Genomic DNA, 72,089 nt, shown 5'->3' with positions numbered 1-72,089 from the left:
TGGCTTCCCCTAATTAAAGTAATAAGACCTTCAGCTATTCTACGCATTTGTTTCTGAGGCATGTGGGCCTGAGAAGGTGCTTTGGTAATTGGTTTCCTAGGCGTAGTGCGAACTCTGGGCCTGAGAAATTCGGTATTTTTGGTTTGAAACGAAGTCGTCGGTTTAATAAGAAAATCGGAAGGCCTGAATGCACCCTCAGAAGCTAGTGCCTGCACAGCAGCTCCAGACCTATCCAAGATAGAGACATCTGCGGTTCCATAGTCGAAGAAGCATCTCATGACATACCAGACTCCGAATGGGTCTCAGTAGAGACCTGCGAATCCGTAGATGCGGGTATCAGGGGCTGCGAAAGAGCCTCACTGAGTAATGGTGGACTGGCAACTAGCTTAACGGAAGCTTCGTCGGCAGTTTTGGACCTATGCTGTCTGTCTCTGTCTTTATCCTTGTGTTTTTTTTACGAAGATCGGTAGTTGAATGGCTTATCGAAGCCATTTCGGAATACGGAGAATGAGAGCGAAAGAATTGTGACAAAAATAACCCGACGGATAGTTCGGGTGTTGAACAAGGCACAAAACAGAGAACGAGGAACATTGTGGTCTGGGCCTAAACAGATGATGCAGTAAGAATGAAAATCTCTGAGGTATTTGCTTTCCACAGGCAAGACAATTAACTTTTTCTGGCATCGGTTAGAGCAAGAAAAAAGGGTCCCCAATGGGGTACTTCTCTTTTAGAAGACTTCAGGTCTGAAACTCGAAAATTTCAGGAGGCGGCTGACCGGCACTTGCAAACTGCTTCTGCTTCAGACACTGCAAGGCAAGAAAAGCTGATGTAATGGCGTTGGCTGCATGTTTTATATCTCTGACGACCTGACGTCATGGAAGAAGCGACAGCATCAGACGCAGAAATCCCAGGACTCTGGTATTCAGGCCGACTGAGGTCTACCTGCAAGCGGATAACCCAAATGTGATGACTGCAAAACTGAAACACGAAGAAAATCTTCCTCGCAATGAAGGAACTTCTGGAAGCCAGCTGGGTAAAAGAGAGGCAGGAAGCTCTGCTTTCCTGGGGATAGGAAGGTCATTTGGAATGCTATGTCTAGCACAGCTCCCAAGAAAATGATCTTCCTGGAGGGGTTTTGCTTTTTCTTCTCATTGATGGTGAACCCTAGGGAAGTTAGGAGTGATTTGACAAAGAGAAGGTCTTGGAGCAGGTTTTCTTTGCACTCTGACTGAATGAGGCAGTCATCCATGTAAGGGTAATTCTGTATATTTCTCTGTCTGGAGAATGCTATGGTTGGGGCCAAGCATTTGGTGAATACTCTGGGAGCAGTAGATAAGCCAAAGGGCAGCGCAGAGAACTGAAAATGTGAGCCTGCTCTGAAGCACAGGAATTTCCTGCACGATTCCCAGATGGGGAGGTAGGCATCTTTTAGGTCTAGGGTCACTAGCCAGGCATTTTTTGTTAGCATAGGTAGCAGCTGCTGCAAAGTTAGCATTTTGAATCTGGGGACCACGGGGGAAGTGTTCAGAATGGCTAGATGCAGGATGGGGTGCCAAGTGCCCTCTTTTCTGGGAAAAATGAATAGTCTGGAATAAAAGCCTTTGCCTGTTTGATCTGAGTGGACAAGTTCTACTGCCCCCTGGGATATGAGAGATTGGACCTGTTTTAGTGCCTCTGACCACTGATTTGGAGGCAAGTCTGGGTACCCTCTTGGGATTGGGAGTTTGCTGAAAGAGAATTTGTATCCCTGAAAAATGATCTTTAAGACCCATTGATATTTGTTACAGAAAGCCAACCGTCTTTGAAGAGGGAGAGCCTTCTTCCTAGTTTTTGATGAGTGAAGGTAGGGCGGGGGGGGGGGGAGTCGGTGTGAGCGTCTGCCATAGAAGACTGGGTTAGAACACCCTGCCTTAGTGACAGAAGTGGTCCATTGTTGGATCTTCCCTGCTGGCCCTGGGATAGGGGCCTCGATGATCTGTCCCTGCAGGGCTTACCTTGGCCCTGCCCCTAGGTGCAGGGAAGGTCCAGTGCTTAGAAAGTTCCTGCTGAATCTGGGAGGTTGAACCTGAAAGAAATCTTTTACTGTTTGCATAGATTTTGATTTCTCTTTCATCTTTTAAAGCACCTCTTCTGCTTTTTCCCCAAACAAGCGATCCTTATCTAGAGGTGCATCAATAAGTTTAGACTTGACATGACCAGGGATTGGTTGTTCCTTCAGCCATGCATATCTCCTAATAACCGATCCTGTCACTGCTGCCCTGCTAGAGGCTTCTAGGGCATCATATCCACACTAATGAGTGGTCACTTGACAAGTAGAGTGCAGTAAATCTGCTAACTCTTTTGAATTGGCAGAGTCAGGAAAGGTAGCAATCTTCTGGTTTAATAGTTCCAAAGTGTGGTGTTGATGACAAATGAGTGCTCTGATGGCTAAGGTTGCAGAGGTGTATACTTTTTTACCTCATCTGTCCAGAGCTCTGGAGTCTTTGTCAGAAGGAAGATGATTCTTGGCAGAAAGTACAGTTGTGTACACTTACCATAAAAGTAGATGTTCGAGTGTATTCACTGTTGCAGTCATTACATTTGGGTAATCTGCTGGCAGGTTGCCCTCAGTCGGCCTGATTAACAAAGTCTTGGGTCCTGCATTGGTTGCAGTCCCTTCTTCCATGACGTCAGGTTGTCAGGGGTATAAAACATGCAGCAGACGTCATTTTCATCAATTTTTCTTGCCCCAGATGTCAGGTGCCCCTCAAATGAAGAGCAATATATATATATATATATGTGTGTGTATGTATATATATATATATATATATATATATATATGTATGTGTGTGTGTGTGTGCGCGCGCATGTAATGTAGAAAACAAAAAATATACCTCCAAATAAAAACAAATACAACAAAAAGGCTTTTGAGCATTGTAACAGAAAGGAGGTATAAAAAGAGAAAGGTAGGGGGCTGGCGGGTAGGTAACCAACTGCAACAGTGAATACACTCCAACATCTACATTTATGGTAAGTGTACACAACTGTACTATGTTCTTCGTGTTTCACTTTTGCAGTCATTACATTTGGGTGGAATCCCAAAGCTATGGTTGGGGGGATGGAATTACACAGCATTAGGAGTAGCTATAAGGCCCTGCAGGACAGCAATGTCAAAGCCTGCTCTGGGGCCCTGCAGGACAGCAATGGCAAAGCCTGCTCTGGATTTAGAGAAGAGGTAAATGGTAATGCTTGGTGAACGTATTAACTGAGCTCCAGGTAGCAGCTTCTAGAATGTCTCTGGTAGGAACCCCTCTGAGAAAGGCTGCAGAAGTAGATGCAGCCCTGGTGGAATGGGATATGATCCCTTTGGGAACAGGTTTACCATGATGTATGTAGCAGAAATGCATACAATGGCTTATCCATTTTGAAATAGTCTGATTTGAAATAGCCTTTCCCTCTGCCCCTACAGCAAATGCCACCAGTAATTGCGCACATTTTCTTAGTGGTTTTGTCCTGTTCAAGTAGAATCTTAGTTGTCTGTGTACATCCAATGAATGCAGAATCCGTTCCCCCTTGTTCTGTGGATTTGGGAAAAAAGTTGGCAGATGAATGGTCTGATTAAGAGTCACACTAGATACCACTTTAGGCATAAAGGATGGATTGGTCCTGAGCACTACCCTGTCCGGGTAGAATACAATAAAAGACTCCACTGCCATGAGAACCTGTAGTTCTGAAATCCTTCTAGCTGAGGTGACTGCTAAAAAAAAACTGTCTTCCAAGAGAGAAATTTTGTCAGCAGTAGCAGCTGGCTCAAAAGGAGGTATGGTGAGCTTTTCCAACACAAAACTGAGGTCCCATGCAGGAGTTGGTGCTCTCCTGGGAGGTCTTAAATTTTTGGCCCCTCTGAGATGCTGCTTTAGCAGGGGATGAGAAAAGAGGGGAGGCTCTGTGTTGTAATGAGCTGAAATGGCAGAGTCATGGATTTTTATGGAAGAGAAAGATAGGCCCTTGTGAAGCATCTCAGTTAAATATTGCAGAATCTGAGGAATACTGGGCATTGCTGTGCTTTATTCCTTGTGCCAGATTCCAGGCACAGAATCTTTTCCATTTAACAGCATAAGAATGTCTAGTACTAGGCCTTCTAGCTTCCAAAATTACATCCATCACAGGTTTGCTGACCGATGTAACTGGTGAAATTAGTTGATTACCCATGCTGCAAGATTCAGAATTTGGAGCCGAGTGTGTAGAATTTGATAGTTCTGCTGAGACAGTAGATAAGGTGTGAGGCAGGTACCATGGAAGGTGTGACATATTGCGTAGGAGTGGGTACCAGTGTTGGCAAGGCCAGTCTGGAGCAACACGAATCAATTTTGTTTTTTGTTGGACTTTTAGTAATACCTTGGAGAGCAAAGACAGAGGGGGTGAAGGCATAGACTGTCAGGTTTTTCCAGCTGATGGATAGAGCATCCACTTTCCAAGCTTTTTTTGTGATGGATTCTTGTGAAGAATTTGTTCAACTGATAGTTTTGGGGTGAGGCAAAAAGAACTATGTCTGGGCTCCCCCATTTGCGTGTCAACCTGCTGAAGATTTGAGGATCCAGTTTCCATTTGTGTGGGTCCAAACGATTTCTGCTTAGTTCGTTTGTCAGTGTATTTTGCTTTCCTGGCAGGAATTGAGCTTGTAGATGTATATGGTAAGTCAAGGCTGTGTTCCACAAAGCCATGGCTAGTCTGCAAAGGGGGTAGGAATGGGTACCCCCCACTGCTTGTTTATGTACCACATGACTGTGGTGTTGTCAGTCTTTATCAGTAGTTGTCCTGGATGAAGAAAGTCCTTGAAAGCTGTCAGAGATCTGTACAGCTAGCATCTCTTTCTAGCTGATATGCAGGTGCATTTGATTTGGGTTCCATTCGCCCTGAATGCATCTCCCTACCAGATGCACCCCCCCCCCAAGCATAGTCTGATGAGTCTGCAGTCAGGGTTTGGGTGGCAGGGGGTGGAATGAATGACAGTCCTTTGTTTTGGTGACAGGCCTCTGCCCATGACAGGAACTCTTGCTGCAGGCAAGGAATGAAAGTACAGTTGTGTAAACTTACCATAAATGTAGATGTCAGAGTGTATTCACTGTTGTAAATCATTACATTTGAGTAATCTGCTGGCAGGTTGCCCTCAGTTGGCCTGAATTCCAAAGTCTTGGGTCCTGCGTCAGTTGCGGTCTTCTCTTCCATGACATCAGGTCGTCAGGGTTATAAAACATGTAGCCGACACCATTTTCTTTAGTTTTTCTTGCCCCCGATGTCAGGTACCCCCAAAAAGGTAGCAATATTATATATATAAATCAATATACATGCATCAATATAAACCTTACCTTCATCTACAAGCAAATACACCAGATAGGTTGTAGAAGATGGAGAAGGAAAGATAAACTGTAGAATGACAGGGGGATAAGCGGGAGGGTAACCTGGACAGCAACAATGAATACACTCGAACATCTACATTTATGGTAAGTGTACACAACTGTACTATGTTCTTCGTGTTTCACTGTTGCAGTCATTACATTTGGGTAGAATCCCAAAGCTATGGTTGGGAGGCTGGAGCTAAACAGCATTAGGTGCGGCTACAAGGCCCTGCAGCACTGCAGTGGCAAAGCTTGCCCTGGACTTAGAGTAGAGAGGCAAATGGTAATGCTTTGTAAAGGTGTGAACAGAACTCCAAGTAGCAGCCTCTAGAATGTCTTTGCTTGGTACTCCTCTGAGAAAGGCTGCCGAAGTAGCTGCAGTTCTGGTGAAATGAGACCTAATGCCCTTGGGTACAGGTTTACCATGGTGTAAGTAGCAGAAATGGATGCAGTGGCTTATCCACTTTGAAATTGTCTGCTTTGAGATAGCCTTTCCTTCTGATCCTGCAGCATATGACACTAGTAATTGCTCAGTTGTTCTTAGAGCTTTTGTCCTGCTCAAGTAGAATCTTAGCCGTCTGTGTACGTCCAAGGAATGCAGAATTCTCTCCCCTTTGTTCTGCGGATTTGGATAAAAAGCTGGCAGATGAATTGTTTGGAAACCACCTTAGGCATAAAAGTAGGATTTGTCCTCAGAGACACCCTGTCTGGGTAAAATATGATAAAAGGCTCTACAGCCATGAGGGCCTGTGGTTCTGAAACTCTTCCTGCTGAAGTAATTGCTAGTAGCAGAGCTGTCTTCCATGACAAGAATTTTATATCGGCGGTAGCGGCTGGTTCAAATGGAGGCAGGGTGGGCTTTTCCAACATATAATTGAGGTATCATGCAGGTAATGGTGATCTTCTAGGAGGCCTTAGGTTTTTGGCTCCTCTAAGATACTGCTTTAGTAAAGGATGAGAAAAGATTGGTGGCTCTGTATTGTAATGAACCGAAATGGTAGAGGCATGGATTTTGATTGATGAGAAAGATAGGCCTTTGTCAAGCATCTCAGTTAAGTATTGTAATATCTGAGGAATATCTGGTTCTGCTGCATCAGTTCCTTGTGCTAGATTCCTAGCACAGAATCTCTTCCACTTATCAGCATAAGATTTTCTAGTACTAGGCCTTCTGGCTTCCAAAATGACATCCATCACAGCTTTACTGAGAGGTGCCGTTCGTATGATTACATGATTAGCCATGCTGCTAGGTTCACAGTCTGCAGCTGATTGTGCAGGATCTGACTGTTTTGCTGGGACAGTAGTTGTGGTCTTTGAGGCAAGGTCCAAGCTGGGTACTGAGACAAGTTCCTTAGATTGGGTACCAGTATTGGCGGAGCCAGTCCAGGGCAATTAATATCATATTTGGCTTCTCTTGTCTGACATTTAGGAGGACCTTGGGAAGAAGAGGCAGAGGAGGAAAGGCATAAACTGACAGGTTTTTCCAACTGAAGGATAGGGCATCCACTTTCCCTGCTTGTCTGTGTAAGTCCTTGTGCAGAATCTTATCAATTGATAATTTTGAGAAGAGGCAAACAGATCTATGTCTGGGCTCCCCCATTTCTCTGTTATCATGCTGAATACTTGTGGATTTAGTTTCCACTTGTGAGGATCCATAAGGTTCCTGCTTAAATCGTCTGCCAGAGTGTTCCATTTTCCTGGCATGAATTGAGCTTGAAGATTTATTTGGTAGGTCAAAGCTGTGTCCCACAGTGCCATGGTTAATCTGCAAAGGGGGTATGAGTGTGTGCCCCCTTGCTTGTTTATATACACATGACTGTGGTGTTGTCTGTTTTTATCAGTAGTTGTCCTGGATGAAGTAAGTCCTTGAAGGCTGTTAGGGTATTTTGAACAGCTAGCATCTCTTTCTGGTCGATATGTAGATGCATTTGATTTGGTGCCCATATGCCTTGAATGCATCTTCCTGCCATGTGGGCCCCCCAGGCATAATCTGATGCATCAGTTAAGGTTTGGCTGGCAGGGGGTAGAGTGAAGGGCTGTCCTATGTTTTGGTGACAGGCCTTTGCCCACCATAGAAACTCCTGTTGCAGGCAGGGGATGAGAGGAATCATTGTTTCCAGACTGTGTGAATGTTGACTCCATAAACTTTTTAGGTACCATTGAAGTTTCCTCATATGCAGTCTTGCATATGGAATTAGTAGGATGCAGGGTGCCATGAAGCCTAGAGCCTGCAGAATTTGTCTTGCAGAAGACTGGGTTTTTGTTGCCATCAGTTTGAAGTAAGTAGTCAGTTGCCTTTGTCTGGCGTGAGATAAGCCATCTGGGCAGTTGTATGCAAGCTTGCACCCCTTTTGAGAGGGTACCAGTTGTGATTTCTTTTAGTTTATTGTGTACCCTAGGCATGCTAGAAGCCTTTTCACAAAAAACAGGTGTCATAGAAGAGTGTCCTGTCTCATTCAAGCAGAGAACAAGTTGTCCAAGTAAGGATATATTTGAATACTACTTTGTCTGCAAAATGCAATTACTGGTGCCAGGCACTTTGCAAAGACCCTGGGCGCAGTAGATAAGCCAAAGGGCAGTGCAGAGAATTGGTAATGCATTAAGCCAGCCTTGAATCTGAGGTATCTTTTGCACGATTGCCTTACTGGCACATGCAGGTATGCCTCTTTTAAGTCTAAAATCACCAGCTAAGCATTCTTGCCCAGCATGGGCAGAAGCTGTTGCAAAGTGCGCATTTTGAATTTTGGAATGTCCAGGTATGTGTTCAAAATCGATAAATCCAGTATTTGCCACCAGGTCTTGTCCTTTCTGGGTACCAAGAACAGTCTTGAGTAAGCACCTTGTCCTTTTTCCTGTTCTGGTACTGTCTGAATGGCCCACATATCCATGAGGGATGTAACTTGCTTCTATGCCTCTGCCCATTGTTTTTTTGGCAGGTCTGGCCAACCATTTGTCATTTGCAGAGTATGGAAAAGGAATCTGTATCCCTGTGATACGATGTTCAGTACCCACTTGTCCTGGGTTATTAACTGCTAATTTTGAGCAAAAAGTGCTAATTTTCCCCCTATGGGTGCTGCCAAAAGATAAGTGCTTGGTGTAGGCAGAGGGAAGTCATTGGGATTGCTTTCTGCAGGTTTGCGCTTCATCTCCTCCAGATTTGGAGGTGGATGGACCCCATTGCTTTGACCTGTATGAGTCTTGAGCCTGGTACCTGGAACCCTTAGGGCATCTGGATTTGCCCCTTTCAGCTCTGTCTGACACAGGAAAGGACCAATTTTTTGTAGGCCAGTGTCTACTGAATCTAGGTGGCTGCACTTGTAAGAAATCTTTAACAATTTGCATAGACTTAGCTTTCTCTTCCATTTTCTTTAAAACCTCTTCTGCCTTAATACCAGAGAATCATGCAGTAAAGGTGCATCTAGCAATTTAGCTTTAACTTGATCAGGCAAATTGTGTTCCTTTAACCAGGTATGCCTCCTAATCACAGATCCAGTAACTGTGGCCCTGCAGGAGGCCTCTAAAGAATCAAAACCACATTGCAAAGTATGCTTTCCAACTTGTTCAGCTGCACGCAATAATTCCTGCAATTCATTATTTTCTGCACATTGTGAAATCAACATCATTTTCTGTTTCAGCAATCACATAACATGTTGTTGATACTTAAGCATATGAAATTGATAGTTTATGGCCCTGATTGCCAAGGTTGCAGATGTATAAACCTTTTTTCCCCATCTGTCCAGCGCCCATGAATCTGTCGGAGGTAGGGTTTTTTGCTGTTGAGGTCTAAACTCCCTTTGGACCCTGTGAAATAGCTTCAGGATCAGCAGCAGGGTTTCTAAATAAAAATTTATGAGAGTCAGGGACATAATACCAGTCAGGCTTACTGGGAGCCAGAGGTAGAGAGTCAGGGGTCAGGCTCGACTCCGAAAAAACATCATCCACAACGTCTAACACAGGGGGAATGGCTAAAGGCTTGTGCTGAAGGAGAAGGAGGAAATCCCTGAGCCTCTTTTTTGATTCCGAGAAGTCTCGACTCTCCCAGTGAAAATGCTCCCTCAAAGTATGCAAGGTTTCTCCAAATGAATAATCCTCAGGAGAAGATGCAGATGGAATAGACTCCTCAGCATCAGAATCCTCACAGGGAGGTAAAGATATTTCCTGATCAGAAGAGGAATCAGAAGAAATAGAAACCTGATCTGAAGATTTATAGTCAGGGTCTTGCCTAGGCCTCTTATCTGGAGGGGGATGGGTACCCCTGATCAAGGTAATAAGGTCTTCAGCCATTTTGATAATCTGTTTTTTAGGCATAGAGGTCTGTGCACGTGGCTCAGGCATCGTTTTTTGGTTTTAGAAGGTGTGTTTGCCTTTGGTTTTGCAGCTTTCGTCGGTTTGATATAAAAATGTTGAGGTCTGAATACACCCTCAGAAGCCGGTGTCTGCTCAACGCCTCTGGACCCATCCAAGGGAGATACATCCGTCGGTCCAATATGGGTGTCCGTAGAGGCCTGCGACTCGAAGGTAGCGGGTATCAGGGGCTGCGAAAACGCTCGAGTACTGGCGACTGGCTTAGGAGAAGCTTCATCTGTTTTGGATCTCGACTGCCTTTCTCTGTCCTTTTCTTTGCATTTTTTTATTTACTCCAGTAGTCAGATTGCTATCAGACGACATCTCTGGGTAGTTAAATCTGTTTCCAAAATACTTGGATGCAAAAATATACCAACGTTTAATAGTGCGTTGGTTAAATCTAGCACAAAATCGACAGCCAGGCATGTTGAAGACCGGTTCTGAAACTCAAACGTGAATATTTCAGTAGTCGGCTGACCGGCACTTGTGAAATGCTTCTGCTTCGGGCACCATGCGGCAAGAAAGACTGGAGAAAATGGTGTCAGCTGCATGTTTTATACCCCTGACGTCATGGAAGAGAAGACAGCAACCGACGCAGGACCCAAGACTTTGGAATTCAGGCCTACTGTGGGCAACATGCCAGCAGATTACCCAAATGTAATGACTTCAACAGTGAAGCACGAAGAACATTCATTGTTTCCAGGCTGTAACAATGTTGACTCCATAAGCTTTTTAGGTACCACTGAAGTCTCCTCATATGCAGTCTTGCATATGGAATTAGACGAATGCAGGAAGCCATGAACCCAAAGGCCTACAGAATTTGTCTTGCAGATAACTGGATTGTTGTGGCCACTTGTTTGAAGTCATCAATTGGATTTGTTTTTCCGGTGTGAGGTAAGTCATCTGGGCAGTTGTATTCAAGTTTGCACCCAGGAATGTAATTTTTTTGAGAGGGTACCAGTTGCGACTTCTTTTCGTTTATGGTGTACCCTAGGCAAGTTAGAAGCCTTTTGCAAATGCCAGATGCTGTAGAACAGTGTCCTTGTTTCCTGCCTGAATTAGGCAATCATCCAGATAAGGATAAATGTGAATATTTCTTTGTCTGCAAAATGCAATTACTGGTGCCAGGCACTTTAAGACCCTGGGTGCAGTAGATAAGCCAAAGGGCAGTGCACAGAACTGGTAATGCAAATAGCCGGCTTTGAAGTGGAGGTATCTTCTGCAAGATTCCCTGATTGGGATATGCAGGTAAGCCTCTTTTAAGTCTAGAGTTACCAACCAGGCATCCTTGCCTAGCATAGGTAGTAACTGTTGTAGAGTCAGCATCTTGAATTATGGAATGTCCAAGAATGTATTTAGAATAAGTCCAGAATTGGACGCCATGATTTGTCTTTTCTGGGTACCAGGAAATGTCTTGAATAAAAACCTTGTCCCTTTTCCTTTTCTGCTACTGGTTGAATAGCCCCCATATTCATGAGGGACATAACTTGTTTTTGGGCTTCTGCCCACTGATTTGGAGGCAGATCTGGCCATCTGTTTGGAATTGGCAACGTGTGGAAATGAAATCTGTATCCCTGGGATACAACATTTAAAACCCACTTGTCCTGGGTAATCAGATGCCAATTTTGTGCATGAAGTGCTAGTTTCCCCCCCAAAGGGGCTGCCAAAAGATAAGTGCTTGGAAATGGCAGAGGAAAGTCATTGAGACTGTTTACCGTAGGGAGGTGCCTTGCTACTTCCAGATTTGGAGGTGGGGGCACCCCACTGTTTTGTTCTGTAAGTTCCTTGAGACTGAAACCTGGAGCCTTTGGAGTGTTTGGGTTTGACCGCAGCAGCTCTGGTGGGTACTGGAAAGGACCAATTCTTTGTAGACCAGTGCCTACTGAACCTGCGTGGCTGCACTTGCAGGAAATCCTTTACAGTTTGCATAGATTTAGCTTGGTCTTCCATCTTTTTCAGAACTTCTTCTGCCTTATTACCAAATAGACTGTCCTGTTGTAAAGGAGCATCCAACAATTTTGCTTTGACATGATCAGGCAGATTTGGCTCCTTCAGCTAAGCATGTCTTCTTATCACAGATCCAGTTACAGCGGCCCTGCAAGAGGCCTCCACGGAATCAAAACAACATTGCAAAGTATGCTTTCGCTGAATGCAATAAGTCCTCTAAACTCTATTTTCCACACAGTCAGAAATCAACATAATTTTCTGTTTAAGTAAGCCCATGACATGCTGCTGCTATTTAAGCATATGAAATTGACAGTTTAAAGCCCTGACTGCCAGGGTTGCAGACGTGTAAACCTTCTTACCCCATCTATCCAGCGCCCTGGAGTCTCTATCAGAAGGGGTAGGATTTTTAGCAGTAGAAGCCTTAACACCCTTGGGACCCTGAGAAATTGTTTCAGGGTCAGCAGTAGGGTTTTTAAAAAGGAATTTGTGGGAGTCAGGAACCCTGAAATATCTGTCTGGCTTAGGCAGGGAATCAGGAGCCATGCTGGATTCTGAGAAATCATCAACAATGTCTAGAACAGGAGGTATAGCCAAAGGGCTACGCTGAGGAAGGAGGAAATCCCTAAGCCTCTTTTTGGATTCTGAAAAATCCTGACTCTCCCAATGAAAATGTTCCCTTAAGGTATGCAGTTGTCCCTTCAAAAGAAAAATCCTCAGGAGGAGAAGCAGAAGGGATGGATTCTTCTGCATCAGAGTCCTCATAAGGTGGAATAGATAATTCCTGATCAGAAGAGGAATCAGAAAAAATGGAAACCTGATAGGCCTCTTAGCAGGAGGGGGTTGGGAACCCCTGATCAAGGTAATTAAATCTTCAGCCATTTTGATCATTTGTTTTTTAGGCATAGGTGCCTGTGCATGTGGCCCATTTGTCATTTTTTTAGACATAGAAGTTGGTTTTGGCCTTGGTTTTGAAGATGGCGTCTGTTTGATATACAAATATTTAAGCCTGAAAACACCCTCAGAAGCCGGTGCCTGCTCAGCGGCTCCAGACCCATCTAAGGTAGAGAAAACCGCTGGTTCAATACTTAGTGTCTCGTGGCATACTGGACTCCGAATGGGTCTCAGTAGAAGCCTGCGAATCAAAAGTATCAGGGGCTGCGAAAGCACCTCACTGAGTACCGGCAACTGGCTTAGGAGAAGCTTCGTAGTCTGTTTTGGACCTCGACGGTCTTTTTCTTTGCATATTTTGTGAATTCCGGTAGTCGGATTGCTAACAGACATTTCAGGATAGTTAAATCTTGAGACAAAATATTTAGATGCAAAAATATACAGACGCTTAATAGTGCATTGGTTAAATTTAGCGCAAAACCGATAGCAAGGCAAGTTTTGGTCAGGGCCTAGCCAAGGAATACAGTACAAGTGAAAATCCTTATCAGGTATTTGCTTCCCACAAGTAATACAATTAAGTTTTGCTGACATCGGTAAGGAGCAAGAAAAAGTTTCCCCAACGGGGTACTTAAGTTTTAGGTTTAAGACTTTGGTTCTGAAATTCGAAAACGAAAATTTCAGGAGTCGGAGTCGGCCAACCGGCACTTGCGAACTGCTTCTGCTTCGGGCAACGCGCGGCAAGAAAGACTGATGTAATGGCATCGGCTGCATGTTTTATACCCCTGAAGTCATGGAAGGTACAGCAACCGATGCAGGACCCAAGACTTTCTTAATCAGGCCGACTGAGGGCAACCTAACAGCAGATTACCCAAATGTAATGACTGCAACAGTGAAACATGAAAAAAGTACAGTTTTGTACCTACCATAAATGTAGATGTCCGATAAGATATGCAACTGCAGTCCTGACATATGGGTTTGTCCTGCCTCAGCCCTCGGTCGGCCAGATTCCAAAGTCTGGGTCCGGCGTCGGCCGATGTCACCTCCTCCCCGACATCAGAACGCCTGGAGTATAAAGGCATCAGCCGACGCCATCTTCTTCAGTGTTTCTTGCCCCAGATGCCAGGTGCCCTCCAAGGAAGGCTAAATTTTGTGAATGGATAAACAGAAAAAAACAGACATGCACAACAGTAATAAACAGATACACCATGACACAGAGCCCCGGCAGATAGGTAAGGGGAGAAAGGACCCAAAGGAAAAAGAGGGGTAGGAGGGAGGGAAAACCTGACTGCAGTTGCATATCTATCGGATATCTACATTTATGGTAGGTACAAAACTGTACTATGTCCTTCAAGAATGCAACTGCAGTCCTGACATATGGGTTGAATACCATAGCCAAGCTGGGGGTGGTAGGACTAAGCAAGAGATGGTGCAGCTAAAAGGCCCTGCAGGACTGCCGAAGCAAAGCCTGCTTGGGATCTGGAGTATAATGTCAGGTTGTAGTGTTTGGTAAATGTATGCATGGAGCTCCATGTAGCAGCCTCTAGAATATCTTTTGTAGCCACTCCTCTTAGAAAGGCTGTGGATGTGGCCAAAGCTCTGGTGGAGTGCGGTCTAATATTAGCTGGCACACTTTTTCCATGGAAAGAGTAACAATCTGATGCAGTGTCCAATCCATTTTGAAATAGTTTGTTTGGTGACTGCTTTTCCTTGCACTCCAGCAGCATAGGCTACAAACAGTTGGTCAGACTTCCTGGTGATCTTTGTTCTGTCCAAGTAGTAGCGTAGTTGTCTGTGAATGTCTAAAGTATGCAGCAGCTTTTCCCCCTTATTTTGAGGGTTAGGAAAGAAGGTAGGCAGATGAATTGCTTGGTTTAGAGACACCCTGGATATCACCTTAGGCACGAGTGAAGGATTGGTCCTAAGAGAAACTCTGTCCTGATGAAAGATGAGAAAAGGAGGAACTGCCATGAGGGCCTGTATCTCCAAGACTCTTCTTGCTGAGGTGACTGCCAACAGGAACACCGTTTTCCAAGAGAGAAATTGCATTTCTGAAGATGCTGCTGGTTCAAAAGGAGGAAGAGTTAATTTTTCCAAGACGTAATTGAGGTCCCATGCAGGAATTGGTTGTTTCCTTGGAGGTTTGATATTCTTTATCCCTCTTAGAAACTGTCTTAGCAAAGGATGCGAGAACACAGGTGGATCACAGTTCTAATGTGCTGAGATAGCTGAAGCGTGGATTTTGATGGAAGAGTACGAGAGGCCACTGTGAAACATTTCTGCCAAGTATTCTAATATCTGAGGTATGTTCATCAGTGATGCATCCTGGCCCTTGTTGACATTCCAGATGATGAATCTCTTCCATTTGGCCGAATAGGTTTTTCTGGTGGAAGGTCTGTGTGCCTCCAGCAAGATTTCCTGAACTTTTTCGGAGAGGGAGTCATGGGCCACAGTCATGGAACCCTCCAAGCTGTCAGCTTCAAGGTTTGCAGGTTCTGATGAACAGTCCTGTAATTGTGTTGAGTCAGGAGCAGAGGCCATTGAGGCAAGGGCCACGGTTTGGTGTGAGTTATGCTCAGTAGCAGTGGATACCAGTGTTGCCTTGGCCAGTCTGGAGCTATCAAGATTCCTCTTGGTTGTTCTGCCTTGATCTTCAGTAACACCTTGGTGAGTAAAGGTAGAGGAGGGAATGCATAAATTGTTAGTGCATTCCAGCTGAAGGAAAGAGCATCCGTTCTCCAGGCTAGAGGATGGTGTATCCTTGTGCAGAACCTTTCCAAGTGATGATTGGGATGAGATGCAAAGAGGTCTATGTCTGGTCTTCCCCATGCAATTGTAATTTGTGAGAAAATGCGTGGGTGTAGCATCCATTCATGTGGATCCAAGACATTTCTGCTCAACCTGTCTGCCAGAACATTGTCCTTGCCTGGAACAAACTGGGATTGCAAGTAGATGTTCAGTTTCAGGGACTTTTCCCAAAGAGTCATTGTTAGTCTGCAGAGGGGGTAGGAATGAGTGCCCCCTTGTTTATGTACCACATGACAGTGGTGTTGTCTGTCCTTATTAGCAGATGACCTTGCTGAAGAGATTTTCCAAAGGCTTCTATTGCATGTATCACTGCCAACATCTCTTTTTGATTTATGTGCTGATGCATTTCCATGGGAGTCCATTGCCCTTGAATGCATCTGCCGTCCATGTGCGCCCCCCATCCATGGTCTGAGGCGTCTGCTGTAATAGTTTGACTTGTTGGAGCTTTGTTGAAAGGCATGCCTTCATTTAAGTGACTTGCTTGAGCCCACCACAAAAATTTACTTTGCAGGCATGGTATTAGTGGTATTATGTCTTCTAGATTGTGGCTGTGTTGAGACCACAAGCTTTTTAGGTACCATTGCAGCTTTCTCATGTGTAGTCTTGCCAGAGGGATTAGAAGAATGCAATATGCCATGAACCCCAGGGCCTGCAGGGTCTTCCTTGCGGTCAGGTGGGTTAGTTTTGCTAGGCTTTTGAAGTAATCTGTTAAATGCTTTTGTTTCTCCTCTGTGAGGAAAGCCATTTGTAGCTGTGTGTCCAGCTTTGCTCCTAGAAAAATAATCTCTTGGGATGGCAGTAGTCTTGATTTTTGAATGTTGACTGTGTATCCCAAAGCCTGCAGCAATTGAATGACATAATCCAAGTGTTTTATCAAGGTTTGTTTGCTGTCTGCTTGTATGAGGCAGTCGTCCAGGTAAGGGTATATTTGAATCCCCTGGAGTCTGCAATGTGCCACTACTGATGCCAGGCATTTCGTGAATACTCGGGGCGCAGTAGATAAGCCAAACGGCAATGCTGAGAATTGATAGTGCTCTGTTCCTGCAAGAAATCTGAGGTATCTTCTGCAACTGTGTCTGATAGGGACATGCAGGTATGCCTCCTTGAGGTCCAGAGTAACCAGCCAAGACCACTTGCCCAGTATGGGAAGAAGTTGCTGCAACGTCAGCATCTTGAATTCTGGCACCATGAGAAAAGTGTTTAGAATGGACAAGTCCAATATAGGCCTCCATTGTTTTTCTTTTCTTGGAACAAGGAACAGTCTTGAATAAAATCCCTGGCCTTGTTCCTGAGGAGGAACCTTCTCTATTGCTTTTATTTGTAACAGCTTTGAGACTTCTATGAGTGCCTCTGCCCTTTGATTTTGTGGCAGGTTTGGCATGCCTTGTCCTGTTGGTAAGGTATGGAAGTGGAACCTGTAACCTCTGTCTATTATGTCCAGAATCCAATTGACCTTTGTTATAATGTGCCAGTTTTCTGAGAATAAAGATAATTTTCCGCCTAGAGGTGCTTCTCTTTGAGCCTTGGTAGGCGGAGTGAAAGGTAAGTCATTGTGATTGTCCCTGTGGTGCAGGTGAAGTACCTGTGCCACTTCTCTGATTTTGTGGTTGCCATTGGCGGCCCCTGTAGGAGCCTCGGTATTGCCCTCTACCTCGTACACGCCTGTTCTTTCCCCTTTGAAACTTGTCAGAGTCTGGAAAGGACCAATTCTTTGAAGGCCAATTCCTGCTGAATCTGGGTGGCTGAACCTGGAGGAAATCCTTTACTGTCTGTACTGATTTTGCCTTCTTGACTTCAACATATCCTGAGCATTAGCACCAAAAAGCTTCTGTTTATCCAGAGGTGCGTCCAGGAGCTTTACTTTAACATGATCCGGCAGTGGCTGTTCTTTTAACCAAGCATGTCTACGGATAACAGCCCCTGTCATAGCTGCCCTACATGAAGCCTCCAATGCATCATAACCACACTGAAGAAAATGATTGCTAACCTGCTGAGTATTATGAACCAAATCCTGCAATGCCTTTCTATCTATAGGCTCAGGAGAGGCTAGCTTTTTCTGCAAATCATCCAGTACATAATCCTGGTACTGAAACATATGAAAAAGGCAGTTAAGTGACCTCATGGCAAGGGTGGAAGAGGTATAAACTTTTTTACCCCATCTCTCCATGGACCTTGCTTCCCTGTCAGCTGGCAGTGGAATTTTGGCTGAGGAGGTAGCCACTCCTCTGGAGCCCTGTGAAATAGTTTCTAGATCCACAGAGTGGGCCTTAAAGAGATGCTTGTGAGTGTCAGGGACCCTGTAATATCTGTCTGCCTTGACAGGAGCAGGAGGGAGAGAATCAGGGGAAGCACTGGAGTCTGAGAATACATCATCCAGGACATCCAAAACTGGAGGGATAGCTAAAGGTCTGTGCTGGGGCAATTTAAAGAAGGTACGTAGCCTTTTCCTAGAATCTGAAAATTCCTGACCCTGCCACTTCAAATGTTCCCTCATGGAGTAGAGGACTTCACCAAAGGAAAAATCCTCTGGAGGAGAGGCAGAGGGAATTGATTCCTCAGCATCAGAGTCCTCATAGGCCTGGAAGGATTCTTCTTGGGTATCTGAATGCTCCGAATCCCTAGAGGCTTCATCTGAAGAGAGGTTGTCTGCCTGCTAAGTTCTAGGCCTTTTTTCCGCAGGCGGCTGAGAACCTCTGTCTGGGTGAGGCTGAGACCCCCTGATAAGAGAGATTAGATCTGCAGCAAGAGACATGATCTGTCTATCAGAAGGGGTCTGAGAAGTAGGTTTAGAATGGGCTTTGGCCTGGCTGGCGGCCTTAGCGCGTGCAAAGGCCTTGATGGACATAGATACAGGTGGCCTAGCTGCCCCACGTGCAGGGGTAACTTTGTCCACAGGAATGGTGTCTGGTAGTTCCAGAACTTCGGTTTCTGGAGGAAAATCAACAACCGGCACCGGTGTAGTCTCCGAGACCGAAGAACGTGTTAACGTGGTGTCGTCAGCCTGGAGAGGTTGGATTACTGCTTCCGAAGGGACCGAAGCACTCGCAGAGGGCTTAGGCGTAATATCGGTGGAAGACGCGGGCCGAGGATGTCGGTCCCGGTCCTTTCGTTTTTTGGTAGTTTGTGCTGTCGGTTGTTCCGAAGGCATGATGTAAGCGTAGGATTCGCCAAAAAAGTCTTCGGCAAATTCTGCCCGGCGCCTGAGAGTGCGCTTATTAAAGCAAGCACAGGCAGCACAGGCCGAGACGTCGTGGTCTGGGCCCAGGCAAGGGAGGCAATAAGAATGGAAGTCCTTATGAGGTATTTGTTTACCACAAGACAAACAATTATTAACTTTTTCAATTTGTTCTGACATCGGCTGAGGCAAGAAAAAATGTTCCCCAACAGGGTAGTTCGCTTTTAGATGACTTCGGTACTGAAAAAACACAGGAGCTGACCGACCGGCACTTGTGAACTGCTTCTGCTTCGGGCACCGCGCGGCAAGAAAGACTGGAGAAGATGGCGTCGGCTGATGCCTTTATACTCCAGCCGTTCTGATGTCGGGGAGGAGGCGACATCAGCCGACGCCGGATCCAGACTTTGGAATCTGGCCGACCGAGGGCTGCCTGAGGCAGGACAACCCATATGTCAGGACTGCAGTTGCATTCTTGAAGGACATCATCTAGTCTTAGCTCCTTTAGGTCCCTGTGTAATGACCTCTGGGTCTGTAGCAGGATTTCTGTACAGGTGAGAATCTGGTACTCTGTAGTACCTGTCGGGTTTACTGGGAGCAGGAGGGAGGGCGTTGGGGGTTAAGCTGGATTCATGGCAATCATCCACCACTTCTAAAATAGGGGGGGTGGCCAGGGGTTTGTGCTGGGGAAGGTCCAGAAACTCTCTAAGTCTTTTCTTAGACTGTGGGAAGTCCTGAGATTCCCATTGGAAATGTTCCCTGAGGGAGTGAAGAGTATCCTCAAAGGAAAGGTCCTCTGAGAGGAGGCAGAAGGGATGGATTCCTCTGCATCTAAATCCTCAAGCAGAAAAGGGATGCTGTCCCTCTTCAAAAACTGAATAGTCGTGATTCCTCAGAATCCTGTTCTGCCAATTTTTGGAGAAGGGTGTCTTTTCCTTTTAAAAGTTGTGGCCTGACTACCCCGGATAAGGGTAATGACATCATCGGCCATTTTAACCATTTGTGCTTGGGCTGGTGGAGCAGTAGCAAGATGGTGGCTAGAAGCAGATTTTCTAGGAGTGGCCTGGCTTCTAAGCCTGAGAGAATCCGTCGGTCAGAAACAGTAGACAGCTGCAAAGACTTTTTTTGTCTAGACTCGGTAGAGCGAAGGCCTCCTCGGAAGCCAGTGCCTGCATCACTGCTCCTGAAGATGAAGATTTATGAGGCATATCGGACTCCAAAAGGGCCTCTGTAGATATCAAATCGGGCATCAGGGGCTGCGAAAGCACCTCAGTGAATTCCAGAGAAAGTACAGTTGTGTACACTTACCATAAATGTATATGTTCGAGTGTATTCACTGTTGCAGCCATTACATTTGGGTTATCTGCTTGCAGTAGCCCTCAGTCGGCAAAGATTAACAAAGTCTTGGGTCCTGCGTCGGTTGCTGTCCCTTCTTCCATGACGTCAGGTCGTCAGGGGGGTATAAAACATGCAGCCGACGCAATTACATCAGTTTTTCTTGCCCCAGATGTCAGATGCCCCGCCCTAATGGGAAGCAATCAAATCTATAAATACAATGATATACCTCCAACAAAAAAGCAAATACACCAAAAAGCTTTTAGAGCATAAGTGAGAGCAGAAGTATAGCCAAAAGAAGAAATGGGGCCAGAGGGAGTGTAACCAGGACTGCAACAGTGAATACACTAACATCTACATTTATGTTAAGTGTACACAACTGTGCTATGTTCTTCGTGTTTCACTGTTGCAGTCATTACGTTTAGGTAGATTCCCAAAGCTAAGGTTGGGAGGAGGAATTTAAATAGAATTAGGACCAGTTATAAGGCCCTGCAAGACTGCAGTGGCAAAACCACCTCTGGATTTAGGGAAAATTGGCAAATGATCATGCTTGGTGAAATGTACAGAACTCCAGGTAGCAGCTTCTACAATGTCCCTAGTAGGAACACCCCTGAGAAAGGCTGTAGAGGTAGATGCAGCGCTGGTTGAATGGGGTCTGATGCCCTGTGGGATAGGGTTTTCCATGGTGCTTATAGCCTATCCATTTTGAAATGGTTTTGAAATAGCTTTCCCCTGTGTCCCTGCAGCAAATGCCACCAGCAGTTGTTCAGATTTCCTTTGAGGTTTAGTCCTGTCCAAGTAGAATCTAAGCTGTCTGTGCACATCTAAAGAGTGCAGTATTTGTTCCCTTTGTTCTGTGAGTTAGGAAAGAAGGTAGGCAAATGGACTGATTAAGAGCCACACTGGATACCACCTTAGGCATGAAGGAGGGATTGGTTCTGAGGGACACCCTGTCCGCATGAAAGTTGATGAAAGGTTCCACTGCCATAAGGGCCTGTAATTCAGATACCCTTTTTGCAGAAGTGATTGCTAAAAGTAAAGCTCTTTTTCAGGAAAGAAATTTCAAATCTGCAGTAGCAGCTGGCTCGAAACGAGGAAGAGTGAGTTTCTCCAAGACAAAGTTAAGATCCCAGGCTGGAGTTGGAGCTCTCCTGGGTGGCCTTACATTTTTGGCTCCTCTGAGGAACTGCTTGAGCAGTGGGTGAGAAGAGTGGAGGCTCTGTGCTATAATGAGCTGAAATGGCTGAGGCATGAAATTTGATGGAGTAAAAAGACAGGCCCTTATGAAGCATCTCAGTCAAGTATTGTAAAATCTGAGGTAAATTGGGCACTGCTGCGTTCATTCCTTGAGATTGGTTCCAGGCACAGAATATTTTCCATTTTGCAGCATAAGATTTTCTAGTACTAGGCCTCCTTGCCTCTAATATGATATCCATCACTGACTTACTGAGTGATGGGAAAGGAGAGATTAGGTAATTAGCCATGCTGCTAGGTTCAGGGTTTGCAGCTGAGGGTGCAGAATTTGGTTCTCCTGCTTAGACAACAGGGAAGAAGTCTGAGGGAGGTGCCATGGAGCCAAGCGCGACACACTGCGCAAGAGTGGGTATCAGTGTTGGCGAGGCCAGTCTGGTGCAATTAAAATCGTCCTTGGCTTGTCCTGTTTGATCTTTAGTAGTACCTTGGAGAGCAGAGGCAGAGGAGGAAAGGCATAAACTGATAGGTTCTTCCAGCTGAAGTTTTCACTTTCCAAGCTAGCTTGTGGGGAATCCTTGTGCAAAATTTGTACAGCTGATGGTTCTGGGGGGAGGCAAACAGGTCTATATCTGGGCTCCCCCATTTGCTTGTCAACATGTTGAAATAGTACAGTTGTGTACACTTACCATAAATGTAGATTTTAGAGTGTATTCACTGTTGCAGTCATTACATTTGGGTAATCTGCTGGCAAGTTGACCTCAGTCGGCATGAATCACAAAGTCTTGGGTCCTGTGTCAGTTGCTGTCTCCTCTTCCATGACATCAGGTTGGCGGGGGTATAAAACATGCAGCCGATGCCATTTTAATAAGTTTTTCTTGCCCCAAATGTCATAGTGCCCCCCAAATGGGGAGCAAAAATATATAAATAACAAATATATATAAAATGCACCTTAGAAACATAAAATTTACCTTCAACTAAAAGCAAACACAACACAAAGGCTTTTGAGTATAGTGAAAGAAAGAAAAGGTATAGACTGGGGGTTGGTGGGTAACTCGGACAGCAGCAGTGAATACACTTGAACATCTTCATTTATGGTAAGTTTACACAACTGTACTAAGTTTTTCGTGTTTCATTGTTGCAGTCATTAAATTTGGGTAGAATCCCAAAGCTATGGATGGGAGGATGGAGCTAAACATTATTAGGAGCAGCTATAAGGCCCTGCAAGACTGCAGTGGCAAAGCCTGCCCTGGATTTAAAGAGAAGAGAGGTAAATGGTAATGCTTTGTGAATGTATGAATAGAGATCCAAGTAGCAGCTTCTAGAATGTCTTTGGTAGGGACCCCTCTGAGAAAAGCTGCTGAAGTGGAGGCAGCCCTGGAGGAATGGGACCTGATCCCCTTTGGCACAGGTTTACCATGGTGCAAATAGCAGAAACGAATGCAGTGGCTTATCCATTGTCTGCTTTGATATAACTTTCCCCTCTGATCCTACCAGTAGTTGCTCAGACATTTAGAGATTTTGTCCTGTTCAAGTAGAATCTTAGTGGTCTGTGTACATCCAATGAATGGAGAATCCACTCTCCCTTGTTCTGTGGATTTGGGAAAAAAGTTGGCAGGTGAATGGTTTGTTAAGAGCCACACTGGATACCACCTTAGGCATAAAGGAAGGACTGGTCCTGAGGGCCACCCTTGTCTGGGTAAAATGTAATGAATGGCTCCACTGCCATGAGGGCCTCTAGTTCTGAAACCCTTCTAGCTGAAGTGACTGCCAAAAGGAAAGCCGTCTTCCAAGAAAGAAATGTTATATCCGCAGTAGCTGCTGCTTCAAAAGGAGGTAGGGTGAGTTTTTCCAGCACAAAATGGAAGTCCCATGCAGGAGTTGGTGCTCTCCTGGGAGGCCTTAATTTTTTGGCCTTCTGACATACTGTTTTAGCAGTGGATGAGAAAAGAGAGGAGGCTCTGTGCTGTAATGAGCCGAGATGGCAGAGGCATGGATTTTTATTGAAGAAAAAGATAGGCCCTTGTCAAGCATCTCAGTTAAGTATTGCAAAATCTGAGGAATATTGGGCTTTGCTGTGTCTATTCCCCGTGCTTGGTTCCAAGCGCGGAATCTCTTCCATTTATCAGCATATGATTTTCTAGTACTAGGCCTTCTGGCTTCCAAAATGACATCCATCACAGGTCTATTGAGAGATGTGGTCTGAATAATTAGTTGATTAGCCATGCTGCAAGATTCAGAGTTTGGAGCTGAGTGTGCAGAATTTGATAGTTCTGCTGAGACAGTAGGCGATGTGTCTGAGGCAAGTACCACGGAGGAAGGTGTGACATATTCCTTAGAAGCGTATACCAGTGTTGGCGAGAACAGTCCGGAGCAATTAAAATCATTTTTGTTTTTTCTTGTCTGACTTAGTAAGACTTTGGAGAGTAGAGGCAGAGGGGGAAAGGCATAGACTGATAGGTTTTTCCAGCTGAAAGATAGAGCATCCACTTTTCCATGCTTTTTTGTGATGAATTCTCGTGCAGAATTTGTCCAACTGATAGTTTTGGGGAGAGGCAAATAGATCTATGTCTGGGCTTCTCCATTTCTATGTTAACATGTTGAAGATTTGTGGATCCAGTTTCCATTCGTGCGGGTCCATAAGTTTTCTCCTTAGGTTGTCTGCCAGAGTATTTTGCTTTCCTGGCAGGAATTGAGCTTGAAGATGTATTTGGTAAGTCAAGGCTGTGTTCCACAAGACCATGGCTAGTCTGCAGAGGGGGTAGGAATGGGTACCCCCCCTGCTTGTTTATGTACCACATAAAGTACAGTTTTGTACCTACCATAAATGTAGATGTTCGAAGATCCACATTGCTGCAGTCCTTACACTTGGGTAGTCCACTGTCCTCTGTCGGCCCGAATATCAAAGTATAAGGCTGACGTCGGTCAAGGCGCATTTGACTGACATCAGGACGTCAGGGTACAAATGCGCATGACCGACGTCATATCCTCAGTCTTTTCTTGCCCCAGATGTCAGAAGACCCTAAAAATAAAGGTCAAAACCAAAAGACAGCAAACAACCAACCCACCACCCTTGCACTAACAATATGTACAATATATACAAAATACACAATATGTACAACCCAACCCACACAACCACCTCTAACTACAGAGGGGAAGGAGGGAGGGTAAAGTGGACTGCAGCAATGTGGATCTTCGAACATCTACATTTATGGTAGGTACAAAACTGTACTATGTTCTTCATCTCACATTGCTGCAGTCCTTACACTTGGGTAGAATCCCAAAGCAGAGGTAAGGGAGGATGGCCAACTACAAGGAAGCAGGAGCTGCCAAGATGCCCTGCAAAACAGCAGTGGCAAAACCAGCCCTGGATTTAGAGTAAAGTGGCAGGTGATAATGCCTAGAGAAAGTATGCACTGAACTCCAAGTAGCTGCCTCCAAAATATCCTTGGTTGCCACTCCCTCAAAAAGCTGTTGAAGTGGCAGTAGCCCTAGTGGAATGAGGCCTAATCCCAGCTGGAATCTCCTTGCCATGATGGGAATAACAGAAAGCAATGCAAAACCCAATCCACTTAGAAATAGTTTGTTTTGACACAGGCTTGCCCTGAGAACTCAAAGCAAAAGAAACAAACAACTGCTGAGACTGCCTGAACCCTTTAGTTCTGTCCAAATAATATCGCAACTGCCTGTGTACATCTAAAGTGTGCAAAATCTTTTCCCCTTTATTTTGGGGATTTGCATAAAAAGTAGGCAAATGAATAGTTTGGTTTAAAGCCACACTAGAAACCACCTTAGGCATAAAAGAAGGATTAGTACGTAATGATACCCTATCCTTATGGAAAATCAAGAAAGGCTCAACCGCCATAAGGGCCTGCAATTCAGAAACCCTTCTTGCAGAGGTAATTGCCAACAAAAAAAGCAGTCTTCCATGACAAATATTTCAACTCAGCAGTAGCTGCAGGCTCAAAAGGTTGTAGAGTGAGTTTCTCCAACACAAAATTGAGATCCCAAGCAGGAGTAGGAGCTCTTCGTGGGGTCTTATATTCTTTGCCCCTCTAAGAAATTGCTTGAACAAAGGATGAAAAAACAATGGTGGGTCACAATCATAGTGAGCCGAAATTGCTGCAGCATGAACCTTAATAGAAGAGAAAGACAAACCTTTGTCCAGTAACTCAGTAAGATATTGAAGAGCCACACTCAAATTAGGCTCAGAAACATCAAAATCTTTTGCTGCACTCCAAAATAAAAATCTCTTCCATTTGTCTGCGTACACTTTCCTTGTACTAGGCCTTCTAGCTTCCAAAATCACATTCAAAACTTGTTGTGGAAGTTGAGACCCTCTATGGTTCAAAACAGAATATGCCAGGCTGTTAGGTGAAGAGAATGAAGTTTGACATTGAGCAAATGGCTGTCCTCCTGTGACAACAGGTGTGGAATCGAAGGCAAAGGCCATGGAGGCTTCCATACCAGACTTCTCAGTAATGGGTACCAGTGCTGTCGAGGCCAATCTGGAGCTATTAAAATCATCCTTGGCTTGTCCTGTCTGACTTTTAGAAGTACCTTTGGGAGGAGAGGCAGAGGTGGAAAGGCATACACATGAAGATTGCTCCAATTGAAAGAAAGAGCATCCACTTTCCAAGCTGTGGGATGAAACCTTTTGTGCAAAACTTTGGCAGCTGATGGTTTAGTGGAGAAGCGAACAGATCTATGTCTGGAGTTCCCCATGACACTGTCAATTTCTGAAACACATGAGGATCCAATTTCCACTCGTGGGGATCCATAATTCGTCTGCTCAACACATCTGCTAAGGAGTTCTGTGCTCCTGGCAGAAACCTTGCCTGAAGATTGAGTTGTAAACTGAGAGCAGTCTCCCACAAAATCATTGCTTGCCTGCATAGAGGATAAGAATCGTTCCCCTTGCTTGTTGATGTACCACATGACAGTTGTGTTGTCTGTTAGAATCAACACCTGCCCTGGAAGAAGTAAATCCTTGAAAGCTATTAATGCAAACTGGACTGCTAACATCTCCTTTAAATTGATATGTAGATGTTGTAGTCTGGCAGGCCACTTGTCTTGTATCCACTTTCCATTTAGATGAGCTCCCCAAGCTTTGTCTGAGGCATCTGTTGTTAAAATCTGACTCGCCCCTGGCCGGGTCACAGAGAGTCCCTTGTTTAGGTGACATTCCTGAGCCCACCACAAAAATTCCTTTTGAATGCAAGGTATTATTTGAATGACAGTGTCTAGATCCTGGCAGTGCTGTGTCCATACATTTTGAGATACCATTGTGGCTTCCTCATATGCAGTTTGGCATTGGGAAGCACCAGAATACAAGATGCCATGAAGCCTAAGGCTTGAAGGACTGTCCTTGCAGTCAGCCCGGACTGATGAGATAGCTGATGGAAGTAAAGGGATAGACTCTTTTGTTTGTCCGGGGTTAAAAAGGCCATCTGGGATGCTGTATTCAGTCTCACACCCAGAAAGCACATGTCTTGAGGGTACTAGACTGGACGTTATTTCGTTCACAGAATACCCTAGGCATCTTAGCACTGCTATCACATATTCCAAATGACGAAGGAGCTCTTCTCTTCCTTGAGCCAGAATCAGGCAGTCGTCCAAATAAGGATAGATCTGTATTCCTTTCAGCCTGAAGAAAGCTATCACTGGAGCCAGAACTTTTGTGAACACTCTGGGCACAGTAGATAAGCCAAAGGGCAATGCAGAGAACTGATAGTGAAAAGTCCCAGCTCGAAAACGCAGATACTTCCTGCAACTTAGTCTGATAGGAACATGAAGGTAAGCCTCCTTGAGATCCAAAGTTACCATCCAGTGATCCTTGCCCAGCAGAGGCAAAAGCTGTTGTAACGTCAACATTTTGAACTTGGGAATGTCCAGATAAGTGTTGAGGATAGATAGATCCAAAATTGGTCTCCATGTGTTCCCCTTCTTTGGTACTAGGAACAGGCGGGAATAAAATCTTAGGCCCACTTCTGGCATAGGGACCGGCTGTATGGCCCCTAGTTGAAGTAACAGAGAAATTTGCTTGTGAGCCTCTATTCTTTGTTGAGGAGGAACGTCTGGCATGCCCCTGAAAGGAGGTAAGGTATGGAAATAAAACCTGTAACCTTGATGTATGATATCCAATACCCATTTGTCTTGGGTAATTAAACTCCAATTTTCTTTGAAAAGTGCCAACCTTCCTCCCAAAGGTGCTGCCAGACGAGAAGGCTCTGGCAGCTGAAAAGGTAGGTCATTGGGTCTGTTTACGAAAGGACTGACCCCTGCCCTCACCTGAAGACTGTGCAGGAGAACTCCCTGTTCTAGGCCTGAAAGAGCCCTGAGCTCTGCCCCTACCACGTCTAGATCTACCCCTAGACTGGGAATCATAAGAAGGATACGTCCACCCTTTAGCAGGCCAATTTCTGCTAAACTTTGGAGGCTGAACCTGCAAAAAATCTTTAACAGTCTGCATAGACTTAGCTTTGTCTTCCATTTTCTTTAAAACTGCCTCAACAGGAGGACCAAACAACACGTCAGATTGTAAAGGAGCATCTAAAATCCTTGTTTTAACATGTTCAGACAAATTTTGATCCCTTAGCCAGGCGTGCCTGCGAAGAACTGACCCAGTGGCAGCTACCCTAGACGAGGCCTGTACAGCATCAAAACCACATTGCAAAGAATGCTTACCCACCTGTTCAGAAACATGTACTAAATCTTGCAACTCTTTACAATCAATACCTACTGCCAGAGCATCAACCTTAGACTTTAATTGTGAAAGGAGATAGTTTTGATATTTCAACATGTGAAACTGGCAATTCAAAGCCCTCATAGCAAGAGTGGAAGAAGTATAAACTTTCTTTCCCCATCTATCCAAGGCCCTAGCCTCTTTGTCTGCAGGAACCGGATTCTTAACAACAGAAGCCTTAACACCTTTAGGCCCCTGGCTAACAGTTTCTGGGTCTGCCCTAGGACTCTTAAAAAGATACTTATGAGCTTCAGGCACCCTGTAATACCTATCCGGCTTAACAGGAGCAGGAGGCAAAGAATCAGGATTAAGAGAAGCCTCTGTAAAAACATCTTCCACTACATCCAAAACAGGAGGTATAGCCAAAGGCCTATGCTGGGGTAAAAACAAAAATTCCCTAAGCCTTTTCCTGGAATCAGAGAAGTCCAGACCTTCCCACTTAAAATGCTCCCTCATGGAATGTAGAGTTTCTGAAAAAGAAAAATCCTCAGGAGGAGAAGCAGAAGGAGTAGAATCATCCACATCAGAATCAGAATAAGGAGAGTACTCCTGCAAGTCTTCAGCCGAAGACTCTGACACATCTTGCAATACTAAAGTCTCACCCTGGGAACACAAAGAAACCTCCGGTGGAGCCACTGGCTCCACCGACACCTCTAAAGAGCCGGCGTCCGGTACAGACGGTTCTTCTAGCCTGGGCTTAACTGCTTTGTCCTTGCGCTTCTTCGAAGAAGCGGGCGTCGGAGCATCCGAAGGCATTTTGCAATTGCACCGCTTCCCAAAGACTAACCTTGCACAATCCAACCTCCTCTTTACAGTGCGTTTATTAAATCTAGCACAAGAGCGACAGCCAACAACGTCGTGCTCAGGCCCTAAGCAAGGAATACACAAAGTATGATAATCTCTATGCGGTATCTGTTTCCCACAAGAAATGCAATTATTAACTTTTTCTGACATCCGGTAAATCACTGAGGCAAGAAAAAACTAAAATATTCCCCAACGGGGTACTTAGCCAACTTTGAACTCGGTCTGAAACTTCGAAATCGAAAAATCTCAGAACGCCAACCGGCACTTGCAATGCTGCTTCTGCATCGGACCATGCGGCAAAAAAGACTGAGGATATGACGTCGGTCATGCGCATTTGTACCCTGACGTCCTGATGTCAGTCAAATGCGCCTTGACCGACGTCAGCCTTATACTTTGATATTCGGGCCGACCGAGGACAGTGGACTACCCAAATGTAAGGACTGCAGCAATGTGAGATGAAGAACATCTGTAGTGTTATCCATCTTTATCAATAGTTGTCCTGGATGAAGTAAGTCCTTGAAGGCTTTCAGAGCATTCTGAACAGCTAGCATTTCTTTCTGGTTGATATGTAGATGCATTTGGCTTGGGCTCCATTTGCCCTGAATGCATCTCCCTGTCACGTGCCCCCCCCCCAAGCATAGTCTGATGCGTCTGTAGTTAGGGTTTGGGTGGCAGGGGGTAAAGTGAATGACAGTCTCTTGTTGTGGACCACCAAAGAAACTCCTGTTGTAGGCAGGGAATGAGAGGGATCATTGTTTCCAGGCTGTAACAATGCAGACTCCATAAACTTTTTAGGTACCATTGAAGTTTCCTCATATGCAGTCTCGCATATGGAATTAGTAGAATGCAGGATGCCATGAAGCCCAAAGCCTGCAGAATTTTTCTTGCAGATAACAGAGTCTTTGTTGCCAACATTTTGAAGTAAGAAGTCAGTTGCCTTCGTTTGTCTGGCATGAGATAAGACATCTGGGCAGTTGTATTTAAGCTTGCACTCAGGAATATTATCTCTTGAGAGGGTACTAGTTTTGATTTTTTTTCGTTTACCGTGTACCCTAGGCAAATTAGTAATCTTTGTACAAACGCCAGATACCAGAGTAGAATGTCTTTGTTCTCTGCTTGAATAAGGCAATCGTCCAAGTAAGGGTATATCTGAATTCCCCTTTGTCTGTAGAAAGCAATTACTGGTGCCAGGCATTTTGTGAAGAACCTGGGTGCAGTAGATAAGCCAAAGGGTAGTGCAGAGAATTGGTAGTGCATTGATCCAGCTATGAATCTGAGGTATCGTCTACAAGATTGTCTGATTGGGACATGCAGGTATGCCTCTTTTAGGTCCAAAGTTACAAGCCAAGCCTTCTTGCCCAGCATGGGCCAAAGCTTCTGCACAGTCAACATTTTGAATTTTGGAACGTCCAGAAAAGTGTTTAGAATAGACAGGTCCAGTATTAGTCTCCAGGCTTTGTCCTTTCTGGGTACCAGGAATAGTCTTGAGTAAAATCCTTGTCTCTGCTCTTGCTGTGGTACTCACTAAATTGCCCTCATGTCCATGAGGGATGCAACGTGCTTTTGTGCCTCTGACCATTGATTTTGTGGCAGGGTGTGAAAGTGGAACCTGTAGCCCTGGGACACTATATTCAAGACCAATACAAAGGATTTGTGCAAGTCTTCAAAAACCAAAACCCAAAGAATGGACTTGCAATGAGTGTCCAAAGGAAGGTCAGGAACCAAACACTTGAATGAAACACAAGCACTTTATTCACAATAACGCCAAAACACAGGAAATATGTTTTCGACCCAAAATTCAAGTCTTCATCAGAAGTATACAATTAACAGTCATTACTAAAACTCTTATATACTCATCCAATTGTGCAAATTGCAATAGTAATTAATCAATCAAATTAAACAAACAGTATAAATAATATAATTCATAAAATCATTTGTGAGACTTTCCAAGTTAAAATATATACGATAAAAACACTGCAGAACTCACCACCGATAATGGAATACACCTTTATTAACAAGCAGAACCAAACGATAAGCACTTTCACGTATGAGGTACGCTTCTTCAGATCTACTTTACTGAATTCTCATCTCACTTTTTATACATACAAAATGAAACTAATTAATCACAAATCAATTATCATATTAAGAGACAAATCCTTTATGAACACCTTATAAGGAAGCATTGCAAAACTTGTTCTTAAAGAAAAAGGCCATCTATAACAGATGAAACATGTAAATCAAAAATAAAAGTAAGAGGGAGATAAAAAGCATACATATATATATATATCAATATTTATAAATGAGTATATTAAACTATATAAAATATAAATATATTATAAAATGACATGTTTGTGAATAATTCATCTAAATATATCTATAGGAGTAGCTCTTATATGTTGGTATATAGATATATATAACATATATATATATATATATATATATATATATATATATATATATATATATATATATATATATATATAGAATCATATAATAAATATATATAATACAGATAAAAATGTGTCAAAAAATGTGTATATAAATATATATATATGTATAATAGTCATAATAAATAGCAAATATATCTAAAAATACTCATAGATACAAGAAATATATATATAAATATATATAAATATGTCATAATATAAATCTATATGTTACAGTAAAAATATCAAAAGACTGTTAAACATGCTAGTTATAAGAATCTCATAAAATCTCATATTATCTATATGTAAAAAAAAACATTTTACACCGTTTATCGAATTGGATTACAACCCTGCATCTAGAGACATTCCTTGTGACTGGGACCACATTATTTTTCAAAGAGGTAATCCCCTTCTAACTCTTGATTTGTGTACTCAGACCAACCTGCATTTTGCTGTTGGCAGCAATAATAATGACAATATGATTGAATTCAATGGTCTTACGAAAGAGTTAGAAAATGATTTGTTTAAGCTACAGAGACTTTCTTGGCAACGTAGGCATCTTGAGGCATGCTTACATTTTAAAGTTGTACCCCGCGGAAGCGGGTTTTATGCATGCCCACATACGGAGAACACCCAATCCTGCTTAAAAAAATGGCAGGATTTAAATATTGAGACTGGTTTTGGCTATGTAAAACTCCTACTAGACTATTTTGCGCCTATTGAGTCAACGTTACAAAAAAAGGTTGAAGCTTCACGTAAAGATATTTGTGAACGCTTCACCTTTGAACACCATATGAGGAAACTACAATACATTTATTCACAAGTTAATATTTTCAGCGAGAAACTGAAACTTATTAAACAAAAAAGTTATGTAGAGATCATAATGACTTTATGATGGGTAATGTCTTCATATGGCCGAGAACACATAATGGTCTGTATAGTGATGCTACCATGGCAACGCAAAATAGAACAGGCGCATCCAATACGTCACTATTGAACGACATCAACAATGTGCATTCCAGCAGAGCGCCATGAGATTGCAGCAACTACATTGATTACTCTACCAGATAAACCTCTGGAGGAAATGCTGGGAGCCTCTTTGCCTCCTAACACAGATACTCCACCCCCAAACCAACAGATGCTACGGAATACCAGGAGGGATGACAGACTTGGTGCTTACCCAAAGGATACAACAGCCAACACTGAAGAATCACATTTTTTACCCTATCCGATAAAAACTTCTTATCGAGAAAGGAACCGCTCTCAGTGCAGGGGTCGCAAGACAAGGGAATACTCGGAAGACAGGTACGGTCCGAGGAAGGACACACTGAACAATTTAGTTTTTAACTTTTCTAGGTATAGTTTAACAGACTCTGACATTACTTTATTGAACAAAGGACTGGGGTTCATACCCTCTCAAGCTAGTAAAATTAATGACACAATTACTGATTTGAGGTTATTTGGACGGCTGGTAGCCTTAAAAGTGTTTTTCAAGAATGACAAAAATGTTTTTGACGAACCTGCTTTGAGTACAATAAAGAAAAAAAAGTAGCTTTACACCTCCACTTCCATGGAGTGCTGAAAGCTTTATAAAAGCATGTGAGAAAGAATTTTATATATTTTACTCTAGTAAGAAACACAAAAAATGTGAATATTTTAATATGACAAAAGATGAAGTCAACTCTTTGTCATTTTTAAAGGATGATTTGACCATAACCATCAAACCAGCAGACAAGGGTGGAGGGATTGTGTTATTAGATACCGCAGAATATGTTAGAAATATGGGAACTATGCTACAAGATGAGAATACCTACAAATCAATAACAGGGAATGAAATAGCACATATTACAAATATACATGATTTATATGACCTCCTTATGACTGGACAAATTAGTAAGGATATCTATGACTTCCTATATATAGAGTCACCTCTGATTCCTTCTATTAAGGGCTTACCGAAGATTCACAAGTGTGTTTTTCCTATACCTCTGCGCCCTATTGTGTCAGGGAGAGGTTGGGCCACATCAGCTGTGTCTAAATATCTAGAACATATACTGAGACCTATAGTGAATGCGATCCCAACTATACTGAGGGATACCTATAATCTACTAGATGATATTAATCAGTTGACGGATCTCTCTTTTGGAAAATATATATTAGTCTCTTTAGATGTAAAAAGTTTATTTACTGTAATACCGAATGAATATGGCATGCAGGCAATAAGAGAAGTTCTTAATAGTGATATTGGCTTTAGTGTTGACAAACAGATTTTAGTATGTCATTTGTTGGAAGTAGTCCTCGAGAATAATGTCTTTGAGTTTGGTAATGATTACTACTTACAGAAATGGGGTGTTGCTATGGGCACCCCAGTAGCTAATACTTATGCCAATCTTGTGATGTTTTATTGGGAGAAATACAATCTATTTAATCATCCATCTTATGAAAAGATAAAACTATACAGGAGGTTTGTGGATGATATTATTATTCTGTGGGAGGGTGATATTAAGGAGTTTCAAGACTTCTTGACTCACTTAAATTCCACCACAGAGTTCCTGAGATTCACGATGGAATGGTCTCCCATAACCATCAATTTTTTAGACGTTAAGTTTGACTCTTATGAAAGAAGGCTACATAGCACATACATTATATAGAAAACCCTGTTGGAAGAACACTTTATTGAACTACAACAGTATGCACCCCAGACATATATTCCCAGGGATTATAAAAAAGCCAATTTGTTAGACTGAAGAGGCTATGTAGGAATATGGATTTGTTATTAATAGAAGCAGACAACATGCAAAACTTGTTGTTGAGAGAGGCTATGATGCTCAATTAGTTAAGATAAAAATCCAAGAATTAGGCTTAGAGCAATTTGAGAGCCATGTTCATAGAACTTATATCAAGTGTGACAATAGATTTTTTGGTTGGGATATAACATATACCATGCAATATACGAATGATATCAATGCCTTACAAAAAATTATCAGCTCCAATTGGAATATTCTTATATTGGATGATGTGGTTAAGAATATAGTAGGAGTTAGACCCAGGTTTACATTCAGGAATTCCCTTAGTTTGAAAAGGATGCTATGCTTTAAAGAGGATAGGCACAATATTAGACACTATACACGTGCCTAGGTTAGGGACATTTCCATGTGGTAAATGCAATATGTGCCAGTATATAACACAATCCTTTGAACATCCCGACATGAATTTTATTTTTTTCTCCTAAATGTAACACTACTTGTGATACCAGAAATGTGATATATTTAGCAACTTGCAAACAATGTGATGCATTTTATATAGGTATGACTAAGAGGAGACTCAAACAAAGGATTTACAATCATATCTATGATATTAAGAAATGCAAAGAGACAAATGCTTTGGCTAGACACATCTCTGAATATCAACAACATATGTTTAGTTTTAGGGTACTACAAGTTGTACATATTAATAAGAGATGGGGAGATAATATGAACCATTTAGCTACCACAGAACTAGATTGGATCTTGAGGATGGGGGCACACCTACCCCCTGGCTTGAATCATACCATATCTTTGAAACCTCTCTTGGAAGCCAGGGCTTATGAGTAAACATTATGTGGTTTAATAACAATGTTTTATGTTTTTTATATGTTTTCTATATGTTTTTATATAATTTTTATATGATTTTCATATGTTCTTTATATGCCCACATATGTTTTATATGGATACTTGGCCCATTCTCAATAGACGACTAACTTTATGTCTTGTTCAACATCCATATTTATATCTACCTGATCTACACAGGTATATATATGTATACACATCTTTTTGCTCTTTTGCTTTCTTGGTCACATTGTGTGCTTTTTAATTTCTAAGTATTTATACGGGTTATTCTTATATAAAATTTTTTTTTTTTTTTTTTTACATATAGATAATATGAGATTTTATGAGATTCTTATAACTAGCATGTTTAACAGTCTTTTGATATTTTTACTGTAACATATAGATTATATTATGACATATTTATATATGTATATATATTTATATATATTTCTTGTATCTATGAGTATTTTTAGATATATTTGCTATTTATTTATTATGACTATTATACATATACACATTTTATCTATATTTATTACATATATTTATTATATGACTCTCTCTCTCTCTATATATATATATATATATGTTATATATATATCTATATACCAACATATAAGAGCTACTCATATAGATATATTTAGATGAATTATTCACAAACATGTCATTTTATAATATATTTATATTTTATATAGTTTAATATACTCATTTATAAATATTGATATATATATGTATGCTTTTTATCTCCCTCTTACTTTTATTTTTGATTAACATGTTTCATCTGTTATAGATTAGACATCTATTTTTATTGGCTATGTTAGCCTTTTTAAGAACAAGTTTTGCAATGCTTCCTTATAAGGTGTTCATAAAGGATTTGTCTCTTAATATAATTGATTGATTATGTGATTAATTAGTTTCATTTTGTATGTATAAAAAGTGAGATGAGAATTCAGTAAAGTAGATCTGAAGAAGCGTACCTCGTACGTGAAAGCGCTTATCGTTTGTTTCTGCTTGTTAATAAAGGTGTATTCCATTATCGGTGGTGAGTTCTGCAGTGTTTTTATCGTATTGACTGTTCCTTTTGACTGGCAGACTCTTCAGAGACCATAAGGAGATTTTTTACTTCAAGTTAAAATATATATAATTTATAATACCTTCCATAATTTAATATATATTAATTCAACAATTAAAACTTTTTAAAATTAAATTGTATATAAAAAAAAAAAATACATTTAGTTAATTTAATTATAATAAAGTCTGCTTTTATATGACTGTGTGATTAACCATACCTCACAAAACCTTGTATATAGTGCCATCTTGTGGCTATACTTAAAATCACAGTTTGGCTGCCCTTAATTTTAAAACTGAAGAGATGGAAATCATATCATTTAAGCCTGGTTGTTTTGTGGAATCTAAAATAATTTGCCAAAATAACTCCCTATATTCAAGTTTGGCCTCCCACATACCACCTCTTAATTCCTTGGGTACAACTTCCAAAACGAAGAAAAGAAATTTAGCCTGCGGACAAGTCATAGTGTGTCTATATAGGGCATTTTTATTGTTTTGTTTCCTAATTTCATAACAGTGTTCATATATACGGTTCCTTAACTTTCTCTCGGTTTTTCCTATATAAAATGAGGTGCAAACCTTACAAGTAGCAAAATATACCACACCATTGGTGTTACAATTGGAAAAACATTTGCTGGTAATCTCCCTGTCTCTTGATGCAACTAAGATACTACCTTCATTAAGTATGAAGGGGCATTGTGGACAAGTACCACATTTAAAAGTACCTGGTCTTTTTAAGGAGGTATTAACCTTTCCAAACTCAAAAAGTTGTTTGAAATTTAAATCTTTACGATATATAAATGCAAGTGTTTTGTTTTTCAATACCTCTAAGTCAGAAATCTCAGTAAACCTATTCCATTCTCTGGTGATAATCTGTTTCACAACTCCTGCATCTCCAGAGAAATCCATAATATATGCATCATCCCACTTTTTCCCTTCTTGGGTATGAATAATTGAATCTTTAACCTCCTGAATAGGTTTTCCAAGAATGGGGGCAAATCTATTATTCCTTTCCTGAACAACTGAATTAGTTACTTCTTGTAGTAAGGAATTTGGATAACGTTTGCTAAACATTTCCATTAGTTTTGCACACTCATTTGAAAAATCACCATCGTCAGAGGTCATTCTACTGCCCCTAACCAACTGTCCCTTAACCAGATTCCTTTTCTGAAAATGAGGATGACTACTCTTGTAATGTAAATAAGAATTGGAAAATGTTTCCTTTCGATAAATACTGGATGAAAAACCACCTAATTTCTTCCTAATACAAACATCTAAATAAGTAAGGTTGTCCGTATTGTAGGTATGAGTAAAGTCCAAAAAGTTTGTTGTGTTTTTAATGTAGTACAAAAATTCTATAAATTTTTGATCGGTATCTGTCCAAAAAATAACTATGTCGTCCAAGAACCTTTTGTATAAGGACCAACAACCACTAAAAGGACAGTTTAGTATATAAAGTTGTTCCCATCTAGACAAGATTATATTTGCATACGTGGGGGCACATTTGGCCCCCATGGCTACTCCCCTTTTCTGTTGAAAAAATTCTCCCTGGAAAAACATAAAATTATTATGAAGGATGATATCCATAAATGTTAAACAGTTCCTAAAATCGTCCAGTGTAAACATTTTGCTGTCCCTCATACTGTCTTCCAACCACTGAAGCCCTATGTCATGAGGGATAGATCCAAACAGATCTACAACATCTAAAGTGACAAAGGCCAGTTCTGGGGAATGTAATTCAGGTTTAACACACCTAAGGAAGTCCCATGAATCTTTCAGAACTATTGGACTGTCATATGACAACTTTTTCAGTTTGTCATCAACAAATTTGGCCAAAGAAGTTGTAACTGAACCTTCAGATGCCACAATAAGCCTAAGTGGAGGATCATTTGGGTCCTTATGTACCTTTGGTATTCCAAAGACAGATGGAACCCCTGGCTGTGAATATATTCAAGACCCATTTGTCCTGGGTGATTACATACCAATTTTGTAAAAAAAGTGCAAGTTTTCCCCCTAAGGGGGCTGCCAAAAGATAAGTGTTTGGTATTGGCAGAGGAAAGTCATTGGGACTGTTTTCTATATGGCTGTCATTGGTCTTCTCCTCTTTTGGAGGTAGAAGCACCTCATTGTTTAGGCCTGTATGAGCCTTGGGGCTGGGATCTGCCTCTAGGACGTCTGTATCTGCCTCTTTGTGGCCTGACACTGGAACGGACCAATTCTTTGAAGGCCAGCTCCTGCTAAATCTGGGTGGTTGTACCTGTAAGAAATCAACTGTCTGCATAGATTTCGCTTTATCCTCCATTTTCTTCAACACCTCTTCTCCCTTAACACCAAATAAAATATCATGCTGTAAAGGAGCATCCAATAATTTTGCTTCATGATCAGGCAGACCTTGTTCCTTTAACCAAGCATGCCTTCTAATGACAGTACCCGTAACAGCGGCCCTGCAAGAGGCCTCCAGTGAATCAAAACCACATTGCAAAGTATGCTTTCCCACTTGTTTAGCTGCATGCAATAAATCCTGCATTTCCTTGTTATCTGGACATTCAGAATTTGTCAACATTTTCTGTTTTAGCAGTGATATTAAATATTGCTGATATTTAAGCATATGAAAATGACAGCTTAAAGCCCTTACAGCCAAGGTAGCAGAAGTGTAAATTTTTTTCCCCATCTGTCCAGTGCCCTAGAATCCTTATCGGAGGGGGACAGGGATTTTCGCAGTGGAAGCCTTGACCCCTTTGGGACCCTGAGTTATAGTTTCTGGGTCAGCAGCAGGGTTTTTATATAGAAATTTGTGGGAATCTGGAACCCTGTAGTATCTGTCTGGCTTAACCGGTGCAGGGGGTAGAGAGTCAGGTGACAGGCTGGACTCTGAAAATACATAATCTACTATGTCTAGAACAGGTGGAATAGCAAGAAGTCTGTGCTGAGGTAGTAAAAAAGTCTGAGCCTTTTCTTAGATTCCGAGTAATATTGGCTCTCCCAGTGAAAGTGATCCCTCATGGTGTGAAGGGTTTTCCCAAAAGAATAATCCTCAGGAGGAGAGGCTGAAGGAACAGACTCTTCAATATCACAATCCTCATAGGGAAGAAGGGAGTATCTCTGCTCAGAAAAGAGGTCAGAGGAAATGGAAACCTGATCCGAAGATTCATATTCTGTCTCTTGCCTAGGCCTCTTATCAGGAAGGGGATGGGAAACCCTGATCAAAGTAATTAGGTCGTTGGCCATTTTAAGCATCTGTTTTTTAGGCATGGAAGTCTGTGCAGGAGAATACTGTACTTGTTTCTTTATCTTTAGAGCTGCTTTAGTCTTTGCCTTTGAAGCTGAGGTTGGTTTAATATAACTGTGTAGGTCTGAAAACACCATCAGAAGCAGATGCCTGCTCAGCGGCTCCGGACCCATCTGAGGGAATAGTTTCCGAGTGTCCAATACCTTGAGTATTAGAGACCTAGTTGGCGCCACTTGGGAGTTGGAAGCGGCCTGTGGCTCTGAGGTAGCGGGCGTCAAGGGCTGTGAAAGAGCCTGAGAACCGGCGACTGGCCTAGTGGAGGCCTCATCTGTTTTGGACCTCGGATGACTGTCCTTTTCCTTGCGCTTTTTATAAACTCCAGTCGTCGGCTGTTCTGACAGCACTATATAATTAAATCTTTGGCCAAAGTAATGAAAGGCAAAATCGTACCGATGCTTAATAGTGCATTGGTTAAATCTAGCACAAAACCGACAGCTAGCAACATCGTGGTCAGGGCCTAGGCAAGGAATACAGTAAAAATGAAAATCTTTATGAGGTATTTGCTTCCCACAAGAAATACAATTGTTAACTTTTTCTGACATCGGTCTGGAGCAAAAAAAAAAAGTTTCCCCAACGGGGTATTTAGCTTTAATGAAGACTTCGGATCTGAAATTTGGATTTGAAAATCTCGGCAGACCAGCACTTGCAAACTGCTTTAGCTTCAGGCACCGCGTGGCAAGAAAGACTGAAGAAAATGGCATCGGCTGCATCTTTTATACCCCTGGTGCACTGACGTCAGGGAAGAGGCGACAACAACCGACGCTGGACCAGGACTTTGGAATTCAGGCCGACTGCGGGTAGCCTGCCAGCAGGATAACCCAAGTGTAATGACTGCAACAGTGAAACACTATAAATATCAGTCTTGAGTAAAATCCTTGTCCCTGCTCTTGCTCTGGTACTTGTTGAATGGCCCCCCCCCATGTCCATGAGGGATGACTTGTTTTTGTGCCTCTGCCCATTGATTTTTTGGCAGATCTGGCCAGCCGTTTGCCTTTGGCAGGGTATGGAAATAGAACTTGTAGCCTTGTGACACTATTTGGAACCCACTTGTCCTGGGTTATAATGTGCCAATTTTGAGAAAAAAGTGCTAATTTTCCCCCTAAGGGTGCTGCCACAAGATAAGTGCTTGGTGCAGGCAGGGGAAGTCATTGGGCCTGTTTCCTGTATGGTTGTGATTTGTCCTCTCCAACTTTGGAGGTAGAAGCCCCCCATTGCTTTGACCTGTATGAACCTTGTGCCTGGGATCTGCCCCTTTGAGGTCTGTCTGACACAGGAAAGGACCAATTCTTTGTAAGCCAGTGTCTACTAAACCTACCTTTTCAATTATTCATTCCAGTTACTAAGCTACCTACTAGAATACTACCTAATTAAACTATTCTACCACAAGCATATCTCTTTACTACTAACTTACCTTAACATTTAGTGTGATACTATTGCATCTTAACCCTGCCAAATAATAATAATCTACACTTACTTAATATTTCTACAACAATTAAAGCCATCCCATCCTTAGCAATACTGTTTAGCCACTCATACCCATACTTACTACTTCCTATCTCTTCACCTCTTTTGAAAAGGTGAACTACTATTACCTCAACTACTCACCGAAACAAACTATATTTTACAATGCCCTTACCCATCCTCAAATAATTAACTCAACTTCCTGCTACTTGCTAGCTAAATATCATAGTCTTACACCCATGAAACTAAACCACCCTACAGTAAAAAAATTGAAATACCTACCCAGCCTCAACTCTAACCTCTCTGCACTGAAATCCCCTACCTTAAAAGATGGCGACATCCACCCTAACCCAGGCCCATCTAATCTCCCTACTACTCCTATACCTTCCACCTCTCCCAACACCCTTATTACCCAAACAAGTCCCACTAACTCCTTGATAATAGGTCACCTCAATATCCGCAGTATAAACAAACTTGCCCAACTCCATGCCCTTCTTGATATTCACTCCTCTGACATCCTCCGTCTTACTGAAACCTGGTTAAAACCCTAAACAAAGGATAATGAAATAATCCCCCTAGGGTACAATATACTAAGACAAGACAGAATGAAATGTAAAGGGAGTGGAGTAGCCCTATTATATAGAAAGGAGCTACTCATCTCCTGTACACCTTATAAACCACCTCAAGTCAATAAAGTGGAACGGTTAATCACTAAATTTCAACTTAACCCAAACAAAGCATTATACATAATCTGTAGCTACATACCCCCAGGCAATAATATTACTACAATAGAGGATACATTATGCTGGATATCTACTGCCTTCCCACAAGAAACTGTTATTCTAGGCGATTTCAATTCTGACTAGAATAGCATCAAAACAAACAGTCCCTCTTCCCATATTAACTTACATGGCTTTCACCAAACTATCAGCACCACCACTAGAATTAGCAAACCTAACAATAAAGAAACAATCCTACACTGGATACTTATCAATAAACTAGAACATACTTATATAAGTGGAACCTTGCCTGATGATGCAAGTGACCACATGCTTACTTGCATCATAAGACATAAGAATGACTAACAGAACACCCAACTATATCATCTCTAGATCCAAGAAAAACTTTAACCCAGTATTATTTCTCAAGGAACTTAGTGCCTGTGACTGGAATCCCCTAAAAACCCTCCCTCTTGAAGACGTTGTTACATATTTCAATAACAAATTCTTAACAATCCTTGACAGGCATGCACCTAAATGTTCTATTAGAATAAAATCCAAACCTGCCCCCTGGCTCTCTGAAGATACCAGACAAATGTTATTACTTAGAAATAAATCCTGGGCTAAGTGGAGAGCAACTAGAAAGTTCTCAGAACAACAAACATTTAGACAGTTAAGAAGTGCAACAAAAAAGCTATTCTTTCTGATAAAAAAAAAATCTACTATTGTAATCTACAGCAATCTCACCACAATAATCCACATAAATTCTGGGCAACCTTAAATAACCTCCTTCATCCTGGCCACTCCAGTACACCTTCCCCTCTAGGCTCTGAAAACAATACCTCCCATCAAACTGCCAATGCCTTTAACACCTTCTTCACAAACACCATACAAACTCTTACTATCAGACATCTCTGATCTACCCAACTCCCCACCTGATTCTCGGCCACCATTCCAACTACAACCAATATCTACCTCATACATCCAAAAACTCATCCACGAACTTAAGTCTAGTACCCCTTCTGCTGATCACTTACCATCTGAATATCTACAACATTCAGCTAAAGTAGTCACTAATCCTATATCTATTCTGATAAACCGTACCATTATTGAAGGAACCATTCCAAATCTCTGGAAAATCTCCCACATTATTCCATTACACAAAGGAGGCAACTCTAATGACTACTCTAACTACAGGCCTACAGCTCTGCTCTCTCCTCTAGCCAAGGTTATGGAAACATGTATTCACCATCAGCTAATGAACTACTTAATTCAACATATCAATATTCGTCAAAGATACCCACACCTCCAGGTTGGTGGCACAGCACGAAGCATCAGAGACTATCCATGTGCAACTAACAGTGGGTAAAACTGCCTTCCAGTTTATAGCCTGCTACACACCACCACCCTCCCAAACCCAGGAACCCCACTCGGCCTTCCTGAGAACACTGGAAAATATGAAGATCTCTCCAAACACCATTATATTGGGCGACTTCAACTACCCAAACATAGACTGGGAGCATTACTCTACCTCCAACACCCTAGCTCAAAGGTTCCTAGAATTTATAAACTCAAATGCTATGGAACAACTTGCTACCACTCCCACAAGAGGGGAAAACATACTGGACCTGATCATCACCAACATGGGGACTCTATGCTCCAGACCAGAAGTGTATCCCTCACTGGTAAGATCAGACCATAAACTAATCTCACTGGATATTCACATCCCGACCCCACCCCCTGCCCAGAAAACCACAGTGAAAAAAAGTACAGTTTTGTACCTACCATAAATGTAGATGTCCGATAGGTATGCATCTGCAGTCATCACATATGGGTTGTCCTGCCTCAGGCAGCCCTTCGGTCGGCCGGATTCCAAAGTCTGGGTCCGACATCGGCTGATGTCGCCCTTTCCCCGTCAGAGCGCCTGGGGTATAAAAGCGTCAGCCGACGCCATCTTCCTCAGTTTTTCTTGCCCCAGATGCCAGGTGCCCTCTAAGGAAGGCTAAATTTGGAGAAATGCAATAAATTCCAAACATGTTCAGAAATATATATATATATATATATATATATATATATATATACACACCATAATAGATAACCCCAGCTAGCTATGAGAGGGATAAGAACCCAAGAAATACCACAGAGGGGAAGGAGGGAAGGTAAACCTGACTGCAGATGGATACCTATCTGACATCTACAGTTATGGTAGGTACAAAACTGTACTATGTCCTTCAAGGATGCATCTGCAGTCATCACATATGGGTAGAATACCATAGCCAATCTGGGGGCGGAGGATCTATGTAAATGATGGTGTAGCTAAAATGCCCTGCAGGACTGCCGTAGCAAAGCCTGCTCTGGATCTGGAATATAAAGGTAAATTGTAATGCTTGGAAAATGTATGCATGGAGCTCCATGTAGCAGCTTCTAAAATGTCCTTGGTAGCCACCCCTCTTAAGAAGGCTGTGGAGGTGGCTGTAGCTCTGGGGGAATGAGGTCTAATGTTAGCTGGCACAGTCTTTCCATGAAAGGAGTAACAAAAACGAATGCAATTCCCTATCCATTTTGAAATTGTCTGTTTGGAAATTGCTTTTCCTTGTGCACCAGCAGCATATGCTACAAACAGCTGGTCAGTTTTTCTGTAACTTAGTTCTGTCCAAGTAGTAGCGCAACTGCCTGTGTATGTCCAGGGTGTGCAGAAGTTTTTCCCCTTTGTTTTGTGGATTTGGAAAGAAGGTAGGCAGATGAATAGCTTGGTTTAATGATACCCTGGATACCACCTTTGGCATAAATGAAGGATTGGTTCTCAATGAAACTCTGTCCTGATGAAAAATAAGAAATGGCTGTACTGCCATGAGGGCCTGTAACTCAGATACTCTTCTTGCTGAGGTTATGGCCAGAAGGAAGGCAGTCTTCCAAGACAGGAACTGTGGTTCTGCAGATGCTGCTGGTTCATAGGGAGGTAGTGTTAGTTTTTCCAACACGAAGTTAAGGTCCCAAGTAGGCACTGGTGGTTTCCTTGGAGGATTGATGTTTTTAATTCCTCTTAGAAACTGTCTTAGGAGAGGATGAGAGAAGACAGGTGGATCAGTATTGTACTCTGCTGAAATTGCTGAAGCATGAATTTTAATGGAAGAGTAAGACAGGCTATTGTGGAGCATTTCTGCCAAGAATTCCAGAATATGTGCCATTGTTCATCACTGTCGCATGTAGGCCCTTTGTGGTGTTCCAAGTGTGAAATCTTTTCCATTTTGCTGAATATGCCTTCCTTGTGGAAGGCCGGCGAGCTTCCATGATGATATCCTTCACTCGCTTGGATAGCTTATCCTGTGGAGGAATCAAGGTATTTTCCAGGCTGTTAGCTGCAAGGTTTTCAGGTTGGAATGCAGAGTTTTGTAATTGTGTTGTGTCAGGAGAAGTAGCCATAGTGGAAGAGGCCATGGTTTTGTGCGTTACATGCTCTTTAACAGTGGGTACCAGTGCTGTCTTGGCCAGTCCGGAGCTATCAGAATCACTTTTGGCTGCTCTGTCCTGATCTTCAGTAAGACCTTGGTCATTAATGGAAGAGGTGGAAAAGCATACACTGTTAGAGTTCTCCAGCTGAAAGAAAGGGCATCCACTTTCCATGCTTGTGGGTGGTACGTCCTTGAGCAGAATTTCTTCAACTGATGATTGTGGGGGGAGGCAAAGAGATCTATGTCCGGCCTCCCCCATAATTGTGTTATCTGAAGAAAGATGTCTGGGTGCAGCATCCATTCGTGTGCATCCATGATGTTTCTGCTTAAGCTGTCCGCCAGTATATTGTCCTTTCCTGGCACGAACTGGGATTGTAGCTCTATATTGATTTTCAAGGAAAGTTCCCATAGATTCATTGCCAGTCTGCAAAGAGGGTAAGAATGGGTGCCCCCTTGCTTGTTTATGTACCACATAACTGTGGTGTTGTCCGTCCTTATTAGCAGGTGGCCTTGATGCAGAAATAGTTTGAAGGCCTCGATTGCATGTATCACCTGCCAGCATTTCCTTTTGGTTTATGTGCATGCGTAGCTCTTTGTGACCATAGTCCTTGAATGCATCTGCCCTCCATGTGCGCTCCCCATCTGTGGTCTGAAGCGTCCGTTGTAATGGTTTGGCTGGCTATTGGTTTGCTGAAGGGCAGACCCCTGTTTGACTGACTTGCTTGAGCCCACCACAGAAATTCCTTTTGAAGGCATGGAATGAGTGGTATCAAAGTTTCCATGCTGTGACTGTGCTGAGTCCATAAACTCCTTAGGTACCATTGTAGTTTCCTCATATGCAGCCTTGCTTGTGGAATCAGGAGAATGCAAGAAGCCATGTAACCCAGGGCCTGCAGGATTTTCCTTGCAGTCAGCTGAGTTTGTCTTGACAGATTTTTGAAGTAATCCGGTAGTTGACTGTTTTTCTTCTGTGAGGAAAGCCATTTGGGTGGTTGTGTCTAGATTTGCACCCAGAAAAGTTATTCTTTGGGATGGAACAAGTCTTGACTTGTGAATGTTGACTGTATATCCCAAAGCCTGAAGTAGGTGAATGGCATAACTCAAGTGTTTTAAACAAAGTTTGTTGACTGTCCGCTTGTATAAGGCAGTCGTCCAGATATGGGTATATTTGAATCCCCTGAAGTCTGCAGTGTGCAATTACCGATGCCAGGCATTTCGTGAATACTCTGGGCGCAGTAGATAAGCCAAAGGGCAATGCTGAGAATTGATAATGCTCTGAACCTGCAAGAAATCCGAGGTGTCTTCTGCAACTTTGTCTGATAGGGACATGCAGGTATGCCTCCTTGAGGTCTAGAGTTACCAGCCAAGACACCTTGCCCAGCATGGGAAGGAGTTGCTGTAGAGTCAGCATTTTGAATTTTGGCACAATGAGATAAGTATTCAGTGCGGACAAGTCGAGAATAGGCCTCCATTGCTTTTCTTTTCTTGGAACAAGGAATAGTCTGGAATAAAATCCTTGGCCTTGTTCTGAGAGAGGAACCTTTTCTATAGCTTTCATTTGCATTAAGTTGGAGATTTGTTTCAAAGCCTCTGCCCTTTGATTCGGTGGCAGGTCTGGCATGCCTTTTCTTTTTGGTAATGTGTGAAAATGGAACCTGTACCCTTTGTCTATTATTTGCAGTGTCCATTTGTCTCTTGTAATACTGTGCCAGTTTTCTGAATATAAAGAAAGCTTTCTGCCATAAGGTGCTTCCAATTGAGCCCTGGTTGGCGGTGTCAAAGTAAAGTCATTGAGTCTGTCCTTGTGCAGCAGTTGTAGGTCCTGCACTACCTCTCTGGTTGGGAGGCTGCCATTGACGGCCTCTGTAGGAGCCTCTAGCTTGCCCTCTATCTCTGGCACGCTGGTTCTTGCCTCTCTGAAATCTCTGTGTCTGGAAAGGACCAATTCTTGGAAGGCCAATTTCTGCTGAATCTTGGTGGTTGGACTTGGAGAAAATATTTGACTGTTTGTACAGATTTTGCTTTTTCTTCAAATTTCTTTAAGACCTCCTGAGCAGTGGAGCCAAATAACTTTTGCTTTTCCAGTGTAGCATCCAGAAGCTTTGCTTTAACATGGTCTGGCAGAGATTGTTCCTTCAGCCAAGCATGCCTACGTATGACTGCACCTGTCATAGCTGACCTACATGAAGCTTCCAATGCATCATAACCACGCTGCAAGAAATGGTTGCTAACCTGTTGGGAGTTATGTACCAGATCCTGAAGTGATTTGCGATCTAGGGGCTCAGGTGAAGACAGTTTTTTATGCAATTCATCCAACAAATACTCTTGGTACTGTATCATATGAAATTGACAATTTAAAGCCCTCATAGAAAGAGTAGCAGAAGTATACACTTTTTTACCCCATCTCTCTAAAGCCCTGGACTCCCTTTCAGAGGGGAGTGGATTTTTAGAAGTGGCAGTTGCAACCCCTTTAGGGCCCTGGGAAATAGTTTCTGGCTCAGCAGAGTGGGCCTTGTAGAGGAAAAGATGCGAGTCCGGGACCCTGTAGTACCTATCGGGTTTGGCAGGAGCCGGAGGAAGAGTGCCAGGGGTTGTGCTAGACTCAGAGTACACATCATCAATAACATTCAGAACAGGAGGAATAGCCAAAGGTCTATGCTGAGGCAAATGCAAGAAAGTCCTTAATCTCTTCCTGGAATCAGAGAATTCCTAGCTCTGCCATTGGAAATGCTCTCTCATAGTGTGTAGTGTCTCCCCGAAGGAAAGCTCTTCAGGAGGGGAGGCCGAGGGGATAGATTCCTCTGCATCAGAATCCTTGTAGGCCAAAAAACCCTCCTCCTGGTAGTCTGAAGGAGTAGAGCCATCAGAGGCCTCATCTGAGGAGTGGGGATCAGAGGGCTCAACCCTGGGCCTTTTATCTGGAGGAGGTTGAGAGCCCCTGTCCGGATGAGGCTGTGAGCCCCTAATAAAGGAAATAAGGTCCTCTGCTAAACTTAGGATCTGTGAACCCGTAGAGGGTCCCTGAGGAAAAACCCTGGGAGGCAAAGCTTTTGAGTGTTTAGCAGCTTTAGCCCTGGAGAATGCCTTTATGGACATGGATGCAGGAGGCCTGGCTGCACCACGTGCTGGTGTAGCTTTGTCTAAGGGAATGGTGTCGGAAGGTTCGAGGACACCAGTTTCTGATGGAGATTCAATAACCGACTCCGTAGGGGCCTCCGGGGCCGAGGTTGTCAGTTGAGCGGTATCGGTGGACGGAAGCACCAAGGACTCTGTTTCAGCAGAGACAGAGACACTCGCGGTAGGCCTGGCCGTGGTTTCAGCCGAAACCGCGGCCCGCGTGTGTTGGTCCTTGTCCTTCCGTTTCTTTATTAAATGTGAAGACGGAGTCTCCGACGGCATATTGTAAGCAAAACTAGCCCCAAAAAATTCCTCTGCAAACTCCGCCCGTCGTCTAAGAGTGCTTCGGTTGAAGGAAGCACAGGCTGAACAGGCCGAGACGTCGTGGTCTGGGCCTAGGCAGGGGAGGCAGTAAGAGTGGAAATCCTTATGAGGTATTTGTTTCCCACAAGTTAAGCAATTATTAATTTTATCTGACATCGGCTGAGGCAAGAAAGAGTCCCCAATGGGGTACTTAGCTTTTGAAGTCTTCGGTAGCTGAATTACAGGAGCTGGCCGACTGGCACTTGCGAACTGCTTCTGCTTCGGGCACCACGCGGCAAGAAAGACTGAGGAAGATGGCGTCGGCTGATGCTTTTATACCCCAGGCGCTCTGACGTCGGGGAAAGGGCGATATCAGCCAACGCCGGACCCAGATTTTGGAATCCAGCCGACCGAAGGGCTGCCTGAGGCAGGACAACCCATATGTGATGACTGCAGATGCATCCTTGAAGGACATGTACAGTTTTGTACCTATCATAAATGTAGATGTTCGAGTGCTAATACAGCTGCAGTCATAACAGATAGGTTTTCCTGCTGTTAGGCGGGTCCTCGGTCGGCCGAATTCCAAAGTCTAGGTCCGGCGTCGGATGTCGTCCCTTCTTCCCTGACGTCAGTGCGACAGGGGTATAAAAGAACCAGCCGACGCCATTTTCTTCAGTTTTTCTTGCCCCAGATGTCAGGTGCCCCCAGAAGGAAGGCAAAACATAAATTTATGTAATAATGCAATATAATCAAAAAACAGTAGTTGCAAGCAAATACACCATAAAAGAATACCCCAATGAGGTTGTATGAGGAGGTGTTAGCCATTAGGCCTGTCCCAAGAGGGGAAGGAGGGAGGGAAAAGTACAGTTTTGTACCTACCATAAATGTAGATGTCCGATAGATATGCAACTGCAGTCATAACATATGGGTTGTCCTGCCTCAGGCAGCCCTCGGTCGGCCAAATTCCAAAGTCTGGGTCCAGCGTCGGCTGGTGTTGCCTCCTCTCCGACGTCACAACGGCTGGAGTATAAAGTCATCGGCCGACGCCATCTTCTTCAGTGTTTCTTGCCCCAGATGCCAGGTGCCCTCCTAGGAAGGCTAAATTTGGTAAATGGATAAAAATAATCCCAAACATGCACAACAGTAATAAACAGATACACCATAGGGAATACCCCCAGCTGATGGGAAAAGGGGTAGGGACCCAAAAAGAAGGATACAGAGGGGTAGGAGGGTGGGAAAATCCGACTGCAGTTGCATATCTATCGGACATCTACATTTATGGTAGGTACAAAACTGTACTACGTCCTTCAAGAATGCAAGTGCAGTCATAACATATGGGCTGAATACCATAGCCAAGCTGGGGGTGGATGGAACTATGATAAGGATGGTGTAGCTAAAATCCCCTGCAGGACTACCGAAGCAAAGCCTGCTCGGGATCTGGAGTATAAGGGCAGGTTGTAGTGCTTGGTAAATGTATGCACGGAGCTCCATGTAGCAGCCTCTAAAATGTCCTTTGTTGCCACTCCTCTTAGGAAAGCTGTGGAAGTGGCTACAGCTCTGGTGGAATGTGGCCCAATATTGGCTGGCAGACCTTTTCCATGGAAAGAATAGCAGAATCTGATGCAATGTCCAATCCATTTTGAAATTGTTTGGAGATTGCTTTTCCTTGCACTCCAGCAGCATAGGCTACAAACAGTTGGTCAGACTTTCTGGTGGCCTTAGTTCTGTCCAAGTAGTAGCGTAGTTGTCTGTGTATGTCCAAAGTATGCAGTAGTTTTTCCCCCTTATTTTGAGGATTGGGGAAGAATGTAGGCAGGTGAATAGCTCGATTTAGAGACATCCTGGAAATAACTTTTGGCATGAATGTAGGATTGGTTCTTAGAGAAACCCTGTCTTGATGAAAAAATGAGGAAGGGAGGCACTGCCATGAGTGCCTGTATCTCCGAAACTCTTCTTGCAGAGGTGACTGCCAATAAGAAGACCGTCTTCCAAGAAAGAAATTGCATTTCTGAAGTTGCTGCTGGCTCAAATGGCAGAAGAGTTATTTTCCAACACGTAATTGAGGTCCCATGCAGGTACTGGCTGTTTTCTGGGAGGTTTGATATTCTTTATCCCTCTTAGAAACTGTCTTAGCAGAGGATGAGAAAACACTGGAGGGTCACAGTTGTATTTTGCTGAGATTGCTGAGGCATGAATCTTTATTGAAGAGTATGAGAGAGTCCAGTATGAGAGAGTTCTGCCAAGTATTCTAATATCTGAGGTATACTTGGTAATGCTGTGTCCTGACCCCTGTTGGCATTCCAGATGCTGAATGTCTTCCACTTGGCTGAATAGGTTTTTCTGGTGGAAGGTCTGCGTGCTTCCAGCAAGATCTCTTGAACTGATTTGGAAAAAGAGTTAGGTGGAGAAGTCATGGTAGCCTCCAGGCTGTCAGATGTAATGTTTTCAGGTCTTGATGTACAGTCCTGTAATTGTGTTGTGTTAGGAGCAGGGGCCATAGGGCCAGAGGCCATGGTTTGGTCCGAGTTATGGTCAATAGCAATGGGTACCAGTGTTGTCTTGGCCAGTCTGGAGCTATCAAGATGCCTGTTGGTTGTTCTGCTTTGATATTCAGTATCACCTTGGTCAGCAGAGGAGGGAATGCATAAATTTTTAGAGAATTCCAGCTGAGAGAGAGAGCATCCGTTTTCCAGGCTAGAGGATGGTGAGTCCTTGTGCAGAACTTTTCCAGGTGATGATTCAAGTGGGAAGCAAAACGATCTACGTCCGGTCTTCCCCATGTCTTTGTCAGTTGAGAAAAAATGTGAGGGTGCAGCATCCATTCGTGTGGATCCATGAAATTTCTGCTCAGCCTGTCCGCCAGTACATTGTCCTTGCCTGGTACAAACTGGGATTGTAAATGTATCTTCAGGCTCAGGGATTTTTCCCAGAGAAGCACTGTTAGTCTGCAGAGGGGATAAGAATGAGTGCCTCCCTGCTTGTTTATGTACCACATGACAGTGGTGTTGTCTGTCCTTATTAGCAAATGTCCTTGTTGTAGTGATTTTTCGAAAGTCTCGATTGCATGTATCACTGCCAACATCTCCTTTTGGTTTATGTGCAGATGTCTTTCCTTTGGCGTCCAAAGACCTTGAATGCATCTGCCCTCCATGTGCGCCCCCCATCCATGGTCTGAGGCATCTGTTGTAATGATTTGGCCTGCTTGAGGTCTGTTGAAAGACATGCCTTTGTTTAGCTGACTGGCTTGAGCCCACCATAAAAATTCCTTTTGCAGACATGGAATAAGTGGGATTATGTCCTCTAGGCTTTGGCTGTGTTAAGACCATAAGTTTTTTAAATACCATTGCAGCTTTCTCATATGAAGTCTTGCCAAAGGTATCAGAAGGATGCAAGGTGCCATGAAACCCAAGGCCTGCAGGATTTTCCTTGCAGTCAGCTGGGAGAGTTTGGCTAGGCCTTTGAAGTACTCTGGTAAATGCTGCTGTTTTTCCTCTGTGAGGTAGGCCATTTGGTTTTCTGTGCCCAGTTTGGCTCCTAGGAAGATAATCTGTTGGAATGGCAGTAGTTTTGACTTCTGAATGTTGACTGTGTATCCCAAGGCCTGCAGTAGATGCATGACATAGTCCAAATTTTCTTTTACGGTTTGTTTGTTGTCTGCTTGTATGAGGCAGTCGTCCAAGTAGGGGTATATTTGAATCCCCTGTAGTCTGCAGTGTGCCACTACTGATGCCAGGCATTTCGTGAACACTCTGGGCGCAGTAGATAAGCCAAACGGCAATGCTGAGAATTGATAATGCTCTGTCCCTGCAAGAAATCTGAGGTATCTTCTGCAGCTTTGTCTGATTGGGACATGCAGGTATGCCTCCTTGAGGTCCAGAGTGACCAGCCAAGACCCCTTGCCCAACATGGGAAGGAGTTGCTGCAACGTCAGCATTTTGAACTTTGGCACAATGAGAAAAGTGTTTAGAGTTGACAAGTCCAGTATGGGTCTCCATTTGTTTTCTTTTCTTGGAACAAGGAACAGTCTTGAATAAAATCCCTGGCCTTGCTCCTGAGGAGGAACCCTTTCTATTGCTTTTATACTTAATAGCTTGGAAACTTGAGAGAGTGCCTCTGCCCTTTGATGATGTGGCAGGTTTGGCATGCCTTGCCTTATTGTTAATGTGTGGAAGTGGAATCTGTAACCTTTGTCTATCAAATCCAGAATCCAGTTGTCCTTGGTTAAGATATGCCAGTTTTGTGAGAATAATGATAATTTTCCGCCCAAAGGTGCTTCTCTTTAAGCCTTTGTAGGCGGTACGAAAGTCAAGTCATTGTGATTGTCCTTGTGGTGCAGCTGAACTGTCTGCGCCACTTCTTTGATTTGGAGGTTGCCATTGGCGGCCCCTGTAAGATCCCCGGTATTGCCCTCTACCTCGGCCACGTCTGCTTTTTCCCCTTTGAAACTTGTCAGAGCCGGGGAAGGACCAATTCTTTGAGGGCCAGTTTCTACTGAATCTGGGTGGCTGAACCTGAAGGAAATCCTTGACTGTCTGTACTGACTTTGCTTTTTCCTCTATGGATTTCAATACATCTTGTGCATTAGCACCAAAAAGCTTCTGTTTTTCCAAAGGTGCATCCAGTAACTTTACTTTAACATGGTCAGGCAAAGACTGATCCTTTAACCAAGCATGTTCATAGCTGCCCTACATGAAGCTTCCAGTGCATCATAACCACACTGCAGAAAATGGTTATTAACCTGCTGAGTGTTATGTATATGATCCTGCAATGCCTTTTTATCAATAGGCTCAGGAGAGGCTAACTTTTTCTGTAAATCATCCAGGAGAAAATCTTGGTACTGAAACATGTGAAAAAGGCAGTTAAGTGACCTCATGGCTAGGGTAGTAGAGGTATATACTTTTTTACCCCATCTCTCCAGGGACCTTGCTTCTCTGTCCGCTGGCAGTGGTTTTTTGGCAGAGGAGGTAGCCACCCCCTTGGGGCCCTGTGAAATAGTTTCTAGAGCCACAGAGTGGGCCTTAAAAAGGTGCTTGTGTGTGTCAGGGACCCTATAATATCTGTCCGGCTTGACAGGAGCAGGAGGAAGAGAATCAGGGTTAGCACTGGAGTCAGAAAAAACATCATCCAAAACATCCATAACTGGTGGAATAGCCAAAGGTCTGTGCTGGGGAAGCTTGAGGAAGGTACGAAGCCTTTTCCTGGAGTCAGAGAATTCCTGACCCTGCCATTGAAAATGTTCCCTCATGGAATGCAGGGCTTCACCAAATGAGAAATCCTCAGGAGGGGAGGCAGAGGGAATTGATTCCTCAGCATCAGAGTCCTCGTAGGCCTGGAAGGATTCCTCTTGGGTATCAGAATGCTCAGAATCTCCAGAGGCTTCATCCGAAGAGAGGTAGTCCGCCTGCTCAGTTCTAGGCCTTTTCTCTGCAGGTGGCTGAGAACCCCTGTCCGGATGAGGCTGAGACCCCCTGATAAGGGAAATAAGATCTGCAGCCAGAGACATGATCTGCTTATCAGAAGGGGCCGGGGCAGGTTTAGGATGGGCCTTGGCCTGACTGGCGGCCTTAGCACGTGCAAAGGCCTTGGACATGGATACAGGAGGCCTAGCACCCCACGTGCAGGCGGAACCTTGTCCACAGAAATGGTGTCGGGTAGATCCAGAACTTCGGTTTCCGGAGGAAAATCAATAACCGGCACCGGAGGAAAAAGTACAGTTTTGTACCTACCATAAATGTAGATGTCCGAGAGGAATGCATCTGCAGTCTTTACAAATGGGTTGTCCTGTCGTCAAGCAGCCCTTCGGTCGGCCAGATTCCAAAGTCTGGGTCTGGCTTCGGCTGGTGTCGCACTTCACCAGACGTCATTGCGGCAGTTCTTCGGGTATAAAGGCATCAGCCGATGCCATTTTCCTCAGTGTTTCTTGCCCCAGATGCCAGGTGCCCTCTTGGATGGCTAAATTTGGATAAATGCCAAAGTTTCCAAATAGTAGAGAGCAAACACACAAAATAAACATGTATGTACATATATACAAACAAATACACCATAATAGATCCCCCCCAAGCTAGCTGAAGATTGGTAAGTACCCTAGGAGTACCTCAGAGGGAAGGAGGTGGGTAATCCTGACTGCAGATGCATTCCTCTCGGACATCTACATTTATGGTAGGTACAAAACTGTACTATGTCCTTCAAGGATGCATCTGCAGTCTTCAAATGGGTAGAATACCATAGCTAAACTAGGGGAGGAGGAAATGAGAATAGATTATGGTGTAGTCAGGATCCCTTGCAAAACAGCAGTGGCAAAACCAGCACGGGATCTAGAGTATAGAGGTAAGTTATAATGCTTGGCAAATGTATGCACGGAGGTCCAAGTAGCAGCCTCTATAATGTCCTTGGTAGCCACTCCTCGTAAGAAAGCTGTGGTAGTGGCTGTAGCCCTTGTGGAGTGAGGCCTGATATTCTCTGGAGTTTTCTTTCCATGGTAGGAGTAACAAAATCTAATGCAATTTCCTATCCATTTGGAGATTGTCTGTTTAGAAATTGGTTTTCCTTCTTTTCCTGTTGCATATGCTACCAGAAGCTGGTCAGTTTTTCTGTTTTTTGTCCTGTCCAGGTAGTAGCGTAATTGTCTGTGTACATCCAAGGTATGTAAGAGCTTTTCTCCCCTGTTCTGTGGATTGGGGAAGAATGTAGGAAGGTGGATAGCCTGATTTAAAGAGACTCTGGATACCACCTTAGGCATAAATGTAGGATTTGTTCTCATGGACACTATCTTGATAGAAGATCAGGAAGGGTTGTACTGCCATTAATGCCTGTAGTTCAGAGACCCTTCTTGCTGAAGTTATTGCCAGCAGGAAAGCAGTCTTCCAGGATAAGTATTGCAATTCTGCTGTAGCTGCTGGTTCGAAAGGAGGTAGAGTCAGTTTTTCTAGCACAAAGTTCAAGTCCCATGCTGGCAATGGAGGTTTCCTGGGAGGTTTTACATTTTTAATTCCTCTCAGAAACTGTCTGAGCAGAGGATGTGAGAAGACAGGAGGATCCAAGCTGTATTCTGCTGAAATAGCTGATGCATGTATCTTGATGGAGGAATAGGACAGGCCTGTATGGAAGAGCTCCGCCAAGTACTCCAGGATGTTGGCTATTTTTACCAGTGTCACATCTTGCCCCTTTGCAATACTCCAGATGAGATATCTTTTCCATTTTGCTGCATAATTCTTTCTTGTGGAAGGTCTACGAGCCTCCAGGATTATGTCTTTAACCCTTTGGGATAAATTTGCGTTAATTGCTGTTATGTAATGTTCCAGGCAGTTAGCTGCAGAGTTTTTAGGTTTGGATGCAGAATGTTGTAGTTGTTCTGTGTCAGCAGTAATGGGATCAGGGGCAGTGTCCATATTTGTTCCCGGGACATGCTCCTCAGCAGTGGATACCAATGTTGTCTTGGCCAGTCTGGGGCTATCAGAATGATCCTTGGACGTTCCTCTTTGATCTTGAGAAGCACCTTGTGCATCAAAGGAAGTGGTGGGAATCATATGCTGTCAGGCTTTTCCAACTGAAGGATAGGGAGTCCACCTTCCAAGCAAGTGGGTGGTAAGTCCTTGTGCAGAATTTCTTCAACTGGTGATTGAATGGGGATGCAAACAAGTCTATTTGTGGTAATCCCCATTCTCTTGTGATGGTTTTGAAAATGTCCGGATGCAGCATCCATTCGTGGGCATCTGTTGTAGTTCTGCTTAATATGTCTGCTAGAATGTTTTCCTTCCCTGGTACATAAACTGCCTGTAACTGAATGTTGTAGCTCAGAGCCACATCCCATAGGTCCAGTGCCAGCCGGCGTAGAGGGTATGAGTGTGTGCCTCCCTGTTTGTGTGGTGTTGTCTGTCCTTATCATCAACTGGCCTTCTTGGAGAAGAGGTCTGAAAGCCTGGATTGCCAATTTTACTGCCATCATTTCTTTTAGATTTATGTGCAGATGCAGATGGTCTTGAGTCCATAGGCCTTGAATGCACTTGCCCATCATGTGTGCCCCCCAACCGAGGTCTGAGGCATCTGTCGTGATGGTTTGTCTTGGTTGACTTTTGCAGAAGGGCAGTCCTGTGTTTGATTGACAGGCCTGAGTCCACCATAAGAACTCTTGCTTCAGGCATGGGATCCTTGGAATTTTGGTTTCTAGGCTGTGCTTGTGCTGAGACCACAAATTCTTTAGGTACCACGGTAGCTTTCTCATATGAAGCCTGGCATGAGGGACCAGTATTATGCAGGATGCCATGAAGCCTAGAGCTTGTAGCACTTTTCTTGCAGTTAGATGGCTCTGCTTTGTTAATGCCAAGAAGTAGAGAGGAAGTTGCTCTTTCTTTTCTGCAGTTAGAAATGCCATTTGTTTTGATGTGTCCAGTTCTGCACCCAGAAAGGTTATTCTTTGGGATGGAATCAGCCTTGACTTTTTGTATTGACTGTATATCCCAGGGCTTGTAGCAGGTAGATGACTCTTTGTAAGTCTTCTGTTAGTTTGTTTTGTTGTCCGCTTGTATCAGGCAGTCATCCAGGTAGGGATAGATTTGAATTCCCTGAAGTCTGCAATGGCGATTACTGATGCCAGGCATTTCGTGAACACTCTGGGCGCAGTAGATAAGCCAAAGGGCAATGCTGAGAATTGATAATGCTCTGATCCTGCAAGAAATCTGAGGTATCTTCTGCAAATTGGTCTTATGGGGACGTGCAGGTATGCCTCCTTGAGATCTAGAGTTACCAGCCAAGACTCCTTGCCCAGCATGGGAAGAAGCTGCTGTAGGGTCAGCATTTTGAATTTTGGAACAATGAGGAATGTGTTTAAAGCGGACAGGTCTAGAATAGGCCTCCATTTGTTTTCTTTTCTTGGTACCAGGAAGAGCCTGGAATAAAATCCCTTCCCTTGCTCCATAAATGGTACCTTTTCCACAGTTTGCATTCTTAATAATTGAGATATTTGTTTTAGAGCTTCTGTCCTTTGAGAAGATGGTAGGTTTGGCATTCCTCTCTTTCCTGGTAGAGTATGGAAATGGAACCTGTAACCTTTGTCTATAGTCTGCAAAATCCATTTTTCTCTTGTAATGCAGTGCCAGTTTCTTGAAAATAATGTTAGCTTTCCGCCTAAGGGTGCTTCTAGTTGTTCCCTGGTAGGTGGTGCCACCGCCAAGTCACTGTGATTGAGTTGTAGTGGTGGTGGCTGTATCCGTGCCTCGTTGGTTGTTACCCTGCCACTGGCGACCCCTGTAGGCACCCCTGGATTGGTTTCTGCCTCTAGAGCACCTATTCCTGCCTCTTTGTGCCTTAGAGACATCCGGAAAGGACCAATTCTTGGAGGGCCAATTCCTGCTAAACCTTGGAGGTTGAACTTGTAAGAAATCTTTTACTGTTTGCACAGATTTTGCTTTCTCTTCCATCTTTTTTAGTACCTGCTGTGCGGGGGCACCAAATAAATTGACCTTGTCCATAGGTGCATCCAAAAGCTTAGATTTGACATGGTCTGGTAATGCCTGTTCTTTCAACCATGCATGCCTCCTGATAACTGTGCCAGTCATGGCCGATCTGAAGGAAGCCTCTAGTGCATCATAGCCACATTTTAAAGAATGGTTACTAACCTGCTGTATGTTATGTAACATTTCTTGAACATACTTTTTATCTAAAGATTCTTCAGAGGACAGCTTTTTAGTCAACTGGTCAAGCATAAACTCTTGATATTGAATCATATGAAATTGGCAGTTCAAAGCTCTAGCTGACAAAGTAGCAGAGGTGTAAACTTTTTTACCCCATCTCTCTAAGGACCTGGATTCCCTTTCAGAGGGAGGGTTTTAGAAGAAGTAGCTGCTACAGCTTTAGGGCCCTGGGAGATAGTCTCTGGATCTGCAAAGGGGCCTTATATAAGTGGTGATGAGTGTCCGGGACCCTGTAGTACCTATCGGGCTTAGCAGGGCGGAGGTAAAGTATCAGGAGCAGTGCAAGCATCATTAAATGCATCATCAACAGATAGAACTGGAGGTATAGCTAAAGGCCTATGCTGTGGCAAGTGTAGAAAGGTCCTAAGCCTTTTTCTAGAGTCTGAGAAATCTTGGCCCTGCCACTGAAATTGTTCCCTCATAGCATGCAAGGTTTCCCCAAAGGAAAATTCCTCAGGAGGAGAGGCTGAAGGGATGGACTCCTCAGCATCAGAGTCTTCGTAAGGAGAATAAGAAGCCTCAGGAGGGTCTGTATGTTCTGAGTCATCAGAGGAATCATCTGTGGCTACTGGCTCAGGGGGCTCTGCTCTAGGTCTCTTTTCTGGAGGAGGGAGAGAGGCCCTGTCTGGATGAGGCTTGGCTCCACGGATTAAAGAGATGAGATCCTCTGCCAAAGAAAGCATATGGGAGCTGGTGCTGGGCCTGTGAGAGGGGGGCTTGGCAGGCACAGGTTTTGATGCTTTGGCTGCTTTAGCCCTGGCAAAGGCCTTAATAGACATAGCTGGAGGAGGCCTAGCAGCTCCACGTGCAGGGGTAGAAATATCTAGGGGAATGGTGTCTGATAAATCCTGTGAAATCGCAACAGAAGGTTGGATTTCAGAAGCAGTTTCTACCAGGATAGAAGAGGCCTCGGTAGAAGGCAAGTTATCGGCTGAAGAAAGAACCGCTTGCTCGGTTTCGCCGAAACCGAGACACTCGTGGTTTGCTTAACGCAGTTTGGCGAAACCGCGGACATGATGTCGGTCCTTTCTTTCGTTTTGGTTATTTGCGTGGTCGGAGGATCCAACGGCATAATGTAGGCAAAATCGGGCGAAAATCTGCTCAGCAAAGTCCGAGCGACGTCTAAGCGTCCGTCGGTTAAAAGAGGCACAGGCTAGACAAGCTGCTACGTCGTGGTCTGGGCCTAAACAATGTATGCAATAGGAGTGGAAATCTTTGAGGTATTTGTTTCCCACAAGATAAACAGTTATTAACTTTCTCTGACATCGGCTGAGGCAAGAAAGAGTCCCCAACGGGGTACTTAGCTTTATAGAAGTCTTCGAAGTAGTATTCGGTAGTGGTAATCTCTGGATCTGACCGACCGGCACTTGCGAACAGCTTCTGCTTCGGGCGCCACGCGGCAAGAAAGACTGGGGAAAATGGCGTCGGCTGATGCCTTTATACCCGAAGAACTGCCGCAATGATGTCGGGTGAAGTGCGACACCAGCCGAAGCCAGACCCAGACTTTGGAATCCGGCCGACCGAAGGGCTGCCTGACGACAGGACAACCCATTTGTAAAGACTGCAGATGCATCCTTGAAGGACATTCAATAACCGGCACCGGAGAGATCTCAGAGACCGAAGGTCATGTTAACGCTGTGTCGTCGGCCTGGAGCAGTTGATGTACCACTTCCGAAGGGACCGGAGCACTAGCAGAGGGTTTAGGAGTAGCATCGGTAGTGGATGCGGGCCGAGGATGTCGGTCCCAGTCCTTGCGTTTTTTAGCAGATTGGGTTGTCTGTTGATCCGACGGCATGATATACGCAAAAGATTCATCGAAAAAGTCCTCTGCGAAATCTGCCCGGCGCCTGAGAGTGTGCTTATTAAAGCAAGCACAGGCAGCACAGGCCGAGACGTCGTGGTCTGGGCCCAGGCAAGGAAGGCAGAGAGAATGGAAGTCCTTATGAGGTATTTGTTTACCACAAGACAAACAATTATTAACTTTCTCAATTTGCTCTGACATCGGCTGAGGCAAGAATAAATGTTCTAGCGGGTACTTAGCTTTTAGATGACTTCGGTACTGAAAACACAGGAGCTGACCGACCGGCACTTGCGAACTGCTTCTGCTTCGGGCACCGCGCGACAAGAAAGACTGAAGAAGATGGCATCGGCCAATGCCTTTATACTCCAGCCATTGTGACGTCGGAGAGGAGGCGACACCAGCCGACGCCGGACCCAGACTTTGGAATTCGGCTGACCGAGGGCTGCCTGAGGCAGGACAACCCATATGTTATGACTGCAGTTGCATTCTTGAAGGACATCCTGGACTGCAGCTGTATTAGCACTCTAACATCTACATTTATGGTAGGTACAAAACTGTACTATGTTCATCGTGCATACAGCTGCAGTCATAACAGATGGGTAGAATCCCAAAGCTAATAAAGGGGTGGTAGGCACTAAGTGGAACTAGGAGGAGCCAGGATGCCCTGCAAGACTGCAGTGGCAAAGCCCGCTCTAGTTTTGGAGTATAATGGTAGGTGATAGTGCTTGGAGAAAGTATGTACAGAACTCCAAGTGGCTGCTTCCAAAATATCTTTGGTAGGAACCCCCCTGAGGAAAGCTGCAGAGGTAGCTGTGGCCCTTGTGGAGTGAGATCTGATGCCTGTAGGTACAGTTTTACCATGAAAAGAGTAACAAAAGCGTATGCAGTGGGCTATCCATTTTGAGATTGTTTGGAAATAGGCTTCCCTTGAGCACCTGTAGCATAGGACACAGAGTTGCTCTGATTTTCTGAAAGGCTTTGTTCTGTCCAAATAACGGAGCTGTCTATGAATGTCCAAGGAATGTAGTAGTCTCTCCCCTTTGTTTTGTGGATTAGGGTAAAAGGTAGGTAAGTGGATAGCCTGATTCAAGGCTACCCTGGATACTACCTTTGGCATAAAGGAAGGATTGGTTCGTAAGGAAACGCTGTCCTGATGGAAAATGATGAAAGGCTGCACAACCATGAGGTCTTGTAGTTCCGAAACCCTGCGTGCTGAGGTGATAGCCAGAAGGAAGGCCGTTTTCCATGACAAATATTGCAGTTCTGTTGAAGCAGCTGGCTCAAAAGGAGGCAGGGTCAGTTTTTCTGGAATGAAACTGAGGTCCCAAGCAGGTATTGGTTGCTTCCTTGGGGGTTTTATATTCTTAGCCCCTCTGAGGAACTGTCTTAAGAGAGGGTGAGAGAATAAAGGAGGATCAGTGTCGTACTATGCAGAAATGGCTGAGGCATGGATTTTGATGGAGGAAAATGAAAGTCCACTGCTTAGCATCTCAGCTAGGTACTGTAATATTTGAGGTAAATTCAGTATTCCAGGATTCTGACCCTTTTTCTGATTCCAGGCACAAAACCGTTTCCATTTTGCTGAGTAGGCTTTTCTAGTAGAAGGCCTTCTGGCCTCCAAAATGACATCCTGCACCTCCTTGGAGAGTAGGGTCTGTTGTGAATTTAAGGAATCCTCCATGCGGCTGGATTGAGTGCTTTCAGCTGACTGTGAAAAGTTTTGAAGTTGTGCTGAGAGTCAGCAGAAGAGGCATTAGAGGCAGGATCCATGGTGGGGAATGAGTCAGGCTCCTCAGGAGTAGGTACCAGTGTTGTCTTGGCCAGTCTGGAGCAATGAGAATCATCTTTGTTCTGTCTGCTCTGGCTTTTAATAGAACTTTGGGCAGCAGAGGAAGAGGTGGAAAGGCATAAACTGTCATTGTTGTCCAACTGAAAGAGAGTGCGTCCAATTTACAGGCCTGTGGATGAAAGGTCCTTGAGCAGAATTTTGTCAATTGGTAATTTCTGTGGGTGGCAGAGAGATCTATGTCTGGCCTTCCTCATGCTTGAATTATCTTTGTAAAAACTTGAGGATGCAACTTCCATTCGTGTGGATCTGTCATATTTCTGCTCAGGTTGTCTGCCAGCGTGTTTTCCTTGCCTGGCAGGAACTGTGCTTGAAGTTGGATTTGTAATTCCAGAGCCATGTTCCAAAGAAACATGGCTAGCCTGCATAGGGGGTATGAATGGGTTCCTCCCAGTTTGTTTATGTACCACATCACTGAGGTGTTGTCTGTCCTTATCAATAGCTGGCTTGGATGCAGTAGGTCTTTGAAAGCCGTAATAGCATTTATTACTGCTAGCATTTCCTTTTGATTGAAGTGTAGGTGCTTTTCTTTTTGAGACCATTTACCCTGAATGCACCGATCTGTCATGTGCGCCCCCCAGGCGTAGTCCGAGGTGTCTGTTGTGATGACTTGATTTGCTTGAGGCTTGCAGAATGGGAGACCTATGTTTCTTTGGCATGCTTGAGCCCACCACAGAAATTCCTTTTGAAGACATGGAATCAGTGGTATAACTGTTTCCAAACTGTGGCTGCGTTGAGACCATAAGTTTTTTAGGTACCATTCAAGTTTCTTCATATGCAGCTTTGCACATGGGATTAGCAGGATGCAAGATGCCATGAATCCCAGAGCCTGCAGGATTTTCCTTGCAGTCAGCCTGGAGAAGGTTGCCAGTTTTCTGAAGTATTGTGTTAGTTGCCCTCGTTTCTCTGGCGTGAGGTAGGCCATCTGGGTGTTTGTATCCAAGCTGGCACCCAGGAAAATTGTTTGAGAGGGTATTAGTCTTGATTTCTTTTTGACTGTGTATCCCAGAGAATTCAACATTATTACAAACGCCAGGTGTTTCAGAAGAGTGTGTTTGCTGTCCGCTTGGATCAGGCAGTCGTCCAAATATGGGTATATTTGCATCCCTTGAAGTCTGCAGAAGGCAATTACTGATGCCAGGCATTTCGTGAACACTCTGGGCGCAGTAGATAAGCCAAAGGGCAATGCAGAGAATTGATAATGGGTTGAACCTGCAGGAAATCTGAGATATCTTCTGCAATCTTGTCTGATTGGGACATGCAGGTATACCTCCCTTGAGGTCCAATGTTACCAGCCAAGACTCCTTGCCCAGCATGGGAAGAAGCTGCTGTAATGTGAGCATCTTGAATTTTGGTATGAGTAAAGTGTTTAGGATGTATAGGTCCAAAATAGGTCTCCAATCTTTGCCCTTCCTTGGTACCAGGAATAGTCTGGAATAAAAACCTTGACCCTGTTCTTGTGCAGGTACATCTTGAATAGCTTTCATGTCCATGAGATCTGAAATTTGTTTTTGTGCCTCTGCCCTTTGATTGTGTGGTAGGTTTGGCATGCCTCTCATTTTTGGAAAGGTGTGAAAGTGGAATCTGTAGCCTCTGTCTATAATGTCCAGGATCCATTTGTCTTTTGTTACAATATGCCAATTTTTCGAAAATGCCAGTTTTCCGCCTAAAGGTGCTGCCATTTGAGCCTTGCTTGGCATGCAAAGGGGAAAGTCATTGGGTCTGCTTTCTGAATGGCTGTGAACTATCCTTACCACTTCTTGGTGTAGGTGCTTGCCATTGTCTGTCTCTAAATGATCCTTGAGATTGCCCTCTACCCCTCGGGCGCCTGTATCTACCTCTTTGAGGTCTGTCCATGGCTGGAAAGGACAGAGGAAAAAGGAATTTTTTGAAGGCCAATTTCTACTGAAACGTGGAGGTTGTACCTGTAGGAAATCTTTCACTGTTTGCATTGATTTTACCTCTTCCTCCATTTTCTTTAATACCTCCTCAGCTTTACCACCAAACAATACATCTTTTTGAAGAGGTGCATCTAGTAATTAAGCTTTGACATGATCTGGTAAGGTTTGCTCTTTGAGCCAAGCATGTCTACGTATGACTGATCCTGTAACAGCAGCTCTACACGAGGCCTCTAAAGCATCAAAACCACATTGCAAGGTATATTTACCCACTTGCTCTGCACTATGCAACAAATCCTGCAACTCCAGGTCTGGTTGTTCAGGTTGTGACATTTTGCTTTTCAACTGAGATAACAAAGTGTTGATACTTTAACACATGGAACTGACAGTTTAATGCCCTCATGGTTAAGGTGGCCGAGGTGTATACCTTTCCCCCCCACCTTTCTAAAGCTCTGGAATCTCTCTCTGAAGGTAATGGATTTTTGGCAGTGGAGGCCTTAATTCCTTGGGACCCTGTGAAATAGTTTCTGGGTCAGACGCATGGCTTTTGTATAGGAATTGGTGTGAATCAGGAACCCGGTAATACCCGTCAGGCTTGACTGGAGCTGGAGGTAAAGAATCTGGGTTAAGGCTGGCCTCTGAATACACATCATCTAATACGTCTAAGACAGGAGGTATAGCCAGAGGCCTGTGCTGAGGGAGCAAGAGGAAATCCCTGAGCCTATTCTTTGAGTCTGAGTACTCTTGGACTTCCCAGTGGAAGTGTTCCCTCAAAGTATGAAAGGTTTCCCCAAAAGAGTAATCCTCAGAGGGGGAGACAGAGGGAATGGACTCCTCTGCATCAGAATCTTCAAAAGGGGAGTATGAATGTTCCTGGCCCTCAGAATGCTCTGAAATAATGGAGGCCTGGTCCGAGGAAGGGTATTCTTCCTCCACTCTGGGAGTTTTGTCCGAGGGGGGTTGAGAACCCCTGATAAGAGTAATCAAATCCTCAGCCATTTTGAGCATCTGCTTTTTAGGCATGGGGCCTTGAGAGGGGCCCTGTGGAGCTTGTCTTTTAGAATGCATGGCTGCTTTAGATTTAGTGTAAGCCTTAATGGAAAAAGAAGAAGGCGGCCTGAAGACACCTTGAGAGGTGGCAGGCCTGTCTAAACTCTGAGTTTCCCCACCAAGAGTGGCTTCGGTATCTGTAGTTGGGGTGTGGGCCGAAGAGCCTGTGACCTTGGGCACAGAAGACACCGCTAATGAAGTGTCATCGGTAGTCAGGGGCTGCGTAGGCACCTCGCTGAGATCCGGAGCACCTGTAGTCGGCTTTAGCGTGGTGTCAGTAGAAGTCGCAGACCTCGTATGTCGGTCCTTATCTTTGTGTCTTTTACTCAAAACTGGAGTCGGAGTATCCGACGACATAATGTAATTAAACTTTTTGCCAAAATAGTGTTGGGCGAACTCCGCCCGACGCTTAATAGTGCGTCCGTTGAATGTAGCACAAAAACGACAGGCAGAGACGTCGTGGTCTGGGCCTAAGCAAGGAATGAAGAGGGAATGGAAATCCTTATGCAGTATTTGCTTCTCACATGAAATGCAATTATTAACTTTGTCTGACATCGGTCTGAGGCAAGAAATGTTTCACCAACGGAGTACTTGGCTTTCAAGAAGTCTTCGGATGAAAAATATTCGTAATCTCAGGAGCTGGCCGACCGGCACTTGCGAACTGCTTCTGCTTCGGGCACCATGCGGCAAGAAAGACTGAAGAAAATGGCGCCAGCTGGTTCTTTTATACCCCTGTCGCACTGACGTCAGGGGAAGAAGCGACTACATCCAACGCCGGGCCTAGACTTTGGAATTCGGCCTACCGAGGACCCGCCTGACGGCAGGACAACCCATCTGTTATGACTGCAGCTGTATGTACAATGAACATCTTCTCAAGCAAATTTCACACTCCTCAAAACCGAGGTGGAATCTTTCAAAGCCCCCGGGCCTGTGGAAAATACGGCCCAGACCGCAGAATCTTTTATAAGCGCATTCTATGAACACCGTCAGGAATGCATGGATCATGCAATCCCAAATAAAACCAAGACCCAATCCTCTAAAGGCAGACGTCCTGTCTGGTGGACCCCAGCCATAAACAAACTACACAATAGAAGGAGGACGCTACTACATGATAGAGCAAAATCCCAAAAAGGGAAGGCATCTCTGATCAGTGTTAGCAAAAAACTACGGGCACTCATAAAATTGTCTAAGGCCAGCTTTGAGAGAAAAATTGCACAGGACACTAAAGATAATCACAAGGCTTTCTTTAGTTATGTTAGGAATCATGAAGGGATTCACATCTAAATCAGGGGAGGTCATCGTGCCTCTTTACACATCCCTCATCAGGCCCATAATTGAGTACAATGCCCCTTTTGGGATGTACCTTACCAGACACCTGCAGCAACTGGAAAGACCCCAAAAGTACCTCACCAAGAGGATCAAAGGGCTCAAACAGATGCCATATGCTGCCCGGTTATAGAAACTCCAGCTCTACTCAGTGGCATACCGCCTGCTCAGAGGCGATCTGTGTCTGGCGTATAAAGCCATGTCCAATCCGGAATTAATGGACATGCTGCACCTCAGAAAATCCAAATCCCATCGAGCTACGCGCTCGAGAGACTTGAACCTCAGCACTGAAATACACAGGACATGCTGGAGGGACAGATTCATAACCCAGAGGCTCCCTTCACTCTGGAATAAAATCCCAGTCCAGGTTAGGCAGAGTCCCTCATTGACTCTCTTCAAGAGGAATCTTGATGAGTGGATGGGGGATCATAGGGTTTACCCCGGGTGTCACTTGTGTCATTGTTAGACAGAGGCACAGTATACTAACCTCGAAAAAGGGCATAGCAAAATTAATTTAAAATGGGTGGCGAAAGCCAAACACTCTGGCTAGGCTTATAAATGCCCTAGGGCAGATAGCCTAGTATGAACCCATGAACCTATAACATTCTTGCAAACTGTCAGCACTGTTTCAGTCCTTTTCATAGTACTACTTCAGCTCTCCTATCCTTCACCAATACCATCAATAACAACCGTAATAACACCACCCTCTCATCAGCACACTTCATTGACCCGTCTAAAGTCTTTGATATGGTTTAACCACTCTAAAGCCTTTGATATGGTTAACCACTCCTTACTCCTAAACACTCGTCGTCCCTGTCTAGATGAAAATGCAATTCTCTGGTTTAGAGCTTACCTTAGTAAGAGACATCAAAGCAGTTCTTTGGGAGAATCAACGATCATCTCTCCTGCCTATTTCCATTGGTGTCCCTCAAGGCTCTATTCTTGGTCCTCTCCTTTCTTCCTTATTCATAAATGACTTACAGTTATTCCACAAGCCATCTGTATACAATATGCTGATGACTCTAAAATCATATGCTCCGCCAACTCTATATCTGAACTCCAATATTTAACCCACACAGCCTTCAGCACAGTAGAGGCTTGGTTCTTGAAATGGTGCCTTCTTCTGAATGTCAAAAAGACCAAGCTACTACTGTTTACAACTAATACCAAGTCCTCACCCTTAAACTTCTCCATCCAATCCAATAATGGCACTATGATATCCCCCGACTCTTCCACCAAACTATTAGGAGTCACAATTGATAATAACCTTACCTTTGATATTCACATCAATAATACTATTAAATCTGTTAATAAAAAACTGGGCTCCCTTTACAGGATAAAACCATTCTTAACTCCCACAGCCAGAACTACCATTGCCCACTCCCACCTAATTTCAACTCTTCTATATGCTGCACCCATATACACTAATCTAAAAAAGTAATCTTGCTAAGCTAGCCAACTCCTATAACAGTATTGCTAGATTTGCCACTGGAAACCCATACAGAACTCACCACTGTCTTAACCTTCATCAGCTAGACTGGCTTGAACTAAAAAAAAGTACAGTTTTGTACCTACCATAAATGTAGATGTCCGATAGGTATGCATCTGCAGTCATCACATATGGGTTGTCCTGCCCCAGGTAGCCCTTCAGTCGGCCGGATTCCAAAGTCTGGGTCCGGCGTCGGCTGATGTCGCCCCTTCCTCGATGTCAGAGCGTCTGGGGTATAAAAGCATCAGCAGATGCCATCTTCCTCAGTTTTTCTTGCCCCAGATGCCAGGTGCCCTCTAAGGAAGGCTAAATTTGGAAAAATGCAATAAAATCCAAACATTTGCAATAATATATATATATATATATATATATATATATATATATATATAAAACAAATACACCACAATAGATTCCCCCCAGCTAGCTAATAGAGGGGTAAGTACCCAAGAAATACCACAGAGGGGAAGGAGGGAGGGTAAACCTGACTGCAGATGCATACCTATCGGACATCTACATTTATGGTAGGTACAAAACTGTACTATGTCCTTCAAGGATGCATCTGCAGTCATCACATATGGGTAGAAGACCATAGCCAATCTGGGGGTGGAGGAACTAAGAAAAGGATGGTGTAGCTAAAATACCCTGCAGGACAGCCGTAGCAAAGCCTGCTCTGGATCTGGAATATAAAGGTAAATTGTAATGCTTGGCAAATGTATGCACGGAGCTCCATGTGGCAGCTTCTAAAATGTCCTTGGTAGCCACCCCTCTTAAGAAGGCTGTGGAGGTGGCTGTGGCTCTCGTAGAATGAGGTCTAATGTTAGCTGGTACAGTCTTTCCATGAAAGGAGTAACAAAGGCGAATGCAATTTCCTATCCATTTTGAAATAGTCTGTTTGGAAATTGCTTTTCCTCGAGTACCAGCAGCATATGCTACCAACAGATGGTCCGCTTTTCTGAAACCTTTAGTTCTGTCCAAGTAGTAGCGCAACTGTCTGTGAATGTCAAGGGTGTGCAGCAGCTTCTCCCCTTTGTTTTGTGGATTTGGGAAGAAGGTAGGCAGGTGAATGGCTTGATTTAATGAAACCCTGGATACCACCTTTGGCATAAATGTGGGATTAGTTCTCAATGAAACTCTGTCCTGATGAAAAATAATAAATGGCTGTACTGCCATCAGGGCCTGCAACTCGGAAACTCTTTCTTGCTGAGGTTATGGCCAGAAGGAAGGCAGTCTTCCATGAAAGGTACTGTAGATCTGCAGATGCTGCTGGTTCAAATGGAGGCAGTGTTAGTTTTTCCAACACGAAGTTAAGGTCCCAAGCAGGTAGAGGTGGTTTCCGAGGGGGGTTGATGTTTTTGATTCCTCTTAGAAACTGTCTTAGGAGAGGATGAGAAGACAGGTGGATCAGTACTGTACTCTGCTGAAATTGCTGAAGCATGAATTTTAATAGAAGAGTAAGACAGACCATTGTGGAACATTTCTGCCAAATATTCCAGGATATGTGCCATGCTCATCACTGTCGCATCTAGGCCCTTTGTGGTGTTCCAAATGAGAAATCTTTTCCATTTTGCTGAATATGCCTTTCTTGTGGAAGGGCGGCGAGCTTCCATAATAATATTCTTCACTCTCTGGGATAGCTTATCCTGATGAGGAGTCAAGGTATTCTCCAGGTTGTTAGTTGCAAGGTTTTCAAGTTGGAATGTAGAGTTTTGTATCTGTGCTGTGTCAGTATGGCCATAGAGGCAGAGGCCATGGTTTCGTACGTGATATGCTCCTTAGCAGTGGGTACCAGTGCTGTCTTGGCCAGTCCGGAGCTATCAGAATCACTTTTGGCTGCTCTGTCCTGATCTTCAGTAGCACCTTGGTCATTAATGGAATAGGTGGAAATGCATACACTGTTAGATTTCTTCAGCTGAAAGAGAGGGCGTCCACCTTCCACGCTTGTGGGTGGTATGTCCTTGAGCAGAATTTCTTCAGTTGATGAATGTGGGGGGATGCAAATAGATCTATGTCCGGCCTTCCCCAAGATTGTGTTATCTGTAGGAAGATGTCTGGGTGCAGCATCCATGATATTTCTGCTTAAGCTGTCCGCCAGTGTATTGTCTTTCCCTGGCAGAAACTAAGCTTGTAGCTGTATATTGAGTTTCAAGGAAAGTTCCCATAGATTCATTGCCAGTCTGCAAAGAGAATAGGAATGGGTACCTCCTTGCTTCTTTATGTACCACATGACTGTGGTGTTGTCTGTCCTTATTAGTAGGTGGCCTTGATGCAGAAAGAGTTTGAAGGCCTCGATTGCATGTATCACTGCTAGCATTTCTTTTGGATTTATGTGCATGCGTAGCTCCTTTCGTGACCACTGTCCTTGGATACCTCTGCCCTCCATGTGTACTCCCCAACCTAGGTCTGAAGCATCCGTTGTTATAGTTTGGGAGGTTTTTGGCTTTAAGGGCAACCCCCTGTTGGACTGGCTGGCCTGAGCCCACCACAGAAATTCCTTTTGAAGGCATGGAATGAGTGGGATTAAAGTTTCTAAACTGTGACTCTGATGAGCCCATAAACTCCTTGGGTACCACTGTAGCTTTCTCATATGTAGCCTTGCTTGTGGAATTAAAAGAATACAGGATGCCATGTAACCCAGGGCCTGCAGGATTTTCCTTGCAGTCAGCTGAGTTTGTGTTGTCAGATTTTTGAAGTAATCCGGTAGTTGTCTTTGTTTTTCTTCTGTGAGATAAGCCATTTGGGTGGTTGTATCTAGATCCGCACCCAGAAAGGTTATTCTTTGGGATGGAACAAGTCTTGGTTTGTGCATGTTGACTGTATATCCCAAGGCCTGCAGAAGATTGATGGCATAATTTAAGTCCTTTACCAAAGTTTGTTGGCTGTCCGCTTGTATAAGGCAGTCGTCCAGATATGGGTATATTTGAATCCCCTGAAGTCTGCAGTGTGCTATTACTGATGCCAGGCATTTCATGAATACTCTGGGCGCAGTAGATAAGCCAAAAGGCAATGCTGAGAATTGATAATGCTCTGACCCTGCAAGAAACCTGAGGTGTCTTCTGCAACTTTGTCTGACAGGGACATGCAGGTATGCCTCCTTGAGGTCTAGAGTCACCAGCCAAGACCCCTTGCCCAGCATGGGAAGGAACTGCTGTAGAGTCAGCATTTTGAATTTTGGCACAATGAGATAAGTATTCAGTGCGGACAGGTCGGGAATTGGTCTCCATTGATTCTCTTTTCTTGGAACAAGGAATAGTCTGGAGTAAAATCCTTGGCCTTGTTCTGAAAGAGGAACTTTTTCTATGGCTTTCATTTGTAGTAAGTTTGAGATTTGTTTCAAAGCCTCTGCCCTTTGATTTGGTGGCAGACCTGGCATGCCATTTCTTTTTGGCAATGTGTGGAAATGGAACCTGTATCCGTTGTCTATTATTTGGAGTGTCCATTTGTCTCTTGTAATGTTGTGCCAATTTTTTGAGAATAAAGAAAGCTTTCCGCCCAAAGGTGCTTCTAATTGAGCCCTGGTTGGCGGAATCAAAGCAAAGTCATTGAGTTTGTCCTTGTACAGCAGTTGAAGGTCCTGAAAGTACAGTTTTGTACCTACCATAAATGTAGATGTCCGATAGGTATGCATCTGCAGTCATAACATATGGGTTGTCCTGCCTCAGGCAGCCCTCGGTCGGCCCGATTCCAAAGTCTGGGTCTGGCCTCGGCTGATGTCGCACTTCACCCGACATCATAGCTCCTGGGGTATAAAGGCATCAGCCGACGCCATTTTCCTCAGTGTTTCTTGCCCCAGATGCCAGGTGCCCTCTAAGAAGGCTAAATTTGGATAATTGCTGTAAATTCCAAACAGTAGCAAACAGAATATATATATATATATATATATATATATCTATATATATACATATATACATACAAACAAATACACCATAATAGATTCCCCCATCTAGCTGAAAGAGGGGTAAGCACCCCAGGAATACCACAGAGGGGAAGGAGGGTGGGTAATCCTGACTGCAGATGCATACTTATCGGACATCTACATTTATGGTAGGTACAAAACTGTACTATGTCCTTCAAGGATGCATCTGCAGTCATAACATATGGGTAGAATACCATAGCCAAACTGGGGGAGGAGGCACTAAGATAAAGATGGTGTAGTTAAGATCCCTTGTAAAACTGCAGTTGCAAAGCCTGCTCGGGATCTGGAGTATAAAGGAAGATTGTAATGCTTGGCAAATGTATGCACAGAGCTCCAAGTAGCAGCTTCTAAAATGTCTTTGGTAGCCACTCCTCATAGAAAAGCTGTAGTGGTGGCTGTAGCCCTTGTGGAGTGAGCCCTGATATTTTCAGGAGTTGTCTTTCCATGAAAAGAGTAACAGAATTGAATGCAATTTCCTATCCATTTTGAAATTGTCTGTTTGGAAATTGCTTTTCCTTGCACTCCTGTTGCATATGCTACCAGAAGCTGGTCAGTTTTTCTGCTGGTCTTAGTTCTGTCCAGGTAGTAGCGCAGTTGTCTATGTACATCTAAGGTGTGTAGTAGCTTTTCCCCCATTCTGTGTGTTAGGGAAGAACGTAGGTAAATGAATAGCTTGGTTCAAGGATACCCTGGATACCACCTTTGGCATGAAAGTAGGATTGGTTCTCAGACACTCTATCCTGGTGAAAGATAAGGAAAGGCTGTACTGCCATTAATGCCTGTAACTCTTGATACCCTTCTTGCTGAAGTGATTGCTAGAAGGAAGGCAGTTTTCCAAGATAAGAACTGTAAGTTTGCTGATGCAGCTGGTTCAAAAGGGGGAAGTGTTAATTTTTCCAGCACAAAATTGAGATCCCATGCAGGCAGAGGTGGTTTCCTTGGAGGTTTTACATTTTTGATCCCTCTTAGAAATTGTCTGAGGAGAGGTTGAGAGAAGTTAGGAGGATCCATGTTGTACTCTGCTGAAATTGCTGAAGCATGAATCTTAATGG

The sequence above is a fragment of the Protopterus annectens genome, chromosome 12.part0 (genome assembly GCF_019279795.1).
Source record: "Protopterus annectens isolate FY-2018-M chromosome 12.part0, PAN1.0, whole genome shotgun sequence".
Classification (NCBI taxonomy): Eukaryota; Metazoa; Chordata; order Ceratodontiformes; family Protopteridae; genus Protopterus; species Protopterus annectens.
Note: the sequence above shows the minus strand (reverse complement) of the source record.